At 41.8% G+C, this 60,948-nt stretch overlaps 3 protein-coding genes across 16 annotated transcripts; 2 read left to right on the forward strand and 1 right to left on the reverse strand.

Moving 5' to 3' along the window:
• Positions 1 to 27,340: 27,340 nt before the first annotated feature.
• RMI1 (RecQ mediated genome instability 1) lies at positions 27,341 to 32,534 on the reverse strand. Of its 2 annotated transcripts, XM_088156483.1 has the most exons (3): positions 32,372 to 32,469; positions 31,843 to 31,959; positions 27,341 to 30,066 (listed from the first exon to the last, which is right to left on the reverse strand). In XM_088156483.1, the coding sequence occupies exon 3, from the start codon at positions 30,036 to 30,038 to the stop codon at positions 28,155 to 28,157; it is 1,884 nt and encodes a 627-aa protein (XP_088012609.1). In that variant the 5' UTR covers positions 30,039 to 30,066; positions 31,843 to 31,959; positions 32,372 to 32,469; the 3' UTR covers positions 27,341 to 28,154. The 2 variants fall into 2 exon arrangements, with proteins under 2 accessions (XP_088012609.1, XP_014724593.2); XM_014869107.2 differs by lacking the exon at positions 31,843 to 31,959 and having other exon boundaries at positions 32,372 to 32,534.
• HNRNPK (heterogeneous nuclear ribonucleoprotein K) lies at positions 32,529 to 52,796 on the forward strand. 13 transcript variants are annotated; one of them, XM_088156485.1, is made up of 16 exons: positions 32,529 to 32,658; positions 35,088 to 35,166; positions 35,272 to 35,350; positions 35,844 to 35,954; positions 37,305 to 37,361; positions 38,880 to 38,923; positions 39,804 to 39,876; positions 40,355 to 40,483; positions 41,235 to 41,363; positions 41,824 to 42,131; positions 42,468 to 42,522; positions 46,255 to 46,305; positions 50,074 to 50,095; positions 50,175 to 50,257; positions 50,709 to 50,878; positions 51,624 to 52,796. In XM_088156485.1, the coding sequence occupies exons 3-16, from the start codon at positions 35,303 to 35,305 to the stop codon at positions 51,655 to 51,657; spliced, it is 1,314 nt and encodes a 437-aa protein (XP_088012611.1). In that variant the 5' UTR covers positions 32,529 to 32,658; positions 35,088 to 35,166; positions 35,272 to 35,302; the 3' UTR covers positions 51,658 to 52,796. The 13 variants fall into 13 exon arrangements, with proteins under 13 accessions (XP_088012611.1, XP_088012613.1, XP_088012620.1 ...); XM_088156487.1 differs by having other exon boundaries at positions 32,530 to 32,658; positions 35,272 to 35,351; positions 35,857 to 35,954; XM_088156494.1 differs by having other exon boundaries at positions 32,532 to 32,658; positions 35,272 to 35,351; positions 35,857 to 35,954; positions 40,370 to 40,483; positions 51,685 to 52,796.
• Positions 52,797 to 53,391: 595 nt separating this feature from the next.
• On the forward strand, positions 53,392 to 60,657 carry QNG1 (Q-nucleotide N-glycosylase 1). Its single transcript, XM_014869095.2, has 4 exons — positions 53,392 to 53,857; positions 54,859 to 55,118; positions 58,536 to 58,731; positions 59,976 to 60,657. The coding sequence occupies exons 1-4, from the start codon at positions 53,521 to 53,523 to the stop codon at positions 60,206 to 60,208; spliced, it is 1,026 nt and encodes a 341-aa protein (XP_014724581.1). The 5' UTR covers positions 53,392 to 53,520; the 3' UTR covers positions 60,209 to 60,657.
• Positions 60,658 to 60,948: the final 291 nt, after the last annotated feature.

Genomic DNA, 60,948 nt, shown 5'->3' on the forward strand with positions numbered 1-60,948 from the left:
ATTTTCAAAAAACACATTTTTGAGACAATATCCCGATTGTCCAATCTGAAGTGTATATAAGACATTGTTAGCTCTATGGAGCTTTTGTTGGAAAGGTTTTTAAACATCCTGAGCCAGGCAGTTATTTCTGCTGAGAGAAGATGAAACTGAAAATCTGCCTAATTTATTTAGAAAATACTACTATAATGCAATTTTCCTTGTGAAAAATCTTGAAAAGTTTTGGTTTTACTCCAGAAGAGAAACAAGATTGAGAAGTTTAACTGCTACAATGAAATTAAATTCTATCTTTTTACCAGCTGAAATAATATCATTGTTTTCCAGAGGATTGCAAAACTAGGCTCAAAATATTTATTCAGACAACAGTATTTTTTAGAACCTCTTCTGCCAGGGCATCTCAAGAGCAATTAATTAAGCCTTGCAGTATTCCAGCCATGAACATCACACCTGCATACAACAGAAAATACAGAGATTTAATAACTTCCTGACAAACTAATAGCCTACCATCATATCTCCTAACTGTTCTTTAACCTGAACATAATGAATATCATATTCTAGGAGCTAATCACTATCACTAAGTCAATACAAAATACTACTGTTCACAAAATAAGTCTCTGTTAGTCTCAGGGGAATGTAAGCCAAAAAGAACCCTTATTTAGTAGGTGACTTGCTATCTGTAAGTAGGAAAGTTCAAAATAATTTAGTTTCTTTTTTAAAAAATAAGACAGTTCAGTGAACCATCACCTTTGAAGTTTGGTTCAAGGATCAGGAGCACAGGTAGTGTTTTTCTTGGTCATTCCAGTAGCAAGAAAAAATAACAAAAGGAACTGGCAGACTGATCAGTCCAAAACATGGATACAAATCTGATGTAACTGGAAAAATTTGAGCTTTTTGACTATGGGATGGTGCATTTAACACCTGATCTACCAATGTCTGATGGGATGCACCTTTTTCAGAGAGGGAAATGGATTCTAGCATAGGAGCTAGCAGCGCTTATTGGTAGAACTTTAAGCAAGTTTTGAAGTGGGGAAGGGACGAAACCAGGTTTGCCCAAGGTGAGGAATGGGATGACATGCCAAAACTTGTGGAACAGAGTGCTAGAGGCATCCTTCAGTCTGCTCCAGGAGGTGTCATCTACAATGAACCACGCTTGAAATGTTTCTACACAAACATATGCAGCAAAGAGAGCAGAAGGAGCTTGAAGCCTTGGTCCAGTCCCAGAGACATGACATCACTGGCATAACTGAATCCTGGTGGGATGAGCCCTGTGAGAGTTGTGACATATTGGACAGTTAAAGGATCTTTAGGAGGGATGGACAGGTAATGTAGGTGAGTGACATTGTATGCAATGGAGCACTGGAATGTATGGAGCTTGCAGTTGTCAGTGGCACAACTGAGAGCCTTTGGAAAAGGATTAAGGCACAAACAAATAATGTGGATGTCAGTGTGAGAATCTACTACAGACCTCCTAGCCAGGATGATAAGGTCAATGAATTATTCTTCTAGGAGCTAACAGACACCTGAAAATCAATCACCCTTGACCTGACAGGGGACTTCAACTTGACAGATGTTTACTGGGAAAACCACACAGATGGCACAAACATGTCCAGAAGACTCCTAAACACCTGCATGACTGTGATGGATAGAATGAGAGCTTTAGACAAGCCCTGTCTTAGAATCAGATTTTCGGCAGCAACTCTAAATCCCTGCACCTAAATCACGCTGGTTTGCAAGTTCTTAAGGATAGCCAATCAGGTCTATTATAAAATGAGTTATTTACTGAATAGATGGAAGATTAACAGACAAAAGGCCTTAAACAGAGTTACTTACTGGACAGGATAAAACAAAAAGGACTACCAGTGGATCACATAAAACAGTGCATGGCATAAAGGTGCCTATATTACAGCTAGCAAAGAAATAGTATAGATTAGGAGTCAATGCAACTCACTACTGTATTGACAATAGTGACAATAGTCCTTTCTCTCAGCCCCCAGATGAATAACCACAAAACAAGCATCCTGACTTCGGGGAGAAAACTCCACACATTTCAGGAAATGTGCTGACTTCTGCTTTGTGAAAGTGTGATGTAGTTTTTATAGTTTTTGAAGTGAAGTGTCTGTCAATAAGGAATTCCAGCTTATTTTTCCACATCTGCTTCCACAGCGATATGTTTACTGTCAGCTGAAATCATCAATTATGTGGCACTGAAATAAATCACTACAAGGCAAACTGTCCTGATTGAGTTACTTCACCAAGGCTCATCTGAGTCTTATGTGAGAGAAAGATGCCCTGAGTTATTGTACCAGCTAACAAACAACAGATAAGCTCTCCTGTGGCGGGGCCAGAAGTTCTGCTACAATGATAACTTCATGGTATTAAAGAAGCTGATCAATGCTCCTTTGATATGCTGCTTGTTAACAGGGAAGGTCTCTTGAACGAAGCACTGATTGGTGCTGTCTTGGCCACAGTGACCACAAAGTCATCAAGTTTAAAATCTCTGTTGCCAATTGGAAGTGCCAGCAAAACTTCGACCCTGGACAGGGGTGGAACAGATGCCAGGCTGCTCAGAGTCCTAGTGAGAGAGGTCCTGTGGGGAAATATTACAACGAGGTCACTGGTCGGAGACAGAGACAGCATTACTCTCTGAAATCCTTGTGACAAAACCCTTGTTTATTGTTCCGGGTCTCCTTTTATAGGGGTTTCAAATTTCCTGTACTTATACATGTGATTGTTTGAGGTTGTAACACCACCCAGCTCCCTGGCCGTGATACATCTGCATTTAGGGTTTAGGGCTGAACGAGATTGGCTGAGGGTCCCTGTGTAGGTTTGAATTCAACCAACCCTTGTTCACCCAGGGACCTGTTCATTAAACGAGGCTAGCAGAACTGTGTTTCTTATTTATGGTCAAATTATTTGTCCAGCTACAGGCTAGCTGTGCTGTGACAGGGAGAATGTTTTTGAAGGTGCTGGGGTCCATCAGTGCTAGTCACCTTTTAAGCATACCCTCTGAAGGGTATAAGAGTTGCCCAAGGGAAGCCAGTTGTTGTGATGTTCCTGGATTTCAGTAAAGCCTTCAATACTGTCTCTCACAGGATCCTTCTGGACAAAATGTCCAGCCCAGAGCTGGATAACCCCATCATGGGATGGGAGCAACTGGGCCACGGGTCAGGCACAAGGGGTTACAGAGAATGGGGTGACATCAGACTGGGGACCTGTCACTGGTGGGGTTCCACAGGGCTCCATCCTCAGCCCTCTGCTCTTCAACAGCTTCATAAATGACCTGGACACAGGACTGGAAGGGATACAGAGCAAGCCTGCAGACGATACAAAACTGGGAGGAGCTGTTGACTCCCTCGAGGGGAGGGAGGCCCTGCAGAGAGACCCTGACAAATCCGGGGTCTGGGCAATCACCAACCATGGGAAATTCAACAGGACAAAGTGCTGGATTCTGCCTCTGGGATGGGGCAACCCTGGATGTATGGACAGACTGGGGAATGGGATGCTGGAAAGCTGTGCCAGGAAAGGCGCCTGGGGCTCCTGGTCTATGGCAAGTTGAACCTGAGCCAGCAGTGCCCTGGAGCCAGGAGGGCCAACCCTGTCCTGGGGGGCATCAGGCACAGCATCACAGCCAGGCAAGGGAGGGGATTGTCCTGCTGTGCTCTGAGCTGGGGCAGCCTCACCTCCAGTGCTGGGGGTTTTGCTGTACAAGGAGCAGCTGAGGGCACTTGGTCTGTGCAGCCTGGAGGAGACTGAGGACAGAGCTCACTGCAGTCACAAATTCATTGTGAGGGGAAGAGCAGGGCAGGCACTGATCTCTGCTCTGTGCTGACAGTGACAGGACCTGAGGGAATGGCCTGAAGCTGTGTCAGGGGAGGTTTAGCTGGGTGTTAGAAAGAGGTTCTTCCTCCAGAGGGTGTTTGGGCACTGGAACAGGATCCCCAGGGCAGTGGTGACAGCACCAGCCTGACAGAGTTCAAGAAGCTTTTGGGCAATGTTCTCAGTACATGGTGCTTGGGGGTGCTTGGGCCAGGACTTGAATTCAATGAACCTTCTGGGTCCCTTCCAACACAGGGTGTTTTATGATTCTATTCTATGAGTCTATTATTGTAATCAAGAGATGCATCTTTTATTTATTAAATAAGAGACCACTATTACATCTGAAATGCGGACTAATTATTCTAAAAGCATTGATCAATTTGTCAGGAACTTTTAGGTAAAAACGCAGTCTTTGCTGCTGCCACAGTAAGATCTACCTCACATAGCCATAATCTGCTCACTGATACAAATCCTTTTACTTAATTTCAGGAAAACGTCTCAGAAGTACTCTAGGCCAAATAGGGATGATAAATGATTTTGAGATGGAAAATAGAAGTGGATTGATTAGGAGCAATTTTTTTATGTTTTACACAATAAAAATATGAAGTACATGATTCATGGAGACAATTGGCAGAGCAACTTCTCTCTAATTGCTGTTAGACTAATGTAGAACCACACTCCTAGAAAGTAGAGAAATCCACTTACCCAATCACGTAATTTAAGCAGTGAAGAGAAATAGTGGATTTTTCCATTACCTTTTATATTAGCTTTGCTGCATTCCATCTGTGACCCTTATTTTGAGAGTGCTATGCTCCTTTAAACAATTCTGTAAACATAATAAGGTTCCACTTGAAAATTTTTCTAAGTAGACTAAGGACATTTTTAAAAACCCCATAATTAGGGACATAATCAATCTCACTAATTCCTGGTAATCTATTGTAAAACTAAATTATTTGCTAAGAGGTCTAATAAATTTTCAGGAGCAGAAAATAACATCCTTTATTTCCTTTAGAACAAAAACGAGATACTATTCTCTTCTGACTACTTACTCTGTGGTTGTCCCAAGATCTGCAAATTTGTTTTTAGTATTGTTTGAGGGTTTAGGGTTTTGTAATAGGAAATAGAGAGTCCTATTTAAATCAAGATAGGATTTCTTTTCTTTCAGTACTGTTTATGTGATAATAGACAGCTTTTTGTTGCTGGAGAGATAAAAAGCATGTCCTTAACTCCACTCATTGTATCAAGTCACAGTACACAGAATAATTATCTTTATGTTCCACATGTCTCCGCTCAGGACCATTTCTATTAATTGCTGGAACTGCATTAAGAAGAGTAACATCAGTAAAAACAGCCCTGAGAGCAGAAGTTGATTCTGTGCAATGCTTTTAAATTTTTTTATTGAAATAAGAACTTGTTTTAAAAGGCATTTTCAAAAATTACTCTGAAGGAAAATACAAACATATTCGAACTAAGTATTCTTCATTATTTCAGACTGAAAACAAACAACATCGCTAGCCGTGTCAGGTTCCCTAGGAAACAAATACTTTTATACATTGTTTTCTTCTGATGAATTACGCAACAAATGCAACATCTTGTGACACTTTAAAATACTTTCTATGCTATAGCAAGACCAAATTCAAGAATTTATTCAGGAATAACTGCTTGCATTCTGCATTACAAAGGCCCCAAAAAATGTGAAAAACTTATATAGGTTTTATGGTAGGATAATTAAGATCTGTGTAGAGAAAATAGAAGAACTGAAAATGCCAGTTTATTTCTTTGAATTACAGCAGCTCTACTTATAAAACATTAATACAGCTAACAACATTCTTATTGCACAATGGTCTGTTTTAAAACATCAGAGAAACCTGTAACTTCCTGAAACTGTATTAATCTTAATTGCAGTAATTCAAAACCAATGTTAAATATCAGTTAATTGTCTAAATACTGATTTGAGTGCATTATTTAGATATCATAAGTGCAAGGCTAGCATAGATACATCAGTGCTATAGTATTTATGGATATTTCAGCAGTAGCTAGGGTTTTAAAACAGGCTTCACAATTACTTGATTGGGATGTTAGGGAAAAAGAAAGGAATTAGTAAATATAAATTTTATAAAGGTACATTTTGATTAACATATTACATGAATTGCACAGGTTGCAGATGTAAAATTAGAACCATGCAAAGAAGCCCATTTTATATCAGAGATGCCTTAAGATATGATTGCTAAGGGACAGAAGATGGGCCAGAAGTTCCTAGCATAAAGGCTCCACTGGCAAAAAGTGCTGGGTGATTCTGTGTGATAGAAACAGAAATTACACAGCTGTGGCACATTTGTAGGTCATGGTCCACTTTTGTTAGGGTAAAAAAAGCCTTTCAAATAAATCGACTTTTTGTAGGTCTAACTGCATCCACCATGGTATAGCTTTAGGAATATCTCAAGTGTTGATATTCTTCAAAAGGAAAACATTCTGCATTTTGACCCTGAAAAAACTTTACAGCTGCTTATAATTTTATAGTCATGAAAAAATGCATTTGAAGGGATTGACCTTTTTTATCTTGTCTTATCTTTATGCACATAGGCACTGCATGTCCTGGCTGCCTGTCCTTTTCTGCTGTACCATCAAACTTCTATTTATTTCCATAAAAGGCCTTGCCTGCCTCTAACATCTCAGATTTTACTTCCTGGTGCTCTGTCCAGGTACTCAGAAATTCAGGACTGTCCTCTGCACCTAGACAACCTTTTACCAAAAAAAAAAAAAATTCGTTGTAGCATTCACGCTTTCTTTTCCTCTAGTGTCTGCCTTTTCCTTACTTTCTGTCTTCTGAAAACTCAGTCCTCTCTACTTCATCTGCCCATTTCTCTCTTTCAGAAGCTGAGGTCTGCAGTGCAGGAAGAACTCCTCTCCTCGTAGCTGTTGTGCTAAGTGCCAGAGTGCCATGGTGCCAGTGACAGCAATTACAAGGAAAGTCCTCAGCAGTCATTTCATTTTAGAGGCAGCACACATTGTACAGTCTCGTTAAAGCTGAGTGCCTTTAAAGGTCGGGGCTGTGTGTGTAAAGTGGTTACCAACACAGAGCCTACTTTCAGTAGAGTATCTATAATATAGTGTATACCAGAGTAAGATGATAGTGCTGCCTCTCTTCCAGCTGTTATGTGGTTACGAGAAATCAAATAAAACCCAGAATCCTTGATTCTGTAGGAAAGTTAGTGTGGAGAAAAAGTTTGAGAGTATGCATTCTCAGGCTTGAATATCAGTAAGTAAACAAAAAACTTAATATTTTTGAGATGTAATATAAAAAAGTAGCTACACAAGTCTCCTGCTTCTTGGGGCAGAAATATCTGCTCTATTCCTGCTGTTGTTTTCCCACTGACTTCTTATTCACCGCTTAAAATTCTAGAAAAAGAAGGAAACATGATGGGAAAGTGTTGCATTCTGATAATCTTCATCTTGTAAAACAATCTCCCAAAATTGTCTTCAGGATTGTAAACCAAAAGGTAGAAAACCAGATTTTTCTGGACAAAGAATTTATTCTGCTTGATTTCCTGTATCTCAAAGGGCAATAAGTTGGAGACAGCAGTAAGTTACTGGGGTACCCAGCCCCCTGAGGAGGAAGACAGGGATAGGGAGCAGAATGAACCTCCCACAGTGCAAGGAGCAATGATCAGTGACTTACTAGATCACTTGTACCCACACAAGTCTGTATGGCCAGATAGAATCCATCTAAGGATACTGAGGGAGCTGTTGGAAAAGCTGCTTGAGCCATATTCTGTCATTTATCATCAGCCCTCGTCAAATGGGGGAATCTCAGATGACTGAAAGTGATGCCTCTCTACAGAAGGGTCAGAAGGAGGATCCAGACTACTATGGGCCTGTCAGTCTGACCTTGGTACCAGGGAAAGTCATAGACCAGATAATTCTGAGTGTTATTGCGTGGCATTTGCAGGTCAGCCTAGCCAGGAGGGGTTTGCCAAAGGCAGATCCTGCTTGAACAACGTGATCTCTTCCTATGATCACCATATGAAGTGAGTGATCCACTTAATAAATGAGGGAAAGGCTCTGAACATTGTCTGGGACATAAATGAAGCCTTTGACAACATTTCTCACAGCATTCTCCTGGAGAATCTGGCTGTTCGTGTCTTGGATGGGTCCAATCTTCACTGGGTTAAAAACTGGCTGGATGACTAGGCTGAGTGTTGGTGAAGGGAGTTAAATCCAATTGGTGGCCAGTAACTACAGGTATTCCCCAGGGATCAGTATTGGGACTATGCTCTTTAATATCTTGATCAAGGATCTGGGTGAGGGAATTGAACACAGTCAGTAAGTCTGCAGTTGGCACCAAGCTGGGTCAGAGTGTTGATCTGCTGTAGTGCAGAAAGGCCCTGCAGAGGGATCTGGTCTGAGGCTGAGAACAGCACTAGGAGGTTCAACAAGGTGAGTGTGTCCTGCACTAGAGTCACAACAGCCCCAGGCAGCCCTACAGACTGGAGGCAGAGTGGCTGAGAAACTGCCCAGGTGAGAAGCTGAGAAAATGACTTGGAGGTGCTTGTTGATAGCAGTTGAACATGATCCAGCGTGTGCCCAGGTGGCCAAGAAGGTCAGTGGCATCCTGGCCTGTATCAGCAATGGTGTGGCCAGCAGGACTAGGAGAGGGATCGCCCCTCTGTATTCTGCCCTGATGAAGGTGCACCTTGTTTTGGGCCCCTCACAACAAGAAGGACGTTGAGGGGATGGAGCATGTCCAGAAAAGGGCAACAGAGCTGGTGAAGGGTCCTAGAGCAAGTCCAGAACTTGAGGAGTGGCTGAGGGAGCTGGGGTTGTTTAGCCTGGGGAAAAGAACACTCAGGGGAGACCTTATAGTGATAACAACTCCCTGACAGGAGGGTGCAGCCAGGTGGGGGTTGGCCTCTTCTCCCAGGCAACAAGTGACAGGACAAGAGGTAAGGGCCTCAAATTGCTCCAGGAGAAGTTTAGATTGGATGTCACTAAAAATTCCTTCACTGAATGGGTTGTCAAGCATTGGAACACGTTACCCAAAGAAGTGGTTGAGTTACCATGCTCGGATGCATTTAAAACATGTGTCAATGTGGAACTTAGGGACGTGGGTTAGTGGTGGACTTGGCAATGCTGGATGAATGGTTGGACCCAATGATCTTAAGGATCTTTTCCAACTGGAATGAGTCTATGATTCTAAGTAAAGGATTATTTCATATTTTAGGGTTACGATTAAGGGTTAGGGATTATGGAGTTTGGTTTAGGGTGTTACATTTTATATTTAGGGTTATTAGGGTTGGTTTATTTTTTTTGTATTATGTTATATGTTTTTACTATTACCTACTCAAAAGTTCCAAGTGAGTGTAGCGAAACAGTATAAGACACTTCAGTTAAAAAAATACAATTACAAAAATAATACAAATGATAATGAACTTAGAATTCAATAATAAAACCAGAAAGAATATGAGAAAAAGTTGTATAAGCAGTACACACAATTGTAAAGTCAGAAACGGGAAGATAGGATTACATTATTGGAAAGGCTTCTGTGTGATGGAGATACTCATTCTAAGCAATATCATTAGTTCTGTATACTTATTTCTCTAACCTAATGAATATTTTCCTCAGACTAGCTCTATCCTCACTGAATTTATCAGTTATCATCGAAATCTTTCAAACAATACAATAATTGCCACCTCATGAAGCTTTGCTACGAATTCCAAATGATTATTAATTAATATTTTGATGATTAATGCTACTTATAAATGTTCAGTTAATGTTTCAAATAAGTTTTCATACTTAGATAAACTTGTATGGGGATTTTTGTTTGCTGGGTTTTTTGGTATTGTTTTTACAGTTTAAGTAAATACTAATGATATATGGATTATGGCATTAACTTTACTTGTATTAGACTGTGCACATACCAGATTTTTTAAAAACAGATTAACCTGACTAATGTTTTTGTGGCAACAGAAAAAAGTAAGAACTTAAGAAAACTAGGAATAGATCTTACATCCAAAAAAGAGGGGTTTTTTGCACATAAGCGTTACAGTACCTGAATCAGAGATGGTAGACAAGAACTAAATTTTAACATTTTATAATCACTAAAACTTACAATTCTGATTATCTGGCATAGTCTGATTATCTCATTTGATTTCCAACAAGGAACTAATAAGTGCAAAGATACAACCTCTGGCTGAGGATGTCCACAAGCCTAAGATTGTGGAAAGAATCCAGGAGGTAACACTTTGCCCTTGCCATGCTACCTCTCCACACCTAGTACTAGACATTTTCAGACAAAATATTGGATTACATGGGTTATTCATATCAATCTTTACAGGTCTCCTTTATTGTGGATTATATATTTTTAAAAGTATTAAAAATTTCAGGTTGTTGCCCTACTATTCCACCATAAGTTAATATTTGAATTCTTGTGCATTTTTTGTTTAACAACGGTTTTCTATACACTGGAAGTGTGGAAAACAACATTTTGTGTTTACCATACCATTTATATACTTTAGTAATATATTCTGAGAACTCATTAGGATACATGGATTGAAAATTCTCATTCAAAGTCAAATAGTTGTTTAGCAACTTTAAAATTTAATTAGAACCCTTTCCTGCATTTCATTATGAGGTTATTTCATAATTACTCAGTAAATAGGTCCTACTTATTTACTAAAGCAGAAATGACAACACATGACAGTGCTGAATTACAACTGCACAATTACAACTGAAGAATATACTTTGAGAAATAAAGAAGAGATAAATGCATTGTTTAAAAAACATCAGAGGAAAAGTCAGCATTGAGAACCCTTCTTCAATCTTCATCCATGCTCCCCTTCACTGTTGTAAACAGTGCTACAATATTCAGCACGGTTTCTATATTCTAATTAGAACCAGTTTGTCCTTTACGTTTGCAGCCTAGAGGAATTGGGATATGGGTACCTAGAAGAAAGCTATGCTCCTAATCAGTGGAAGGATGGGTGAAGTGTTGCAACAGTCCCTGTACTCACTGCATGGCGTTTAGTCCAAGTGAGTGAGCAGGATGGTGTAGAATCAGGTTCAAAATATACTAAGACACACCACATTTTGTTTTTCTCTGGGAGTAAAGTCCTAAAGATACAATTCCTACTGCTTGTGTGATACCTGCTTTGCATGCCCCTCTGAATTCTGATAGGAAAAAATGAAAGTTAGCACCATGATTCAAGACTGTTTAAAAGTTTATTAAAGGTAATGTTTCATTACATTAACAGTTGGACTCATGATCTTAGAGATATTTTCCAACCCAAACAATTGAATTATTCTGTGTTACCACCTCTCAGAAAGCCAAACATATTATTATTGTTATATTATTTTTGTACTTATTCACAGAAGTACAGTTTATACTTTAACACTTCCAGATGTAAGAAATTAGAGTTCAGTGGAATACTTATGAGAAAATAATGATTCACTGTGCCTTCCTTTCTCTTTTGATAGGAAAATTTCAACAAGAAACATACTGAAGGTACTAAGCCCTCTCAAATTAAGCAATTTATTCAAATTATTTTATATATCTTCACTGGTAGCTTTAATCAGCATTAATATGTATGATTTCAATTTTTAGCTGTTTCTGCAGTTGAACTGGGCTTTCTACATTCACATATAGTTTTCAACATCACAGAAAGCTTTCATTTTCCCCTTTTCCATCCTTCCTTGTTTATTATTCTTTACTGCTCCTTATAAAGACATTATCTGGTTCCTGAAAGAAAACAAAGAATAGAAAAGAGTAAGCTTTTTCTCATTTTGATATTCATATCTCTACCTCTTAGCTTACTTCCCTTCTGTTCTTGACTTCCCTCTTTGTATATTCTCATCTTATTTTCCTTCTGCTGACTCCAAAGGATGCCTGTTGCTATCCTTCAGAAGAAGACTGGCTATGGCTCCACACACAATAAACTGGCATATACATTCTCCATGTCCCACTTAATAGCTGATGCTTGCTTTTGTATCTGACCGCCTCTAAAATAAAAAAGTAAAATCTATTTCAGTGCTCTTCCATATGCTAACATTTATTTTAAAGTAATATAATATTTATAAGGCCCTTACTCCACGTATGCTTGGCAGAATATTCTTTCTTGGCAGCTCAGACAAATTTTCAATATTTGCATTTGAGTTACCCATTTGTAAATAAACGGTTTAAGACAAAAGATGTGTTTTCATAAAAAGGTATTTAATGAGAGATAATTTGAATGTTTTAAGGTATAAGTAGATCCTTATTTACACTTTCTACTTAATGCACTTTCTAGTTTGGAGAAACTGTATGAGGAAATTACACTAACGGTTGGTACAAGGGAGTAAATTACCTAAGCGTGTGTTTAGGCAGCCAGCAGCATAAGGAGCTGTTGTTTTTCTTTCTGATAAATGATGGATTTTTTGTTTAATAGCAATAATATTAGCCCAAATTTTATGTATAGTACGCATTTGTTCAATGATGATTGGGCTGTAACTGTTAATATAAAAAGAGATTGTCCTAGGAGCAGGAAAGTCAGTTGTGAATATTTAGGTTGACATTATATTTATTTCCTAAATGCTGTTAGTGGAACACAACATTTCCTCTTAATTACCACAAATCACAATCTTCTACCACAGATTCTTTGAACATAGGTCTATTTTCACATGAGCATTTTAATGTTTTGGGGTTTTTTAATTTGAAAAAAATGCTTTGTGAAGGTTGTTATTCTGTCATTACGTTAAAAGTGAGATCAGACTTTCATCTTCTGCAGTTAGTGGCACCATTGCCTCATTCTTGGACTGTGATTATCATCAATAAAAGAAATCCTTGACCACTTAAGCAGAAATAATGATCTGTGTTTCATAGAATAAGCATAGAATGGTCAAGGTTGCAAGAAATGTTTAAGATCATCCAGTCCCACGACACAGCATTCCCCTGTAACCCCTAAATCACTAAACCACACCACAACCAGCAACAGATCCAGACTCCTCTTGAGCATCTCCAGGGATGGCGAGTCTACTACCTCCCTGAGCAACCTATTTCCTGACCACTCTAACAGTGAAAAAGATTTTTTTCTAAAATCCGACCTGAATCTCCCCTGTCTCATCTTAAGGCCATTGCCTCTGGTCATCTCACTGCAGGCACAGCAGAGGAGACCGGCCCCCACCTCACTGCACCCTCCTTTCAGGGAGCTGTGGAGAGTGATGAGATCCCCCCTGAGCCTCCTCTTCTCCAGACTAAACAAACCCAAATTCCTCAGCAATAAGACATTTCTAGTCCTTTCATGAGCCTTGTTGCCCTTCTCTGGACACTCTCCAGCATCTCAAAGTCCTTTTAAAAGTGAGGGGCCCAGAACTGAACACAGGATTCAAGGTGTGGCCTCAACAGTGCCAAGTGCACAATCACCATCTTGGTCCTGCTGGCCACATTATTCTTGATACAGGCCAGGATGCCATTGGCATTCTTGGCCATCTGGGCCCACTGTTGGCTTATATTGAGCTGGCTTCAACCAGCAGCACCCCCAAGTCCCCTTCTGCAGAACAGCTCTCCAGCCACTCCTCCCCCTAGCCTGTAGCACTGCATGGAGTGATTGTGACCCAAGTGCAGATATAACACCTTGTGTTTTAAGCCTCATGAATCTATCCTTACCCATTGATTGAGTCTCTCCAAATCTCACTGTAGAACTTTTTTCCCCCTTTAGAAAAGACTATTCTCATCCTAGAAGAAAATTCCAAACCTACCAAGTATGCAAACGAAAAGTTGTTTAACATGCCACGGTGGTCTATACCAACTAAATTAATTGTCGTGGGTATCTCTGAGTTTGATACAAGGAATGAAGCATGACTGTCCAGTGTTGTGGTGTGCTGTTTTGTCTTAGTGTTCTCCTTTAAGTTAGACGGTTTGTTCTCATGTTTGCACCCCTAGGTTGCTGCAATATGGTTCAGTCCTTTCCCTCCTCCCCCATTATCCCTCAACCCTATACCACACCTACCTTCCAGAATGTTCCCTGTTCGTCTCCCGAGTCTCCTCCCAAAGCCCTGTCAGTCCTCACTAGCGCCTCCCATCATTCGAGAATGTTCCATGTCTGTTACTCCCTCCTTGTTAAGTGATTTGATGTTGTACCCGGGTTACCACCCATGTATCTCCTCATTGGTTTACCGTTCTCTTTTCCCCGCCTTAGATACCTCCCCTCGTCGATCGCAATTGGCCAGAGGTTTGTACCCTCGCCTTGTGCCGCCCCTCTATTTAAGTCCATGCACAGCCTGTTTCACTGCCTTTTGCGGTTCCCTCTCCCAGACCTCATACCTCTGTTTGGTCCCTTCAATAAACCTCCCTTCCTGGAACCGTGAAAGGTCTCTCCTGGACTCTTTATCTCTCCCGGACGGATTGCCCAGCTATAGCGAAAGCTATACCTCTTCTGCAGCTCCCAGAGCGGTGCCAGGGAGAAGCCACTGCTTGGCGCGGGCTTCTTGGAGCTAGCAGGGAGCCCAGGCAGAGTGGGCGTTTTGGGGAAGGAGCGTCAGATTGGCGCCCAACGTGGGGCCATTTTGCCGGTGACCCCACAAAGAGCCTCTAGGATCTGAGGATCAGAGGTGTTGGGCATCAACTACCCCGGCTGGAGCAGGCCAGATCGGCAGCACTCCCGGGGAGAAGGCGGCAAACCTCTGTCTGGAGGACCACTTTTGAGGGAGAGACCTTCCATTGCAGCACCAGTCCCAGGAGCTGACAGAGCCAGTAAGTATCCCCCAAAGGGTGACGGGGGCTTGACAGAAGGCAGGGCGGGGTGCACAGCCCTAGGTGTGAGGACCCCTGAGCCAAAAAGCCGCTTGCCGGCTGCAGGAAAGCACCCCTGCCTTTAGTCCCCAAAGGGTGGGGACTCACTGGCCCTGGGACCCTTATTTTTAGTTTTTTTTAAGTTTTCCTTTGCAGCAGTGGGAGAGTGTGTTTGCTGTGCAGGCGCTAGGCACACCTCCATGGGCGCAAGGCTGTCAGCACAGCAACGGGGGATGTTTGTCCAAGTTGTGGGTGCCCTGGAGGGTGGGAAAAAGAAGTTTTCAAAGGGTTTGTTGAAAAAGTTCATTCAGTGGCTTGCTTCCCAATTTCCTGGGGTGTTGCCCCAGCAGCTGGACTCGGTCCGGTTCTGGGAGTCCGTTGGGCAGAGGTTGACCAGTTTGAGTGCTCAGGGCGACACCTCCGTAGACAGATTCTTTGGCCTTTTCATACAGATAAGATTGGCTGTAAGGGAAAAGGCGGGGAAGGGAGGCAAGCCAAACCGAGATTCCCCAGTTGCTCCCTCCTTACCTAACCCTCGACCCTACCCCTCTTCCCCTAAATCGGGAGATCCGAGACGAGCAGCCCGGCAATGTTCGCAGGCGAGCCTGGCCGGGGAAACCAGCCACTGTTCGCCTGGCCCCTCTCGGTCTCCACAATACCCTAGCCCTGGCGGCCAGGCACCTGCCATCAGGGAGCCTTCTCCTAGTCCTTCTTCCCACTGTTCCATTTCCCCAAGTTACACCCCAGTTTCGACCCCAAAATCGGTTTTGAAGGGTTGTAAATCCTGTAAATGTATCCCCAAACCCTCTCCTGCCCCTACCCCGAATTCCACCCTCAAGACCCTGAAATCAGTTAGGTTTCAATCGTTTCCCCTGGAGCCACAAAATGGCGTCCTAGACTCCAGTGCTCAAGATGGCGCCGGCCACGTGGCATGGCTGGTCCCTTGTGCTCTGGTTCCTTCTTCCCATAATCCCTTTCTCTCCGACTCTTACCCTCCTCCTCCACCGGTGGCTCCGCCCTTTGCCCTATGTCCCAACCCTTTCCTGTTCCCTCCTCCTTCCCCTAGTCCTACCCCTTTCCCCTCCCACTGGAGGGACGTTCCTCCTCCCCAGGCTCCTCCCACTTCTCCACACGAAAGTCCACCTCCTCCTCCACCCCCAGAGAGGCAGCCCTCAAGCTCTATAGGTTCCGCCCATCATGAATGTTGCCAGTGTTCTGGCTCCTCCTTGGCAAGCAGTCCCGCCCCTCCGTTTCTGACTTCCGATTCCCACGCCCCTCCTTGTGGTTCCCATGCTCCAGAAACCGGAAGTGACAGGCCAGCAGATCCGAACCCGAACCTGGAACTGGAGACCACTCTATTCGCCGCACCAGTTTTTTACTCACAACAACGGGGTATTCCAAATTGGTGTCCCTTTGAATACTCCCACAAGGAGATTTGTAAAGCTCAGAAAGAGTTCGGGAGAAGGAATGAGTATTTCAAAGGTTTATTACAGGCGACCTTCTCCTCCAACATTTTGGTCCCTAGCGACCTAAAGGGTTTGTTCAAATGTCTCTTCCTGTCAACCGAGTACGGGTTGTGGGAGGACACATGGAAGAGGCTGCTAGGGGAACTCCTACCTGAGCTATTGCAAATCCCCGGGTGCGCCATTGGCACCGATCAGAAACCAATAACTATGGAGCATCTGTGCAGTGAAGGAGAGTGGTCGCAGGTGGAGGCACAGGCTGACAAAATTCCTAAGCCTGTGATTTTAAAGATCCATGCTGCTGCCGAGAATGCATTCATGATGATGCCTACCACCAAACCCCAAATCAATTACGTGACCATCAAGCAGGGACCGATGGACCTGTCATAGAATTCGTAGAGAGGTTGAAAATTGAAATCGAGAAACAGGTTAAGAATACAGATACACTTGAAGAACTAATAATTGAAATGGTTAAGCTAAATGTCAACGAATCTTGTAAACGTGTAATAACCTCTCTTCCCTTGTATCTGGAGCCGTCTCTCCGTCTCATAGTGGAGGCCTGTGCCAAGAGAGTAGTGGTGCAAGTACCATCAATACCAAGCAGAGGAACAACAAGACCAGCAGCGATGGCAGCCACCACCAGAACATTCCCTGTGTGCTGCTTTATTTGTAACAAGCCGGGGCATGTAGCGTCCATCTGCCTGGAAAAGAATAACACCAATACCGGGCAGATGCAGGGAGAGGCAGGAGGAAACTCCATGCTAAAAAAAACACTAAGTGGGGACTGTGAGCCCACCTCGCTTGTGAATAAAAATGAGGTGGGCCACTGGGGGGACTTGGTGGGGGGGCGTTTTAACTACTGATTGTGACAACAATACTGATTGTGACACTAACACCAATCTTGACGTTTACCGGACAAGATGCATAGCGCCTGAGTGGACCCCTCGTCCACCTTTGAGCTTGGCCTTGACAGACAACACCCTTTTTGAGATGCACGACTGGCAGCTTGTATCGGTAAGACCCACGTCACCGGGTTTGTTCACTGGACTCGACTGCACGTATGTCGTGCTTGGGGATACAAAGTGTACTCCTCCGGAGATTGAAATCATGCTGCAGATGCAGCTTTTGTGTCCGGATGGTTTCTTTCTCCTGGCACAGTGCATCCATCCACCGTACTTCCTGCCAAAGGAACAGCTAATAATGCAGGCGACCCTGGTGCCCAACACCATTGTGGCGAAGCCAGCTGATCCCTGCGTCTATTGGGCCGAAGTTATTGGTGAGGATAAACCAATCATTGGGTGTGGACTCCGTTGGGGTGAGGATTACTTCTACCTCGGCGGACTCTTTGACACAGGAGTGGATGTGACAATTATACCAACTGAAAATTGGCCGTCACATTGGGAATTGCAACCCGTGGCTGGCAAAATACAAGGAGTCGGGGGGGCCCAATTGGCCCGGTAGGCCAAGAGTGTGATTAAAATTGAGGGACCGGAGGGACAGGTGGCTAATGTCCGGCCTTTTGTCATGGAGTATAAAGCTCCCCTGTGGGGTAGAGATGACATGTCACAGTGGGGAGTGCGCATTGAAATCCCGAAATCCCCGCGGGATTTTTGCTAGCGGCCACTGTGGAGCGCCCTGTCCAAAAACTGAATTGGCTATCTGATGATCCAGTTTGGATAGATCAGTGGCCACTCAACAAACAAAAATTAAAGGCGCTCAGCAAACTCGTGGAGGAGCAGTTGGCCAAAAGTAACATTGAGCCAATCTGGAGCCCTTGGAATTCTCCTGTGTTCGTCATCAAAAAGCCGGGGAAGCACAGTGGTGGCTCCTTCACGACCTTCGTGAAATCAACAAGATCGAAGACATGGGGTCTTTACAAACAGGTATGCCCTCGCCCTCAATGCTGCCGCAAAATTGGAATCTGGCAGTTATCGATATAAAAGATTGTTTCTTCCAAATTCCCCTTGACCCCGAAGATGCACCGCGGTTTGCCTTCTCAGTTCCCTCCATCAACCAGGAAGCCCCAGTGAGGCGCTTCCATTGGCAGGTACTGCCTCAGGGCATGAAGAACAGCCCCAGTATCTGTCAATGGTACGTGGCCTCATTGCTGTCTCTGCTTCGTGCCCAAGGTGGGGAGGCCATCATCCTTCATTACATGGATGACGTGCTGATTTGTGCCCCTACGGACAACAGCTGCAGCAAGTCCTTGACTTAGTCATCGAAGTTTTGATGTCTGCAGGGTTTGAACTCCAGAAGGAGAAAGTTCAGAGGTTGCCCCCGTGGAAGTATCTTGGGCTCCAAATTACCAACCGGACCATTGTTCCACAAAAATTGTCCATTAACACCAAACCAAAAACCCTTGCGTATTTCCACCAAATGTGTGGGTCCTTGAACTGGGTCAGACCCTGGCTAGGCTTAACCACCGAGGACCTAGCCCCCCTTTTCAATTTATTGAAAGGGGGAGATGAGTTAGTTTCTCCTACGGTACTGACCCCAGAGGCCAAGGCCGCACTGGAAAAGGTAGAGAAGGTGATAGAGTTGAGACAGGCCCATCAATACCTGCCGAACTTGCAGTTCGAGTTCATCATCCTGGGAAAGCTGCTGCATCTCCATGGCCTCATTTATCAGGGGGACCAGGACCAGAGGGACCCCCTCTTGATTACAGAGTGGGTGTTCCTCAGTCACCAACAGTCCAAAAGTATCACCAGGCCACAGGAACTGATGGCTCAGCTGATCAGGAAGGTCAGGACTTGTTTGTGAGAGCTGGCGGGTTTTGATTTTGCGTGCATTCGAGTACCACTTGCCCTGTCATCGGGCAAGTAGACCAAGGAGATTTTGGAGCATTTGCTCAAGGAGAATGAGACTCTCCTGTTTGCTCTTGATAGCTACACCAGACAAATATCTGTCCATCACCAGAGCCACAAATTATTCAATTCAAATTTCAATTTGGTCCCTAGGGATAAATTGAGCGGAGTGCCGCTCAAAACTCTGACTGTGTTCAGAGATGCATCCGGGGCTTCTCACAAGTCGGTCATGACTTGGAAGAACCCCCAAACTCAGCAGTGGGAGGCAGAGGTTAAGATCGTTGAGGGTTCCCCTCAAATTGCTGAGTTGGATGCTGTAGTTAGAACTTTTGAGAGGTTCTCTGAGCCACTCAATCTGGTAACAGATTCTGCGGATGTGACGGGTGTAGTATCTAGAGCAGAGAACTCAGTTTTAAAGGAAGTCTCAAATCCAAACCTCCACTGATTGTTCTCGAAGTTAATCTATGCTGTCTCCCACCAAGAGCACCTGTACTTCGTTATGCACGTAAGATCACATACAGACCTGCCAGGCTTCATCACAGAGGGAAATCAAAGAGCGGACGCCCTGGTCATGCCAGCCGAGATGGCTGGGCTCCCTAGTGTTTACCAACAGGCAAAGCTGAGTCACCAGAAGTTCCACCAGAATGCACCCGGCTTGGTATAGCAGTTCCAACTAAGCCGTGGCCAGGCCAGGGGCATTGTGCCCACATGTCCCCAATGCCAGAAGTTTGGGGTACCAACCCTGAGCTCTGGTGTGAACCCTAGAGGCCTGGAGAGTTGCGAACTGTGGCAGATCGATGTCACCCATGTCCCACAGTTCGGCAGGTTAAAGTATGTACATGTGAGTGTGGACACCTTTTCCGGGGCAGTCTTCGCTTCTGCCCGCACAGGGGAGAAGGCCAAAGATGCACAGAAACACCTTGCACAGGCCTTCTCCGTGCTGGGGATCCCCGAGGAAATTAAGTTGGACAATGGCCCAGCCTATGCTTCCACAGCCTTCCAGAAGTTCCTGCAGAAGTGGGGAATCAAACATAAGACTGGCATCCTGTATTCGCTGCAGGTCAGGGCATGGTTGAGTGTGCCCACCAAATGCTCACACGGGTCCTGGAGCAGCAGCAGGGCGACACCCAATTTGACACACCTCACACCAAATTACACAAAGCCCTCTTTACCATCAATTTTCTGAACTGCTCCTTCGAAGTGATGAGTCCTCCCACTGTGAGGCACTTCGCGAACTCTTCAAAATTACGCCTCAGAAAACACCCTCCCGTAATGGTGAAGAACACGGAGACTGGAAGAATGGAGGGCCCACACAAGTTAGTCACCTGGGGATGTGGATACGCTTGTGTGTCCATGCCCCTAGGTTTGAGATGGGTCCCTCAAATGTGGGTCTGGCCCTACACTGCCAGCCGAGGGCCTCTGTCAGGGCCAACCTCTGACAAAGTGAAGTATGCAGCGCTACGCCGTCACTGGCATCCCTCCCAAGAACATCGGGAGTCCCCCCAGTGGCCGGGACAGCCCTACCCCAGATCCATTTCCTCCCCTGGAAGTTTGTGGAGTTGTTTGGTTAATCCCCATCTGCTTGTTTTATTTCAGACGACCACGCGGAGCCCTAGCATGTGGCACCTCACAGTCATCATCCTCGTGTGCCTCAGCCATCCTTCCTTGGAGTGGATCGTTCCACAGCCTCAGAAGAACGTGTGCGTGACCCTCGCCCAGGCTGTGAGCCAGGACCATCTATGTTTGTCAATGGCCTCAGCGCAAGACCCGCTGTCGACCTGCCTGGTGGGGTTCCCATTCAAGCCCCAAGAGTTTCCAGCGTTGATCATCACCCTGAAAGATCAGGATAATGCCTGGAAGCTCCTACGTGGCTGGCCTCCCTCTCCCACTTTCCCCGTGGTGAACCCCCTCTTCTTGTGGCAGGAATGGGCTAAGGACCTTCCCAAAGCAAAGGAGGATCCCCAGGAGTTTGAATTGTTAGGTTCGTCCCCTGCCTCATTTTGTGTACATTTTGCTTACAAACCCCCATCCTACCCTGAACGTTACCCCAGAGTCATCCAACATTTCCTCAATTATCAGGCAGCCGCATGGTGCAACGAAACAGCCCAGGTTGAAGGGGCCCCCATTGAAGAACCACATCAGCTAGACAAGGGGGTCTTCCTCATCTGCAGTGATCAGGCGCCTTCTTGGAGGGCCGTGTACTTTGGGGCAGTTGACCTTGTTTTCCCCCAACAAGACCCAAATTGCCAATTGGAAACGTAAAGGCATCTCATTGGCTGTCCAAAGGAGAGAATATAAAAATTTGGACCCAAATTGCAACTCCAAAATTTTTCATTGGACAAAACCTAAAAGAGTTGTGGTGTCAGTTTTTCTACCTTGTGTAGCTGCAGCAAAAGCTCTAGGAGAATTGGGCCGCCTAGTGTTGGGTGGCTAAACAAGCCAATCTTACGTCTTCCGCCCTCAGTGACCTCCTAGCAGACGAGGAAATAACCAGGAGGTCGACCCTAAAGAATACGGTGGCCATTGACTTCCTGCTATTAGCTCATGGCCAGGGCTGTGAGGAATTTGAGGGGCTCTGTTGCTTCAACTTAACATCAAGAAGCCAGAGCATCCACTCCAAGACCAGAGAGCTTCAAGGATTCGTCACTTCCATGAAGCAGGAAGCTGAAGGATGGCTGGACAAGCTGTTTAAAGGCTGGGGACTCTCGTCGTGGTTGGCATCTATTGTTAAGACTGTTTTGTTAATTATCCTCGTGTTGATATTGATCTCGGTTGCCTTATCAATTTTCAAATGTATTATCACCTGCAATGTCTCCCCGGGAGTGTCAGTCAACAGTGCCAAAATGACATCGAATCAAGATTGGCTGGCCAACGAAGACCCCCCAGCTGACAGCGAGTCAAACAACGAAGCAGCATCCGAATCTTAAAAAGAAAAGGGGGAGATGTTGTGGTGTGCTGTTTTGTCTTAGTGTTCTCCTTTAAGTTAGACGGTTTGTTCTCATGTTTGCACCCCTAGGTTGCTGCAATATGGTTCAGTCCCTTCCCTCCTCCCCCGTTATCCCTCAACCCTATACCACACCTACCTTCCAGAATGTTCCCTGTTCGTCTCCCGAGTCTCCTCCCAAAGCCGTCAGTCCTCACTAGCTCCTCCCATCTTTCGAGAATGTTCCATGTCTGTTATTCCCTCCTTGTTAAGTGATTTGATGTTGTACCCGGGTTACCACCCATGTATCTCCTCATTGGTTTACCGTTCTCTTTTCCCCGCCTTAGGTACCTCCCCTCGTCGATCGCAATTGGTCAGAGGTTTGTACCCTCGCCTTGTGCCGCCCCTCTATTTAAGTCCATGCACAGCCTGTTTCACTGCCTTTTGCGGTTCCCTCTCCCAGACCTCATACCTCTGTTTGGTCCCTTCAATAAACCTCCCTTCCTGGAACTGTGAAAGGTCTCTCCTGGACTCTTTATCTCTCCCGGACAGATTGCCCAGCTATAGCGAAAGCTGTACCTCTTCTGTGGCTCCCAGAGCGGTGCCGGGGAGAGGCCACTCCTTGACGCGGGCTTCTTGGAGCTAGCCGGGAGCCCAGGCGGAGTGAGCGTTTTGGGGAAGGCGCGTCAGTCCAGGGAGATGCTCATTTAGCTACTACTCCCAGCTCCAAATCTCCACCTCCTCACAAAGGTGCTCAACAGGGCTGAAGATTAAACACTCTCTCTCAGTCAATTTGATTGGAATTCCTACTGCTTTTTGAACAGCCACAGAATTGAAGCAAATTTTCGTTGCCACAATGACTCTGTGAGAGCTACTCTGGTAAACAGGGAAATATAGGCCTCAAAGGATAAGGGTAATCTGCAACTCCTCCTATGAATATCTCTCCCAGTTCACCCAACTCAGCTCACTTCTCTGGTTTATGCTGTATCACCAGTTCAGACAGTATTTGTGAAGCCTGCATTTTGCCCTTTTTTTATATTAACAGAACTTTGCTGAAATCAGTATTAGTTTTGTCCATGAAAACAATGTAAAAGATGTTTTGGTATTCACCTGGCACAAAGCAGTAAATTATGTATTACCATGGCTTTTTAAGCAGTATCATCTAGCCAAAAATGTTCTTCTGCCATCTGCACTCTCACTACATTAAAACTATTTTAAAGCCAGCATTAACTGACTTGTATTACAGTATGAAACCTGTGATACAGCCTAAATAACTTACAGCTTACACAGGCAACACAGATACCTGAAGAAGCAGGTGATCCGTAAGCAGATGACAAGGAGCCTACTAACTTTATCAAGCCTACTAACAGCATCTGCAGAAAGGTAATACAGCCTACTGCACGTAATGGCACAGGGAATGCAGTGATGCTAACCACAAGATGCTGAGGGCTCAGTGGCCCACATTGTGTCATGGCTAACCTGAGCAGGCACAAGTCTGTGCTGAGCACAGCCAGTGTGGCCTTCAGGCTGCGTTGGGCCATGCAAGACTCTTGGTGATGGGACAAGCTCAGGCAGCACAGTGTTGGAAGAGCCAGCAGGCAGCTGCCAGTTGTACCAGAGTTTATGCCATCTGCATATCCTTGCCTTTATCTGAAAGTGGTAGTTTCAATAACTAGTGTTTTAAATGGCTTTTTAGAGTCAGTGTCTTTCTTACTGAGATCATATGTACCAGCTATGTCCTATGTATGCAAGCACATACAACTTCTCGTGGAACCAGAGAGGGTGCTGGCTCATGTCCCACAAGGACATTTTTGGTAACACTGGAAAGGTTACAGCAGTACCTGATGAGAGGTAAAAGGCAAGTGCCACAACCATGTTCTGGGAGGAGGATCCAGGGAATTACCAATTTGACAGTCTCAGTCTGAGAGGTAAGAGTACATCCTCTGTGAATCCATACCTAGGCACATAAAGGTGATGGTAGTTTGAAACAGTTGGCACAGGCCTACACTGTCAAGTCATGTCTGCCCAACCTAATTCCCTCTACAAAGAGGTGTCTGATCCTGTAGATAAAGGGCAAGTGGCAGAGAAGCTTCCACACCTGGCAGGGAAAGGCAAGAAAAGAAAGGAAAGCTATTAGAGAACCAGTACGGCACAGGTTGGACATGTGGACTTCTAGAAATATAAGTTTGACAAAGACAAATGCAAATTCCTTCACCCTTGCAGAAATAACTCTATGCAACAGTATGGGCTGGGAACCAGCTGGTTAGGAAGCTTTAAAGAGCTGCGTGCACCTGTGTGCAGCTTAACAGCAGTCAGCCATGTGATCTTGAGGTGGCAATGACCGTCAGAGCCAGCAAGCAGGTCCCAGAGAGCAAGCTGCCTTCTGGTTTCAGCACTTGTGAGACTTCATGTGGAGAATTGTGTCCTGTTTAGCATTCCCTAGCACGAGAAAGCCACTGACAGTGAAGCAGGTGACCAGCAGACACTGCCAAGGTGGTCAGAGAGATGGAGTACATGCCATTTCCTGGAAAGGATGAGAGAACCAGGTTTTTTTAGCCTTAAGGAAAGAACCATAAGCTGGACAAATTCTAACAGCCACACACTGCAATTTCACCCTGTTAGAAAACCCAGTACAATAAGGAAAGAAGACCTAAGGAAGAAAGTGACAGACTTGTCAGAGAGATACAAAAGTCTGTCAAACACATACATTTAGATGAGCAGCTAATTTGTAAGAAACCTGCTTCTTTGGTTGAATTCAGAGTTGCAATGTCAGTTTACCTTTATCCCCTCATTTGCTGTTATTACTACTGGTATTCTGTTCCTTCTAGGACCATAACATTGGAGAATTGGATCTGAAATGAGAGGTGTTGCTTACATTTTAAAAGTCCTTTTTGCCTTTTCCTCTTAGATAAGTACATTTAATTTTCCTTGCACCAGATAATCCAGAAAGACTGTCCTATAAATCATTCTTTCCTCCTTATAGCAAAAACTTCAAGTTACTACCTTTTTATTCTAAACAGAAATGTTTGATATTATTACAGTAAGACATCAAGAAATAGGTCCTAATATTTAGAACCAAATGTTATATTTACTGTTCCATCTAATCAGGTTCCATTACCATGAAAATTTCTGCTTTTGATGTGACATTAACATTCTTCACTTTGAAACGACATTATCTCAACTAGCTGCGCTTCCTGAGAGCACTGCCTGCATTCAACAAGAAGGATGTTGCTGGGTTATAATGACGTGCAAATTTGTGGCCAAACTAATACCCAGTAGGATTAGACTAGTCCTCAAGCTGTTCTTGCCAGCCTAGTCTATTTGGAAACCTGCCGTATTTCTTGGACTAGCCATGGCCTTGTTCTACAGTTTGAGGGAATACCTTAAAAAGAACTAGGGCACAGTAAAGTTTCTGAGAGCCTTCTGTTTTTTAATAGCTTGCCTTAGTGACAGAACTTCTTAAGGATACTCTGATGCAGGTACCTGGCACTGCCATAGCACATTCATTGATTTCATTTTCTTTAATAACTGTAAGGCAAGAACCAACCCTCATTGTTAAGAGTAACATCCATGTCCCTGTGTGAGAATATTGTAGGTTTCATAAATTGACACCGAATTAACTGGAAGTTTCACTGTGACCATCAACAAAAAAAGCAGCTTATTTTCCCCATTAAAAGGAAAACATTCTAGAAGAATATGGATTCTGAAACTGCAGTCAGATACACTGCAAGTGTGGAAGTCTACATAGCACCTGAAACAAGAAATTAGTTTGTGATATACTGTAGACAAGAGATGACAGAAAGTGCAAAAGCTGCTTTCTGCCAGAAGCCTACATATAACTTGTGAGAGCAGCTGCTACAGGAGTGCTGTTGCACTCTCCAGTAATGTGGCCATACCTCTGCTGGGGTTGCAACCCGTGTTGTGAATTCAGCTTGTAAGAACAGCAGTTATCTGAAGGGCTCTGACACACACCACTGCCAGGTACAGTGAGGCAATATATGCACACCATGCATACACACAGCACCAAAACATTAAGACTGTTAAGAGAGAAGTTGATTCTGAGAGCAAACAAAGAGGATAAGGCAAGAACCAATGACTGGTACACACAGCCACATAAACCATTTTCTATTTGACATCAGCTCTTAACTAAGCATACTTTTTCAGTATCATTAATTTCATTCCCCTTCTTGTTGGAGAAACTATGCAATATTTCTTGTTGATTCTAAAAGTTTAAACACAGATCTGGAAACCTTATACACAAGAAAATTGCACTGAAATATCTGCAGAGCAGTCATGCTGCAAACACCTTTATTGAGATCTTCTTGCTTGCACTGGACCACAGGCATGAGAGTGGCTTTCTAGACAGCACATATTGAAAATGAAGACAAGGACAATGGGGTGGGGAAGAAGAAAAAGTCACACACATAACATTGCCTTTAAGGTGGAAAAGTGGAGAAGGGAGGAAGAGAACAGGAGACACATGCAATTATTGTAGCAGAGATAGCTAAACATTAACACAAATGCAAAAAAAGGAGGGGCAGGTGTGACTTCATCATCTAAACCAAACAGTATGAATAACATGACTCTAGCCTTGCACAAGCAAAATAAAATCTGTGGATTATTCATACCGTTTGAAGTTTAAAGACTCCTATTCTTTTACATGCTAAACTTCAAAGGAAGCTTCCTAACTCATTTTAGGAGAAATATTTCCATAAAACGGCACTGTAATTAGCTCTATTAACTTCTACAAGGATTACATCAAATGACACTTGGTCAGTTTCCTACTAACAAGCAATTTTTCCTAAAACTGTAACTCAAGATCCAGTAATGTAGGTTCCAAACAGGCAAAAGCTTTTGCTGTTACAGTCCTAAACAATGTGCTGTTCCCAAAAGCCTCAGAAAATAAACTCAGAGGTGGTTCACTGGGTTATAATTTCCTCAGGTCCTCTTCACAGTGGTAGGGGCAAGGAAAGAAAGGGACACAGGGAAGTTTGTGTTTATAAACTGTACAAAATAAATCCTAAAACCTCTCACATGACAAGCATAAAAACTCTCAAGATATCCCACGCTCCACCTTCCTCTGTTTTTACCTTATCTGGCAAATTACCTCTAATTTTCCTTGGAGTCTTCAAGCATGGTCCTCAGTTTGGGCAGTAAGGCTATACTATCTGTCACGGCAAATCTCAATGGCCTAACGGACATTGTTCAGAGAAAGAAAAGGCTTTGAAAAAAGATACTGGCAGGTCAATTTAAAAAAATCCCTCTTCTAGCCACCAGTGTTACATTCTATGCAAACACTATCAACATTGGGCAGACTTGCTCCCATCACTGGTTCCCCTACTCCTGCTAGAATATTAATTCATCTAAATCCACAGGGAAACAACCCAACTCAAATCAATCAACCAAAGGAAAAAACAAATAAACAAAAACCCATAACAAACAAACCAAAAACCAAAGAGGACAAGGATGGGAAGAAAAAAGAAAAACAAAAAACTTAATCAAATAATTTCTCATACTCTATACACTAAACAAAACATATTTTTCTTTCAAAGTAACTAAGCAGCATCCACCAAAATTTAAATGAAAACTTTAATATATTATTTTAGAAACAGCAATTTTAAAAAAATCAATCAAAATTAAAACCAACATTAAATATACTATACATGTGTGCAGCACAAGTATTTAACTACTCTGAAACAAGGTTAGTCAAGTAACCTTAAGAGTTAACAAATAAGTTTGCCTCCAGTTTCAAAGCTACTATCAATGATTAACATTAACATGAATAAAAGAATTCCCATATATTATAATAATCTTCTGCTAATAAACACTTTAAAATACCTGGTTTTCTTTTAATACTTGTAAAAATATTTTCTCTCCTTTTTGTCTAGGATTGGATTTTTTCCTCACACCTGAATATTTAGAAGACAATCTTTCACAGTGAATTAAGATTTGAGTCTTCAGATTGGCACAGTCAGAAGGGACTGTATTTGAACAATAATTTATTCAACTGATTTTCTCCAAGAAAAAAATGAGTCTCCTGTACCTTTCTTTTAAAAATCAAGTAAGTACTTGAAAAAGTAAAATAACAAAATAGTTTGTTCATTGTTATACACTTCCTGATAAATTCTGCTACTCGGGATTACCAGTCTAAAACACACAGGATTTTGCAGAATGAAAAAAATCAAGACACAAATATTTGAAATCTTATTCCAATACTGTCACCATAAGAAACAAACTGCCCAGTTTTGCTCCAAAAAGTAATCTCCTTGACTCGCTTTTACATTCTAACTCCTGATAAAAGACACACCATTTAACTTTAACTTCAAGAACTCTTCAAGGGAAATCTGACTTAAACATCTCCTAATATACAGTCCACAAGTTTGCACATGTTATTTATTCAAACGTTTCTTCAATTGGTCTAGATGCCTAGTATCAGCATCCTGGAGAATTAATACAGTAGCTTTAGACTGAAATGGATTGAACTCAATAGTCATCAAACAACAGAGATCTATCAGCTGTTTTTGACATTTCTCTAAACCATCCTTAAGTTTTAGACGTGAAGCTGGATCCTTTTTCAGCTTATTCATTTCAGGCACTGAAAAGCCAATTAAACTTGTTAGAATATCATCAGCAAAATCTACTTCAAGATAAGCAGAGCCATCAGAAATTTTTGCTTTTATACCCCAGGACCCACTGCTTTTTGTGAGGTTTCCAGTGAGAGTGACAATAAAACATTTAACTTTCAGAATTGTCAGAGTTTCTGGTTTTTTTGCAAGGAGAAGGGAAATATATGTGAAAGGTGGAGAATCTAAATCTAAATGTGTCTCTACTGCCTTGCAAGGAAAGATCTGTGAATCACGTTTCTGCTGATCTCCTTCTGGATCCATTTTTAAGGCAAAGACAGGATCATCATTTAACACCCTGCTATCAGAAGTGTGCTGGTGTTTACATCTGCTCTCGTCTAGGTCTGTACAATTCTGCCCTTCCTCAGGAGGATTTTCTGAAGAAAAATCTGATGAACTGCAGGTGTGATGTAAGCCCCTGTGCTGCAAGAAGTCACTCATGCTACTTCCATCTTCATCAAATATCGTTCTTCCCACGTTCTTTTCCTTGCTGATTGCTTCCCTGGGCTCATCTCTTTCATTCACATTGTCTTCTTCACCAGTGCCATTCAAAGATGAATTGCAAGAGCTTCTAGATATATGTGGAAGTCTGCCAGCAATTAAACCTATGCTTCTGTTTATGTCCACTGGTGGCACTTCTTCCATTTCTCTTTGCATCTCTTCTTCCAGAAGTAAGTCATCTTCTAAAGGAAAGTCATTTAAAAAGCCATCAGCATATTCTATGGGAGGTGAAACTTGTTCATCTGCATGAAGCAAAGGACTTCCAGATTTTTGTAGCAAAACATTCCCATTGTGTGCTGTCAGTGAACCTGAGGCTGTATTAAAATTGTTGCTTCTACTGCCATATCCACTTTCTAAAGACATTCTATTGTTTAAAGTAAATTCATTGTTTTCATCAAGGCTGGCTAAAAGCTCTTCATCTGAAGGGTCAAGAGTTTGTTCTAATTCATCCACAGGCCTTGAAAAAAACTGTTCATGTCCAGCTTGTCCAACAGAATTAGGGTTTTCAGTTTCTCCAATTAATCTAGCAAGGACTCTTTCCTGACAATAATCCTCAAGAAGAGCATCAACTTCACCCCCCAACAGTTTTACATTTTCTGGTTTAAGCAGAAGAACTCCAAGACGATATGCAATATTGCCCTGTACAGTGATCTTTGTTCCAGGAAGAAGATTACTGCAGAGAACAGGCACCGGTTGATACTCCATACCCTGAATTTGATGTATGCCATCCGTTAGTTGTAGCATCAGCATTCGAGTAGGTTTCGCTTCCCAGGGCTTCTGAAATGTCTGAGTACTGGCTGTTACTTCTTCATTTACAGTGCTTTTCCCTCTTAGCTTCTGCAACTGTGAATATGCTGATTGGCTGACATCCACCAGTGAATCAATCTGTATGGAGTAACAGCCCGATAGCTCTCCCTTGGGAGTATCTAAGATACAGTTAGGCAAAATGGGATATTCCAAGTCTCTTAGATCAGTAAGAAGCCATTGCTCAAATACCTGCTTGTTAATCTGAGCTTGACTTAAATTACTACCACTATTTTCTTCCTGGATCCAATTAATACATGCTTCCAGCCATGTTAAAGGAACTTTAACGTGCCATGTGGATGAAAGCCAGGTTTCCACTCTTGCTGCAATGCTAGATGTAGACATTTTCTTTTATGGTAAGAGACTGAATTCCCTAAAATGGAATTCAAAAAGACATATTTAATCTTCTGACAAAAACTGAAATTATTACAAGTTTCACGCTCATATTATATAAAAAAAAAATAAGTTAAAAACACTTCTGCAGACAATAAAATTCACGGGCATTTCCAACATTTAATGTTTCAATCAGCATAAAAAGTATGTGAAAAATACAGGAAAAGTATGAAGACTTATACAAACAACCAAACTTTTTTTTTTCTGTTGATTAAGAAACATATAACTGAAGCCCTTTTCTTATAGATTTAAAGTGAATGGAGAAAAAAGAGCAGTAAAACCAAAAGAGCAGTATGCTTTAAAATATATTTCCCATAATACACAGTTTATTTTAAAAATTGACCTGAGATTTTACTCTCTCACTTCACCAGCACTGCTATGAACAGAAGTAAGAGGATCTATAGAACCAAGCTGGGGTCTATCAAGAGGTATCAGAGGGATGACTTTCAGTCTGTGTCTGAAAGCTTTGTACCCAACAACAGAAAGCTGGCTTCAAACATTGTTATCTAGAGATGCAGGGCAGGACTTGGCTACAATAGCACCAACTCTTGGCAGCTACCATTTCAAGGACATCAGGGGCAAATAAACTCTTATTAGTTTAGGAAGTAGCTCTGCACAAATAAAGTAGACCAGAAGTATTTCAGTTGGAAGGGACTTTGAATGACCATTTAGTCCAACCACCTGACCAATTCAGGGCTGACCAAAAGTAGAAGCATGTTGCTAAGGATATTGTCCAGATACATCTTAAACACTAACAGGTTTAGAGCATCAGCCATCCCTACAGGAAGCCTGTTTCACTGTTTGATCACGCTCTTAAGAATTAGAATCTTTCAGGTTGGACAAGACTTCCAAGATCATTGAGCTCAACCTTTGACTGAGCACCACCAAGTCAACTAGATCATGGCACAAAGTGCCATGTCCAATCACTTCTTGAACAATTCTAGGGATAGTGACTCCATTCTCTCCCTGGAAAGCTTTCTGGAAAAATTCCTGATGTCCAACCTAAACCTCCCTTGGTACACTTTAACCGCCTTGCAATAATTTCCTTTCAAATAGATGTGGAGAGCAATAACATCTCCCTGAGCTTCCTTTTCTCCAGCCCTGCTCCCTCAACTACTCCTAACAACACTTACTCTCTAGGCCTTTCATAAGCTTTGTTTCCTTGGTAAAGAAATTATTCCTATTGTGAAGTCTGAACTTTCCCTGATACAGCTTTGAACCTCTCCCACATCTTCTGTTGCTGGATGCCAGGAACAGACCAGCACTCCCTCTCCAGGTGCCCTCCTCAGGCAGCTCTAAGAGCAATGAGGTCACCCCTGAGCCTCCTTCTGTCCAAACCAGACAAACCCAGAGCCCTCAGCTGCTCCTCACAGGATGTGCCTTCCAGCCCTTCCACCAGCTCTGCTGTCCTCCCCTGGACCATCCAAGGACCTTCCCACCCTTGTCAGACTGTGGGGCCCAGCACTGCCCACAGGACTCCGGGTGAGGCCGCACCACGGCTGAATCCAGCAGGATGATCCCAATCACAGCTGGTGATGCTGTGTCTGATGCACCCCGGGATGGGTTTGCCCTCCTGGCTGCCCGGGCACACACTGCTGACTCACCCTGAGCTGCTGCCAACCAGCACCCCCAGATCCCTTTGGCAGGGCTGCTCTACACACACTCCTCTCCCTGCTTATACTGTGCACAGCTTTGCTGCATCCCAGGGGCAGAATCTGCATTTGTTCTTGTTAAATTTCATGCCACTGATAGTTACCCAGTGCTCCAATGTATCCAGATCCCTCCGCAAGGCTCTTGTCCGTCGAGAGCCCTTCCCGATCTGGTATCGCTAGCACACCTGCTAACGGTGCATTCAAATCTTGCATCCATGTCACTATTCCAAACATTGAAAAGATATTATTAGGTTGCCTAACTGTGCATGAATCACGTTCAATCACTTAGAAAGAGCAATTGAGGAGCTCAATCTCTACAGAACACAACGAAAACAAAACCTACAATAAGATTATTTAAGAAACACCAGGCGTGAGTTTTGCTGGGTTTCCTGGGGTCTTTTTGCCATTACAGTCTTCAGAGCGAAGAACACATTGCCTCTAAGCTCTTCCCAAATGATCCACCACTCGGAAGATACCGCGTAGTTACTTAACCTAAGTAAGGAGCCACCTTTCAACAGGGGAGGTGAAAGGGGTGCGGGAGGGAGGGAAGCAGAGGCGGGGGGAGAAGGAAGATCTGACTGAGGATGGGCCGCACCTCGCAGCCCCTCGGAGGGGCCGAGAGCTCCAACTCACCGGGGCGAACAAGCGGTGGCGGCGGGGAGGCCTCGGATCCCGCCGGCCTGAGGGACAGCGCAGCGCCGGAGCCCGCGCTCCCCAAAACCGCCGCGCGCACCCACCAGCCAATGGGAGGCGCGCGTCGAATAATCGCGAGAGTCTCGCCACAGCCGGCGCCGGGCTGCACGCACAAGGCGGAGTTTTAGCGGCCGCCATTTTCTCGCCTTCTGGACTGAGCTGCTCACGCTTTCCTGGGCCGCCCCCGCTCTGCCCGCGCCGCTCTCAGCGCGGCTCCCGCAGCCCAGGTAGGAAAGGCCAGCCACCCGCAGCACGGTCTAACGGCGTTATCCTTTCCCTGGGCTCGTCTCGTCCCTTCCCTCACGGAGGGCGGTGCGAGTCGCGGCGCCACCTCCTATGCTGACGGGCAGCGGCCTCACCCAACGAGGCGGCGGCGGCGCCGTGCGGGGGGCGGTGGCGGGGCCAATCGCGGGTGGCGCTCGTGGATGTGCGCGTCGGAGGCCGGGGCTGATCCCCTTTCTCTCCCGTAGGAAGCGGGGCCGGCGGCAGGCGCAGGTACGCGCAGCCCGCGGCGCCGTGCGGCCGGGGCCGGCGAGGAGGGGAGGGGGGCGGGAGCAGGGCACAGGCCGGTCCAGACCTCGCCTAGGCCGGTAGAGCCGCCACTGTACTCCGCTCGGCGACGTTGCGTGACGCAGCGGCGCGAGAAGGCCTGTGTCTCCTGTCGTGGGGCCTCAGCCGCCGAGGGCTGGCGTGGCCCCACGGCTTCCGTGGGATCCCGAGGGGTTGGCGGTAGAATGGGGAAAACGCTGAGTGGAGGACACCCCGCCTCGGCTGTTGCTGAGGGCCCGTAGATGGCCACTATCCCAGTTGCCCCGTGGGGACGGCGCGGCTTTTGCAGCGCCAGCGGATGCGTTCTAAGGGCGGAGGCGCGGCGGCCGCCTCCGCCGGCCCACGGTAACTATGCCCAGGGCGAGCTCCTGTTGAGGATTATGGCGGGCGGAGAGAGGGCGCTCCGGGCCGCAGCCTGCGCAGAAGCAGCCGCAGAGGCCGATTGGGGGGCGGAGGCACCGCATCCCGGCCGCTCCGCTTTCGGGGGCGGGCGAAGTGCCCGTGGCGCTAGGGCTGACCTGCTCCGCCCGCTGCGCCGGGCTTCGAGCCGCCGGGCACCTCCTTTGTGTCCAGCGGGGCAGAGCCGGGTAACGCTCCCCGCGGCCGCGTGGTGGTGGCGGCGGCCCTTCCGCTCCCGGCTCCGCCTCGTAGCGGGCAGGCGGGCGGGCGCCATTTCGGAGGGCGCCATTTCTTCTGCTCCGCGGGGGTTCCGCAGCGCCGCCGCTCTCGCTCCTGTCCCCGCCGCGCTGAGCGGGCGGCTGGAGACGCAGAAAGGAGGGAGGGAGGCAGGAAGGCCGGCGAGAAGTGCCCCTGCGCCTTGGAGGCGCTCTGGCATTCCTCAGGTCTTGGGTCTGTGGTCGCTAGTCTCACCTCTCGTGCCCGCTTTAGCCATTTCTTGTTCATAAAGAACCTGACTTTATAAGTAGTGTGAATGTCCTCGATTTACCTAACTGAGCGAGGTTACTGAGAATACATGAGGTATGGAGAGATTTGACTAGGGGAGACTAAGCCTTGAATTGTAACTGATAACAGTTTGCTCCCCGCTGCCTTGAAATTCTTGGGATAGTTGTAAATAGATTAACCGGTGTCTGAAAGGGCTATTAGACTTTGTCCATGTCTTCCTTACTGCTCGTCCCCGTAATAGCACAATTTTGGCAATGTCTGCCGGACATCCCGCTATTACTAAACTTGTGCATGCCCGTTAGCCCGCTTCAAGTGCTTGGAAATACCGGCGTACGTTGGGAAGGCAGAGCCTGCTTTTAGCCCGTATGTGGCTGTTTGAGAGTACGTTTAATAAATAGGAATCAGCCTCTTCCCCACCCCCATTCCCTTTCCCCCGATTATGAATATAAGCATGAGTCCCTGCTGTTTGTTGAGGCAATGGAAGTTAATGCAGTGCAAGGGGAAATACGTGATTGTGATGTGTTTGTAAATCGCATTTTAAATGATAGTAAATTGCAAAATTGTTTCTTTTATTTACACTTCTCGCTAATGTGACTCAGTAGCTAAAAGCAGGTCAAAATCTATTTCAGAAAATTGTACTGAAGTACAGCTGCTTTTGGGGGTTTTGGGAGTGTGTGCATGCAGTAGGTTGTATGTAACTACAGAGGATGGTATTTTTAAAAACAGATTATTTTAGTGTAGTTGGAAGTTGTAATTTTTATTCATCAATTATAGTTGAGAGGACTGCACACCTAAATGCGAGTTAGTGCATTGGTAGAGAATTTGTAGAACAAATGCTGACAAGTAACCCAGTAGGACTTTTTATTAAGTGTAAATAGTGTTGACCTAAATAGCAGGACCAGATTCTGGTGTAGTGCCCTTTAGAAAGTGAAACCAAGGCATATATGATATAATGTTGAGATTACGTGGTTACTTAAAACTATTGTGTGCCCAAAAACTGTAATTCAGACATTAAGAGTTTATGTAAGTCTACAGATTTGGCCTTTATCATCTCCTAGGGGTGTGTTTGGCTTGGATATGCTTTTTCTTTTATAAAGAAAAAATTCACAGCAATAGCTTAGGTCAAACCTTTGTTTCCTGGCTGTAGTGAGAACCAGACTCATAATGTGGGGAGACTCACAACTGATATGTGCTGTTTTCATAGGCTCTTGAAGCAATAGGCTGTTGGATTTTGATCCCGCCCAGAATACTTGAGTTTTTTTCAGCGAGAATATATAATACCGGTAAGTTCTAGCAGCAGGCATTTATTTCTGTTATTTTTTTCACTTTAGCATGAGGCACAGTTTGTCTTTTGACAAAAAAAATGTACCATCTTTATTTTTCAACAGGTTTTGCTTGTCCACGTAAGAAAAAAAGGCAATGGAGACTGAACAACAGGAGGAGACCTTTACCAACACAGAGACAAATGGTAAATTTTTTAAAGGACTATTCTTTTTTAGAAAGAACCTCTTAAAAATTTTAGTATTTCAAATAATTTTGTAATGATTGAACTTGACCATATGTTAGGATCAGCAGTAATTTTGTATTCTCCATTAAATATCTTTAGTTTTAATTAATGTGTCATTGCACATACTTTTGAAGCATAAACACTTAATCTTTCTGATGGCATGTTTTAGACATGAGAACTGAAAGTTATGAATAAATACTGAAAAATACTTAGTAGTTTTGTGGAGAAGCCATAGTTCATAGATTTTTAAATGCATTTTCAGTTATTAATCAGTAAGAAACCTGTTGAAGTGAAGACTTGTTTCTGTGCTGTGCATGCTCAGAATAGAAGTCTGTAATAAGTTTCTGTGCTAATAGGAAAGAAGGTGTAAATAGTACAGAGCATAAATTTGGCGCATGTTCCACTTTATTACGACTTAGAAAGTTAAATAAATGTTTATGCTTCCCCCCTATGGACCTCTCTACAGGCAAACGTCCTGCAGAAGATATGGAGGAAGAGCAGGCCTTCAAAAGATCTCGGAACACTGATGAGATGGTTGAATTGCGCATCTTGCTTCAGAGCAAAGTACGCTTTATTCTTTTTATTGGTTTTGTGTAGCATGTTCAAGATGGTGACAAAGTGTTACGTTGGAATATAAGTGTAGAGAAATTATGTGGGGTTTTTTGAAACAAGGTAACTTATAGAGTAATTTCCAGTGTGTAGGAATGGTAGTTGTAGGTGTATTGCAATGACATTGTCCTCGGGGTTCTCTTAAAAGGGTAAGTCCCCAAGGATCAATACAGGGTTTATTAAAAAGATATATTTGCTAAGAAGTGAGCAGTAAAGATCCTAAGATACTTTTACATTTGAGTGGAAGGTAGCTGTTTTGAAGGGAATGACTGTGTATGAGTCTTTGGAAAATAAGGTATTTAGAGGATTATAAATCAGTGATTTTAAATTGAGACAAGAACTTAGGATTTTAGTAACTCTCCCAAAAAGATCTACTAAACTTGTTCAACTACATCAACAGGAAGAAGTGTGGGAGTAGTGCTTCAAGGATTGCAGTGATTTTGTTGACAAGTGTGAATAGTTATTGTTTATGAATTTCCTCTCGTGTTTCCAGTTGCTACAGATGATTTATACTTTCTGAAGTATCTCAGTCTTTTGTGTTGGTGTGAAAGAATGTTGCCTTAACTCTGTGTGGCATTTCCGACTGATAGCCAAGTTACTTGGAGTACCGTGAAAGTTTCACATGCTGTTAGCATAATGTATATGCATAATAAAAGTAGTACTTTTCATAGAATCCTCGAAAACTTGGTAAAAATGTAGTTTTGCAATTACTGTTTTTTACTATTTGTCAGTTTATTCTTGTTAATGTTGGTGGCTTGAATGAAGTTGGTGGCTGTTAACATTAATTTCAGCCTTTTTCAGTTTATATTGCTCTGAGAAATGAGTTACTTTGCAGATGTGCAAAACAATACTAGCTCTTGAAATTATCAAATTTGTGTTTGGAGCACAAAAGTGGAATTTTTAAACATACTCCATAAGGTAAAAAAAAAAAGCTGATCAGACACTTGAGGAAATAGTTGACCTAAATTGCATTCATTTAGTTTGTTTTTTTTTTTTTAATAGATTTAGTCTATGAGAAGTTCAACATGGGCAGAATTGCCTAGAAACTTCTCTTTGGAATTGAAGTATTAGTGGCAAAGCTGAGTTATCTTGCTTTCTCTGCTCTGTTCTGTGGTTGTAAGAGCTTTTGGTAATTTTTTTTAATGTGGACAGACTTTCTGTTGGCTTCAGTTTGGTTTGAACCTTTCCAAAGTTATGCCTGCTGCCACCTCTTGGGCCAGCAAAAATAGACCTACTGTTTTTAGTCTTGAGTTCAAAAACTTAATCTGTGTTGTCATAATGTAACCTCTGAAAACTATTTTCCAGAATGCTGGAGCAGTGATTGGAAAAGGTGGCAAAAATATTAAAGCACTTCGTACAGACGTGAGTATATATGAGTTTGAACTAATTTAACACCACTTCTTTCAGAGCACTACATCGAAAACTTGATTGCGTGCCTTTCTAGAATGGGAGCAATTCAACTCTGTAGGCATCCAAGTTACAAGCCATTTGTATTGATTGTCAGAGTAGATAACAGTTCTTCAATTTCTATTTCAATTAAAACCCAGCTTGATGCATTGGAGGAGAGGTTTATATTAAATCTCTTCACTTTTTAATAGGATTCTGCTAAATTAGACACTTGAAGTGAGTTACCATCCTAATTAAAAATATTGACAAAACTTAAACCCCTTAATAGTACTATTCCCCATATGTGTGCATCAATTACAGTACTGCTGAAACCCTTGCAGGTGGCTGGCTTAACCCAGTGATAGGGGAATTCTTCCACTTCCTTTAAGAAAGCAAAATAAGCTCATCCTTCTTTCCTTAACAGCTTGCACATGAAGCACAAAAGCATTAATATTAAGGTTTCTTCCTTTAAATATGACTATAAAACACTAAAGGAACATTCTATTCTGTTACTTGGAAGCATTTTTAAATGGTCGTGACTTAATGCCTGTTCACATTTTACAGGGGGTTGACTCTGGTGATTAGACACATGCTCAGCATTAATGTTGTGTATTTATAAAACTTGGCAACGCTTCTTAAATTCCATTTGTTTACACTCCTGTACTTAACATCAGCTACTGTTTCAATGGTTTTTCCAATCAAGACTCTGTTCAGCGCAAGATTTGGCAATATACCAGTACAAATCAGTTCCAACTAAGTTCATAAACTACCGCAACTAGAGATGAGATTTCAGTTGAAATGGTCAGGAATCATACATATGCTCACTAACTTTGGCAGCTAGTTGTTCCTCTTTTTTTAGGGTTTTTTTAATCGGATTTTTTTTGTTTGGCTTTTTTTTGGTTTTTTGGTTGTTTTTTTTTTTTTTTTTGAGTAAATCGGTTATGTCACCTAAGTCCAGATAATTGAGATTTGTCTGGAACACGAACTTTCCCGATTTGCCCAAGGTTCTCGTAACAACCAGTCTCAAGAGGTTTTGCGTCTACCCTCATGAATCAGCCTGCTACTGAAACATCATTTGTTAAAAGTAAAAAGTAGTTTAGTCAGGTCAAGTGACTCATTTTTAAAGTCCATACTGTTAGGCCACAGTCGGTGTAGCAATCCGTTATTGTGTTAGTCTTCAGAGCAACTTAAGCTTGTTTCATTAATTGAGAGTAATTGAGTATAGTTTGTATTAAATTAAAATTTATTGCTTTTCCCCCTTTTCCCTCTCCTTGTTTTTTTGGCCATATATCTCCGTTGCCCATGTACTGGATCGACTTGCCCCTGCGTTGCCCACCATGACGTTGGCCCATCCGCCCCTGAACGCCCATGTGAAAACCCTGGTTGGCTATGCCCAAAAATGTGCTCGTTGCCAAACGGGTACCATACTTGACAACTTCCGATTGAATACCCATGCCCAATGCCAACATCCACGAACGCCAATGACCAATGCAGTACAATGCCAGTGTTTCAGTCCCAGACAGCAGTGGCCCCGAGCGGTATGTCCCAACAGTTTATGCCTCACTGCCTGAATAGAAAGAGAGAAATGTATTTTATTACCTGCCTTTGATATAATTAAATAGTATCCCCTTATAGACGGTGTATTGTTTTTTTTCGAGTTTTCTGTCTTATTTTCCCCATTAAGTCTTTTTGTCACTGAACTTTTACGTGAGTTGCCCACCCAAACAATCCACTAATTTTATTTCAATGGAAGGAGCACAGCTTCAAGTGTTGCATATTTGCTGCATTGTAAATCAAATTGGTTCAAAATAGTCTCTCGCTCTGTCTTTGTGGCCCACCTTGCTCCCCTCAACATTGCCTGTTCATAATTATTTCTGATGAAATGCTAATTCCGGTTCGCTTTCCTTCACTTCTCATTTGTTTCGTCTTTTTTTGTCTTGCATTTGTATTTGTTTTCTTGGAGGGCCCATTAGTAAACTGAGTTCCATAACCTTATTCCAGATACAACGCTCACCACTTGCATATCCTCACTTTTAATATGAGAAGGTGTGCCAGTTCTACAAATGTAATAGCGAGGGTATCCTAATTAGTGGTGGCGGGGAACATGAATATTCACTTCTACTTTTCAGTTCTGCATCAGTTTCTTGCCCATTTAATTTGAGCCCTTCCAAAAGCTCATTCTGTCTTTCTCTCTCTGCAAGACCTACCTAATCTTAAATGTCTCATGCATATATACTGGGCATAAACAAAGATGCATGTGTTGTAAATTGATCAAACAAAAGGTTTACTTTAAATGGGGAATATTTGTAAACTCTTCTTTGTAGTAAATCTTGATAAAATTTTGTGTGTGATGATAAATTTACTTCTGCTTTTTTTTTCTACCTTCTCCATATTGTCTGTCATCGTGGCTTCCAACAGCATCTTGAGTATAAGTGCAGATATAGAGACAATTGGAGAAATCCTGAAGAAGATTATCCCTACTTTAGAAGAGGTATTTATCTTTAAATTTTTTTCTGTGTAGAATGAAAAGATTAGCTTTGGAATGAGATGGCTCTAGAGTATTCGCTACTTTTTAAATATAGGAAATCAGAAAAGTGAAAAATGCTAAAAGCCTTTTAAAGAGGGCTGTGACACTACATGTTGGCATTCTTTGGGTAGATGGCAGAGTCTGTCATTGTTTATTAAATTAACATTTTGGAACTTCCTGTTTTCCAAATAATAAGTGTTGCACTGTTTGATGCCTTCTTAAATCTTTATAGCAAGTGGTGCATTAATAAGTAATGTAAAAGAATAGGGAAAACTGATAGTTCACGTTGAGGTGAGGTGTTTAAATTCTTGTGATTGATCAAAAGAAATGCAGGACTATAATTCAGCAGTAAATAAAATTGCCCCATTGTATTTGAAGAAAAATCTTAAAACCCCAAGTATTTTGAATTCTTGTAATTAATCTTTATTGCTTCTCCCTATATGCATCTTATTTACAGTATCAACACTACAAAGGCAGCGACTTCGACTGCGAGCTTCGACTTCTTATTCACCAGAGTTTGGCAGGAGGCATTATTGGTGTCAAGGGTGCTAAAATTAAAGAACTCAGAGAGGTACTTGCTTTCTGTTCTGAGGTTTGATTTTGTTCAATAAGCAATGTTTTCTGTTCATAAGGGATGTATGTAAGTGTCTGCTGTGCAGTAATTCCTTCCAAACACGTTGCATGCATGCTTTTGATGTTGTGAGATGGAGTTGGGAGTTGCAACTTCCTTGCAGACTCTAGAAGCAGAGCCAGAAGTTGGTTAAACATTATTTTTGGTAGAGTACTGTTTTTAAAGGAAGGATTTTTACTCATTTTATTAAAATTGTATTAATTTCTCCTTTTAGAACAAACTGCTGCACAGTGTAGAATTATTTTTGTGGTTGGACACACAAACAGTCAAGAATAAAAGCATTGCACAGTAGATGTGCTGTGAAAGGACTTCGTGTTTGGTTTTAACTCAAACTCCTGGAAGACCATTTTTTTTATTTTTAAGTGAAAGAGTAAGACTTAAACTTAATGGTCTCTATGAACTGAAAACATATGGTTGAGTTTCTTGGTGTTGTCGAAGGCAGTTTCAGGTCAGGTATAAGCCAATACTTGTTTGTATGGATTAAGAAAGGCAAGATAACTAGATAATCCTAGCAACATTGCTGTTTTAGCATCCACAGCATAAGTAATCTTCAAATTTTGTGTGATAACTCAGAAGCAAGCATTCAGATTTAAGTGGATGGGAACTTACTTGTCTTTTGAATCTGTTTTTAAAATATTTTAAGAAGTTGTTTAGAATATTTGACAATCTTGGATATTTTTTTATTCTACAGAACACTCAGACCACCATTAAGCTCTTTCAAGAATGTTGTCCTCATTCAACTGACAGAGTGGTGCTTATTGGTGGAAAACCTGATAGAGTTGTTGAGTGCATCAAAATTATCTTGGATCTTATCTCTGAGGTAATATTTATTAAATTTTTTTTTTCATTGGCATTCATGAATGTTTTAGGCATTAGTTGGATGAAAAATGGTGTCTTTCAGTTTCAAGTTTAAATTCAGTACCTCCTACTTTCCCGACAGCGAAGTGATGGACAGTTATGAACATTGGGAACTGTTTCTATTGTTTAGAATTGGGGGGAAATTTAGACTTATGAGGGGGAAAAGCAACTTTCGGTACTCGTGGGTCATTTATGCTTTGCATGTCATCAGAATGGAAAATTCGAAGAGGAAGGAAAACAAAATGTATCTGGCACTTCTGAGTAGTTTTACTGTCACAGTTAAGAAAGCACATCAACATCTTCTTTCTTGGCAGCATTGTGAAATCAAGAACATGTTCCAAATGCATAAATGTGTTAGTTTAATTAAATATGCCAGTTATAATAGAACTATCTGATTTGGTGAATTGTTTTGTTTGTATTAGTCTCCAATTAAAGGACGGGCCCAGCCTTATGATCCCAACTTCTATGATGAAACATACGACTATGGTGGCTTCACAATGATGTTTGATGATAGAAGGGGACGGCCAGTGGGCTTTCCAATGCGTGGAAGAGGAGGTTTTGATCGAATGCCCCCTGGTCGTGGTGGACGACCTATGCCTCCCTCGAGAAGAGATTATGATGATATGAGCCCTCGCAGAGGACCTCCACCACCTCCACCAGGTCGTGGTGTTAGAGGTGGCAGCAGAGCTCGTAATCTTCCTCTTCCTCCTCCACCACCTCCTCGTGGCGGGTGAGTTGTTGCATAAATGCATTGTACAAAAACGCAGATTGTAGACCTGAGTCATGTTCATATTTTAATGATTTTTCATGCTTCCATGTTGGTAGTGATTATGCAGGATTGAGCCTGACAAGAGTATTCTGAAATCCACTGAAATTTAATTACCTGCTGTGTTGTAGTAAGTTGCCAGGATTATAGTCAGTAGTTCTGGAACTTCTGTTATTCAGTACGTGGGTAGAGTAGTTTGATGCTAAGTTGCGTATGAACCACGAATGGGAAAATTCAGATAGCAAGCTAGCTCATAACACACATAAAACAACTAACATGCTGCTGCCTTTTTTTTTTCAGAGATCTGATGTCCTATGACCGAAGGGGCAGACCGGGAGACCGTTACGATGGCATGGTATGAGTTTAAAATTTGCATTGTTGTGTCCGTAAGCACAGTTAGCATGCTGACCTCCTGTTGCTGAGCCACATGCACGTTCATGTGGGACATACGTGGTTCTGATAGTAAAACCAACATATTTTCTCCGTACAAGTGGTCCTCCTATGGATGAATATTTGAGATGTAGATGGTACTGTTCTGTGTTCTTTCTTTCTTCTTCTTGTCAAAAAGATTCAGAGTTTTTGACTGTGCTCAGCCCTGTAGGTTTTCTTGCACTGACCATTTTTCAGATTTTTTTGATCAGCATGACAGAAACAACAATTGGTAAATTTTTAAGATAGAGAAGGCATGTCAGAGCAATGTTCTCTGAGTTACACAAACGTTCTTAACACTAAAGGTTGGAAAACATGAGCATCGATACAGCAATACAGAGTATGGAACAGTATCTGAGAAGAGCTATAGCTGAGGGGAGGTGATAGCTCTTTAGAATCAATTCTTCTAAATTTTCTAGTTTCTCTGAAGAAAATCCACGCTTAATTCCAAATATTTTGGAAGTAGAACCACTGCTTAGTTGAATCCTATATCAATTCTTCGTGAGGGGAGAAAGAAATCTCATAGTGCGTGGAAGTTTAAAGGATACAGATAGTCATCTACATTGCATTCTGAACTGCCGCGCCCCAGCAGCCATCTGCTGTTGTGAGATGAGATTCCTCTTTCCTCAGTAGAAAATCCAGGAAGTTGTCCTGGTTTCAGCTGGGATAGTTACTTTCTTCTCAGTAGCTGTTTTGAATTCAGTGTGAGAACAATATTGATAATATGCTGATGTTTTTGGTTTTTCTATGTAGTGTTTATATTAAGGCAAGCACTTACTCAGTGTCTCATGCCCTGACAGTGAGTAGGTACACTCACTGGGAGGGATTATAATCAGTTCAAGTGACCCGAACTGACCAGAGAGATATTCCACACCGTAGAACATCATACCCAGTGTATAAACTGGGGTAGTTACCCAGAAAGGGGGTCCATAGGTGTTTGAGGATGGAGCCTGGCAGTGGCTGGCAAAGTGGTGAGCAGTTGTTATCATGTACCCTTGATTTTATTATTATTATTTTATTATTTTGGGGCATGGTGATAGTGGATTGTTTCATTTTTTGTTTATTTTTGCTTTTTAACAACTTCTCAGTTATTAAGCTGTTCTTCCCTCAGTATGTAAGTTTTACTTTTGATTCTCATCCGATGTCCACTGGGGGTTGGGTGGGGGGGTGTGAGCAAGCAGCTGTGCTTAGTTGCCAGCTGGTCTTAAACCACAACAGAGTATTATCTCTATAGTAACAATCTTCTTCTCTGGCTTTGTTTGGCACTTTCTTTAAGATGACAGGTGACACACTATTTTTTTTCTTCTAAATGAATGTAAAAGATAGAAATGAAGAGCTATTAAATCAGCTACCTAAATGGGCTTTGTGTGTCTTCCTTGGGAATAAGAGTTACTGGAACTACAAATTGCACGAATGTCATGTGCTTATTAGAAATAATAGAAGGAAAGATTTGCCGTTTTTAAAAAAGCTGTTTCCCGTGCTGCTCTACACGCTGAGAAACTGGAAGAATGGAGAAGTACACCTCCAAGATTCCTTATCTGTATTTACGTGTTTTCAGAGCTTAGGTTTTATGTTCTTCCATTTGTAGCTTAAAAAGCCTGTGCTAGAGTGTGTAAACTGATCAGCCTGCCCTTCTTTGGGTATTTGGTTGAGCACAGTCTTACTTAGCTTGATTCTTGGGCAGTAGTGTGTTCTGTTTTTGTTCTATTTTTATTCTAGTCCAGTTGGAATAGAAAATCCATTTTGACTTAGGTTTAGTCTGTCAGGTTGACCTTCACTTTATTGACATGAGTTTCTACATGCAAGTGGAGTAATTTTTGCTAGTTTGGTTTCTTTCATGGATAAACAAAGCAATTTCATTTGCTTTTCATAGTGAAGCTGCTAACTACTTCGGCTCCTTTGTGACCAAGTATTATAGCCTGGTTAAAGTGAGGACTATGTCCCAACAAAGACTATTTAATTTCTAGTTTTAGTCTGTCATGATCCTAGTATCCTAAATGGTGTAAGTAGGAAGGAAATCTTCACACTGAGTGTGACATCGCAGCTTCAAGTATTAGGCCAAAAAGTTAAGTCTTCTGTGCAGAAACTGTTGTGTAGCTAAAAGTTCAAACCAATATTACTGTGCTTTGTGATCCAATGGTGGAAAAAGTTGCTCTTAGAGAGTAGAAGTGTTCTTTTTACATGGATTCTATCCTACACAGGTGTAATAAAAGGCAACAATTGATAAACTTCTCAAAAATACTGGAAAAATTGAATGTACAGAAACAATTTTTTTGATGGTTCCCTTTTTCATTAAAGGCAGAAAGATTGAACAGTGGGCAGCCTTTAAGACTGGATACTGAACTGTGGTTTTTCCTGAATTTCGGAGATACTCCTTGTAAATGCTGAGATGAGAAAAACCCATTTTGATTTTACAAAATGGGTACATTCCTCTTGGCCGTACAGAATGAATGACTTAAGATGATACTTGTCTGCTAGCCTGGCTTAAAAGTTCTCATATAAATATGTATTGCTGTTTGAATGCTCATTTGAATTACAATATGTTCTGAACCTTTTTCTCCAAAGTACAGGCTTGTTTATCTGCATATAGAAGTATATATTTCAGTGTATTAACTACTCCAGATCAAATCTTGTGGACCATTAGGACAATTGTGATCTGAAAAATCCTGAGTTTTCTGTATTTTTTAGCACTCTCATTCTCAGGGGCATGTACAAATTAGTGAAGGAGGAATGTATGACAACTACGCTATTTATCCGTCCAGATGCTGGAAGGAAGTAACGAAATTTCACTTAGGTCACTCTTAAGAACCAGAAAAACTTACTACAAACGAATTGTACATCAGTTAGGACTGTATATGGGGTTATTAGATGTAAAAGTTAAGCTCTTTGCCTTATCCAGCCTGTCTGTCATCTGGTTCCTGTTCCAGTTCTGAGTACTATTAGCACAAATTAGTGTGCAGCATAAAATCTTACATATGCTAAGACACGCTGTTTCAGAAACTCATTTTGCACAAATAAACATAATTGCTGAAATTGTAAAATACTAAAAGGAAGAAATTCCATATATCATATGTTTTAGAAACATAATAAAATTTCTAATATAGTTAGGCAGTGGTTAGCCATACTGACTGGATGAGGTATGTGCATAGTAGAACATGAGAAGCAGTGACCTTCCAGTTTAGTCCTTCAAAGTAATTATGCAGTTGGCATAGTCACTTGGAGTTACTTGTTTGAATCCCACTAAACCTTTTTCTAGCAGCTGGCAGAAATAAAAGATTTGATAGTATTTGAAAGTATTTTTACATGTGAAAATGTAAACAGGTTTTCTACAAGGGAAAAAAAAGGCTTGTTTAAGTTTTGCCTTGCTATTAGTTTCTGAGCTTCTTAGAGAAGAAATCTGCTAATACCACAGTATGAGAAGGAAAACACAAGTTGCCCTAAAGTAAAAGCCAGTGAGTCTTGAAAATGGTCTAAATCACAATTTTAAGTCTTTGTTAATAGTATGAAGGTTTCTTTGTACCACTATGCATTTTATTTGTTTGCGACATTCTCTAAAATATATATATATTAAATATATATAAATATAAAAATATATTTATATCTCTAAAAGTATATATAACCTGGATTTCATTTCTTCCTCTTATGTTGCGTCTGGAAGATGATGCAGTGTCATGTGGATGCCTGTGACGACATGCAGCCACCAGAGTTGGTGAGTGTTTTCAGCCTATTTTTTGAAAACTGCTTTATTGAATGAGTTAAGTGATAAAGCAAAATTTTCAAGAGATACTGAGTGTAGTCCTTGGCAACTTGCACCTATTAAAATTTACAAAGCCATTCTTCTAACTCCAGATTTAGTGGCAGACTTAATGGTGTGTCCTTTGAAGACAGGAAATGTTAATAGAAACGTGGAATTATGCAGCCTGATAAAAATAGAGGAGCTTTTCTATACCTCTTTTGCGTCTTTTACACACTTTTTTCATTTTCATAAATGGTAACTTTCTCCATAACTGATGCACTCTAGATGCATGCATTTATTATTTGTATTTTGTGGTACTTCAATAATGTTGTGGGATTTTATTTCAAACAGCAAATATTTAAAGTAGCTTCTCACTTTTATTTGTGAATAAACTATATTTACCTATTAGTCTATTTAAATGTACCATTTGATCAGATAGGTTTTGGGATTTTATCACAGAATCATAAATAGTTTTGGTTGGAAGTAGCCTTAAAGACAGCTAGTTCCAGCCTGCCTTGGGTAGAGAACGTTGAATTAGACCGGGATGCTTAGGGTTCCATTGAACCGGGCTTTGAACACTTCCAGTGGGCGTCCACAGCTTTTCTGGGCAACCTGTTGCAGTGCCTCACCACCCTCACAATAAAGAATTTTTTTCTAAAACCTAAACTAAACCAACCCTCTTTCAATTTAAAGCTGTTACGCCTTGTCCTTCCTCTACATGCCTGTGTGAAAACTTCTCTCCAGCCTTCTTGTAGGCTGCCTTCTGGAGCTGGAAGGCCACAGTAAGGTCACCCTGGGGTCTCCTCTTCTCCAAGCTGAACAGTCCCAGCTCTCAGGCTTTCTTACAGGAGAGGTGCTACATCCCTCTAATAATCTTTGTGGTCCTCCTCCGGACTTAATCCGGTAGGTTCATGCCCTTAATGTTGGTCGCCCCAGAACTGGATGCAGTACTCCTGTTGGTGTCTCAAAAGAGTAGACTAGCTGGGCAGAATTATGTGCCTTGATATTTTGATGCAGCATGGGACACAGTTGCCACTCTGGGCTGCAAGTGATCACTGCTTGGTCATATCCCGCCTCTCATCCACCAGCACCCCCAAGTCATTCTGGGCAGGGCTGTTCTTCATCTGTTCATCCCCCAGCCTGTGCATTGCATTGCACCAGCTCAGATGCAGCACCTTGCTCTTGCTCTTGTTAAATTGGATGATATTTCCATGGGCTCACTTACTGAGCTTGTGCGGGTTCCTCTGGATGGCATCCTGTCCAACAGCACCACTCAGTTTGCAAACATGCTGCAGATTCACCTAATCTGTTTTTGTCATTGATGGAGACACGGAATAGCACTGGTCTCAGTGAAGGCCAGTTCCTGAGGACACCACTTAATGTCCATTGAAACTCTGAGCCATTGGCACTGCCCTCTAGCTGCAACTATCCCTATTCAATAAACAGTGTACTCATGGAATCCATTCCTCTCCAGTTTGGAGGGAAGGATGTGGGGACTATGTCAAAGCCGGTACAGAAGTCCAAGTACATGGTACCTGTAGTTCTTCTCATGTTCACCAGTATAGTCACTGTAGAAATTACGGAGCACATTAGATATTGGCAGTGTCTCAAAAATGCTGCCAAATTAATACTTCGGAATAATTCATGTGAAAAATTAGTTCTTAGCTTATATACACAGCAAATGCTATCAAATTCTATTGTTTGTAGTCTGGAGAGGCAGATGTGATTAAGGAAAGGTATTTTCTTTAAAAGAAATTAGTCCAAAAAGGAGTCCTATGGCAAATACTAACAGCAGTATGTCTCTGTATGCAGTATGCGATGTGATCAGTTTCTCCATTAAACCTTACGCTGAGTCCTTTATTGTCTTATATTTTGGACTCCCCTGTGAGCTCTGTTACGTTGTTTTATAGTATGTATTGCTTAGTAACATGATTATACAATACAGGTTGCTTAGAGACAGAGGATAAGCTCAACACTTTGATCTGACTAGCTTCCAATTCGATGTAAAAAGAAAGATGGTAAGAAATATTTTTTGGCAAAGTTGTACGTTGTAACCAGTAATTGTGAGTGGTTGAACTTGACTGGCTGCTGGGGGCCTACCCAGCTGCCCTTTTGCTCCTTCCTTAGTAGAGTGAGGGGAAAAAGTAAGACAGAGAAGTCTGTGGCTCACTGTGAAGACGGGCAGACCACTTACTAATTAACATCATAGGCAAAACAGAGTTGGCTTGGGGTAGGTTGACTGCCGCTTTGAGTATCATGGTGAGAAACATAAAAACACCTTTGCCCGTCTTCCACATCTTCACAGACTCAACTTTCACTCCTTCATTCCTTACTCTTCTACTTCCTCTGCTATGAATGGTGCAGAGGTGGTACGGAATGGGAGGTTCAAAGTCAATTCATCACAATTGTCACTGCTCCTTTCTCCTTGCGCTGTTCCCCTGCTCCAGTATAAGGTCCCTTCCATGGGATGATACATCTTCTTTGTGACCTGCTCAAATGACCTGTTTCCAGAGGACTGCAGTTCTTAAGAGCTTTTCCAGTGTGGGTCTCCTACATGGAGTCCCCTTCAGGAACAGATTAATTTGATGTTGGTTCCCTCACAGGCCACAGGTATTTATCTGTGCAGCTTCCTTCAGGGCATACTACCTGCTCTCAGCATAGTGTCCCTCAATGGGCTACGATGTAGTTAATCTGCTCCAGTGTGATTTTCTCCATGGGTAGTCTTTATTCCAGTGCCTGGAGCACTTTTTTCATCCTTGCTCACTCACAATCAGTGGACATTGGGAAGTTTTTTTACTCTTTTCTTAAATATTGTCACTGAGATGTCATCAGCTTGACTGATAATCTCAGCCTTAGGCAGCCTCCAGCTTCCTCTCACAGACCCCAAGAGTCTCTTCAGAAGTTGAATTTGAGAGAACCGTGTATATTTATTCTCTGCTTCTGTAGAAAAGTATAAGTGTGTGGTCTTGCGCACTTAAAACACATTAAATGAAATGAGAACTTTGTATCAAATGCAAGTTTACAAATCCTAAAAGTAAAAGAGCCAGGGCTGCTCATTGCAGTGATTCGCATTTTGGTATATGGTGGTTTAAAGGTAACAGAAGGAGCCCATGTCGTGATTGTTTATTCAGAGGTGTAAAAGGTTGTAGCATAGTCAGAATCAAAGATGTAGATGTAGTAAGATAATGTACTGGGCAGACTTCTTGCCCTGGAACTGTAGACTGGAGTCTCTTGAGCTGTATTAGTAGTATTAATAAGGCTGTATTCTGATTTTGTAATTCTAATGCTTAGTACAGAGGTCACAAGTAGATCAGCATCAACAGCTGTCTACAAGAAGCTGAGAAAATGAGACTGTTTTGGTCAACTGGCATGGCAGAATTCTTTGTCATTTTATGCGTTATTCTTAGAGGTTTTGATAGGGCAAGATAAGAATCACAGAAAATCTGGAGTTGGATGAGACCCACAAGAATTAACGGATCCAGCTTGTGGTCCTGCACAAGATGGCCTCTGGTCCAACCTGGACAGAGGTTAATAAGATCTCTCCTACTCACCCCTTTTATTTCTGGTCTTTCACCTTTGCCTCAGGATGCCCTTGATGGCACAGCACTTGTTTTTGTATCAGGTTGAAGATTATGATGTTTGATTAAATGGGCTCAAAGTTAACAATATAATGCTTAAGCTAAAAATGTGTTAATAAAGCATGGCTGGTCATGTTAATGTTTTTTTCTCTTTCTCTTACAGTTCGAGGGTGGCTCTGGTTATGGTAAGTGTTCATGTAGAACCTTTGCCTATAGTTCATTATATAGTTACTATGAAGGGCTTGATGCATACACTTAAATCAGATTATTCTTATGCAGGGGGGCGTGGTTCATATGGAGACCTTGGTGGACCCATCATCACAACACAAGTAACGATTCCCAAAGATGTAAGTAAAGTTGATTTGCTTTCAACTCATGCTTTCTCTTAAAAAAAAAGTCACAGCCGTTTCTCAGACTGTTTTAAGTAAACCAGAAGTTAAAGTGCTTGATAAGTACTTCTAATACAAAACAAGTGTTTCTAAATCACCAGCAGTGTATTGTTTGACTGTTTAGTTTCTGTCTTCAGAGACACATTAAACAATTTTACTTGTGGCTCAATAATAGAGATGGTCCTTGGAACTCGTGTTTTGCAAATGAGACCTGGTTCTCCCAGTTTTATGTCACCTGTGTTTATACAATTAATACTGCGGGGGATATTTTTAGGCTATGAAGAAATAAACTCCCATTGCAACACTGAAAACTTAAATTTGTGGAAACTACTCAAATGCTGTTGTAATTTTCTAACTTTTTGGAAATACAGTTGTATCAGGAAATGAATGTTTCTCCTTTCTTCCGTAGTTGGCAGGATCTATTATTGGAAAGGGAGGCCAGAGAATCAAACAAATACGTCATGAGTCAGGAGCTTCGATCAAAATTGATGAACCACTAGAAGGCTCAGAAGATCGGATAATAACTATTACAGGAACACAGGACCAGATACAAAATGCACAGTATTTGCTGCAGAACAGGCAAGTTAAAATTTAATATTGTCCCTATGTATATTATAAAACTGCTCTCCTCTGTGAATCAGTTTTTTAAGAAGGCAGGTTTTAAGTTACTATTTGAACCTAACTTCTCTAGTGGTAGTTCTGCCTTGATTCTCTTCTGTTCTCCATTCTAATTAAAATGAAGACACTCTCAAAACTAATCTTGCTGGAAGACATCTTAACCAAGCAGTCCTCTCCTTTCTCTGGTGAAAACTGCTGCAAAAAAAACTACTTGTAATAAATTACATAGAGCCTGTAGAAAATATAGAAGATTTCAGTGAATGTTGGCCTAGTTCTGTGTGGAAGACTAGTGATTTTGTTGTTTTTAGATAACTAAATTGACAACAAATCACAGTCTGCCATATGGCACAGACCATGCCTCTACAGGACAAGTTGAAATCGATTTGGGACTGTTATGCAGCATTTCACACCTTGCTGACAGTACTTTGCCTTTTCTGCCAAATATTAACAGCTACAGATAGCATTTGCTGTATTAACATTCTGGCTGCTATAGCAGATTTTAATGTCTTAACTGGAATGTTTGGCTTTAGATTACTAATATTTAACTATGCCTGAAATACACTAATATAATTGTTAGACATTGACATTTTAAAATTATGTACTTTTAAATGTATTAGTAATTTATAATTTAATATGCTTTATGAATGTTGATGCAAGATGTATGGTCCATCATTCTAATACATGCTTTTTTCTTTTTCTTTTATAGTGTGAAGCAGTATGCAGATGTTGAAGGATTCTAATGCAAGATTATTTTTTCTTTTTTATAGTGTGAAGCAGTATTCTGGAAAGTTTTTCTAAGACTAGTGAAGAACTGAAGGAGTCCTGCACCTTTTTTTTTTTTTTTTTTTTATCTGCTTCTGTTTAAAAAGCCAACATTCCTCTGCTTCATAGGTGTTCTGCATTTGAGGTGTAGTGGAATCTTTGCTGTACACCAGGTGTAATGTTTTAGTTCCTTACAAATACATGGGGGGGGAAGGGCACACGAGACTAACATTGAAATTTTGAAGCAGCAGAGAGAGTGAATTCTATTTTTGTTCATTGTTGGTGGTAAATTGTACTGTTTTTCTGTAATTGTTGTGAACACCCTGCTTTATGTACACTGTATCTTACCTTGAAGAGGGAGAATATGGTAGGCCACATGTCCCTGGCATTTGTTGAGAGCAGTGTGCAGAATGTATTGCATTTTTGTAAGAAACATTTTAGGATTTTTAAATAAATTTAGTGAACCTATTCTTGGTGGTCATTTTTCTTCAGGTCTACATAAGGTCATAATGGACACACCTAGTTTGTTTCTTTTTTTCCCCATATAAATTAAAGTTGCTGTTAAGCTTGCTCTTCAGTTTCCTTGATATATAGATGGAGTTATGTGGGGTTTTTTGACAAATTAAAGAGATCGTGTGAAAACAATGAATGCTTTGCTGTTTGGGGGGGAAAGGTGAAAATATGAAAATGTTGTGTAAAACTTGACATTTTTGCAAGTGTTTGGCCCTCTTTGCAATACATATATATATTGGTGACAGTATATAAATAAAATATTTTAAAACTTTGTGATGTCACTGCGTAAACAGTGGTAAAGTACACCTGACTTTAGACAGCTTGCTTTAATGCAATGAATTTTACCTGTTTTCTGAGCTTTTGTTTGTATGAGGTAGGAATTGAAAATTGGCAAGTTGAAAATATAACTATGTAACTTGTTTCTCCTTGTATGCAAAATTTCAACTTCTTTCCCAGATGTATGTTGAGTTCCATAAGAATTATTTGTGAGAAATTTTAAAAAATATAAAGCCTCTGAATATCTCATGTAATACCTTGGCATTTGTATTTATAGTTAAAAGTTCTAATTTCACTTCCTGAATAAAAACAGATTAAAAAGTGTAAAGATGTGTGGCACATATAGATATGATGGGTCCAGACTGAGGGTTCTTCTCTTGTGGTTGTTTTTGGTTGGTTGGTTGGTTGTGTCCCCTTTCCCCCATGATTTGTGGCACATAATAGTGAATTCCGTAGAAAGGAATGCCACCACGCTCCAGGCAGGGGGAAGTCGGCTGTCTTGGTGCAATGGGTACCTAAATTAGAGAAGGCTGCAGTCGAGGCTAAGGTTTTGGGGAAAACGCAAGTGAACTAAGTGAAGGTGTTGAATTTCTCTGTCCTGCTAACTTGAGTATGAATGCAAAAAGGATTGCGGATGGTCTTTGGTTCTTTTCTATTTTGATTGGAGAAAAGAGCTCAACAACGCTCATATTTTTGTTCGTTCTTCTGTCAGGTTGGTTTTTTTCCTTATATCCCTCTCTTTCTCAATGATGAGAATGTTGTGGGAAACTTCGCTGCTCTAGCCTGGCAGGGTTTGAGGGGGCGACTCTCCGTTTGAATGTGCCGGCCCCGCGCTCGCCGGACCTGAGCTCTGCGCTCGCCCCCGAGCGCCGCCCGGGCCCCGCCTCTCCCGCGCGTGCGCGCAGCGGCAGCAGCGCGGGGCGGGGAGCGGAGCGGGGCCGGGCGGCGAGAACCGCGCCGGGGGCGGGGAGCCTCGGCTGCTGCCCGTGCACGCCCCGCGGGAAGCGCGGCGCTGAGGCTAGCCTCGGCAGCGTGCGTGTTTCCTGCCAGGCATGGAGGTGTTCCCGTCCCCTCTGGAGTCCGCCAAGTTCATAGCCGAGCACAGCAAGGATGTCTCCGTGGACGAGGAAGGGGCGCGGCGGGTGGCGGAGAGCCTGTTCGACAAAGCCTCGGCGGCGGAGTTCGGGCTCGCAGGGTGGAAAAGCCTCCACGAGCTGAACCCCCGGACCGCCGACAAGGAGGCTGTAGACTGGGTGTTCCTGGTGGACACCCTCAACTTCTCCTTCTGGTCCGAGCAGGAGGACCGCAAGTACCTTGTGAAGTACAAGGATAAAACCTACAGTGGCTACTGGTCGCTGTGCGCCGCTGTCAACAGGGCCCTGGACGACGGTCAGTGAGCGCCGGGGAAGCGGGGCAGGGCCGGGGCGAGGGGCGAGGGGCGTCGGGAGCCGAGCGTCGCGTATTGAATGCAGGCGGGCCTCAAGCGGGAAACGCTCTTAGGAACTGGTGCGCGCTGTGTCAGTAGCTCTGTATGGGCAGGCGTCCCGTAGAGCTTGGGGAAGGCAACTGGAAGTGCTTTCTAAATACCCTTGTACTGAAACTACGTAACCCGTGGCTCTAACTGGGTTATCTCTTCCATTCAAAATACTTTAAGGATTGCCAGTAGTCAGCTGTGCGTGACTTGGGTTATTTCACATGTATTCTTAAGATAAGTTCCCTATTTCCAAGGCAAATGAAAAAGTGATTCATAAAGCTTGAATACTCTGGACTATTCAAATACCGTAGTGTCTAAAGTAAGTCTGAAAACCCAGATGCCGCTCAAACCAGTACTTTAAAACAGTATTTTAAAGTTTTGTATTTAAATCCAGTACTTTAGCCCTCACTTTTTTTGCTGTTCTCGGAAAAAAAACCCAAAACACTAGTAGGTATAGATGACAGTTTTAATTAATTTTCTGCATAGTTATTTGTAAATTGAAGGGGTTTAGCATTAACACACTTTTTGTAAATGCACGGCGTGATTAGGATCCATGAGAAAACAGGCCTATTCCGACTAAACTAGATATACTGACTATATTTGCCAATGTGCCATGTAAACATCACACTTAAAAATACAAAGACTAAACAGCTGGGGGAAATTACATACAAAATTAACAGCGGTTACGTCTTTGTATGTTGGAAATTTGCCGTAGAAGAAAATACTCTATGCACCCACAAAATGAGTTGTGAGCAGCTCTGTGGGTATGGTTATCGCTGAAAACAAAGCTGAGTTTAAGAGTTATGGACTTCTTATATCTTCCTATAGAAGTGCTTTCCTTTAGCAGACCGCTGCAGTTAGGTCTATATGTTATGTTATGTGATAGCCTAAATATCTTATGTTCACTTTTCTGAAGGAATACCTATCACCAGTGCCTCCTATTTTGCCACCATGACGCTTGACCAAGTTAGGCATGTATTTCGATCTGACACAGAAGTGCCTTTGCCTTTGATTGAAGAAAGACATCGGGTGCTGAACGAAAGTGGAATAGTTCTGTTAGAGAAGTTTGGAGGGTCCTTCCTCACTTGTGTTAAAATGAGTGAGAAGAGTGCTCAGAAACTGCTACGTCTCGTACTGGAAAATTTTCCTTCTTACAGAGATGAAGCTGTATTTGAGGTAAGCTAATTCTAAAGTTCTGAAAAAAAATCCTACTATTTAGTAACAGTAAAAGACTCTTGATAGTCTACAACTAGTCAGGACAAGAGTCACTTTCTTTTTCCCACCAGAGGAGTACTTTATTTTTCATATGCTGTCTCTTCATCATTTTACTGTAATTTATTTTGGTATACTCTTGAGTTCCCCATTAGATCACACCTCCTTTGTACTTCTTAAAAATGCATAGTATTGGAGATAATTCTTGCCTGAAAAATGGGGATCCTTTTTCCTTTTTTTTTTTTCCCACTTCCCTTGAATTGCTGACAACCCTTTTCCCCTACTTCTTTTTCTTTTGCTGCAAGGCTCTCTGCAGCTCATGAAAGAAGTGAAACTCTGGTAGCATTAATGCACAGCTACTGGGACTCCACCCTCTAACAGTTGTTGATTCAAAAGGCATTACTCCAATGACTACAGATTAGTAGTAACCCACACTTTTACAAATGTTGACAGTGTACTGAAGCTTTTACTGAAAGAAGCTGATGGGAATTAAACAGTGATCATCTGGTATTTTTTGTCTCCCAGCTTTTACCTTTACAGACATCATTTTCATTTATCACCTATGACTTACGTAGCAGCTCGGATGCTCAGTTGCATGTGCAGTAGTACTCAGCTGTTACATCATTAAATCCAGAAGACTTTATTTTAGTGACAGTACAGCCTATACTACTAGTCTGTGCAGTCTTTTCAACTTCTTGGAATACCAGTCACTGAAGCTTTGAATCTATTGCATTTATTGCCTTTCAGTAGGAGGTGTTATTTTATTTTCCTTTGTCTGCTGCTTGTGAAGCAAAATATATTTACATAAAAAATCAGAGATTCTTTTGAATTAATCTTTGAAGCTACTGGTTTCATTTATTTGGGGTTTTTTTACATATAAAGTAATACTTTGGCAATTTTAATGATCGGAAGGGGAATATTTTCTAAGTAAAATGACATTTTCTTATCTTTATAGTGACTGTACTCATTGACATTATATCTTTCATGACATGATGATGAGTGCTTTATAAAGCAAGCCTCCCTAAAAGCAGCAGCAGACTACAGAATGAAAAGGTGTTCCAAAAAAGATCCCAGACCGTAAGCACTGACTTTGTAATAAAGCCTGTTGCATGAATATGAAAGCTTTTTTTCTGCTTTCACTAAGCAAGATGTGTATTTTGAAGGTGGTGACATGGATCACATTATTTTTATGGCAGCAGGTTGAGCTCTCACAAGTAAGACTTCTAAAGGGTTAGGAGGGAACTGGAAAGATGGTGAAATATCCAGCAGTAAACCAGTGCTTTTCAGTAACTCTCTGAAGGAGAAATATATATGATTATAAGATAAGTCCTACATTAGAATCATACTATCACAGACTGCTACAGCTAACCTTCTAGGGAAGCTTCTAAAATTAGCACAATTATTTGACTGTATGTTTTTCCAAATACATATATAAAATACTTGTAATAATTACATATGTAATCACAGAAATTGCCAGTGTTAGTTTTTCTGAAGAAGATAATGCAAAACAAAACCAAAATCTCCAAAACTTTTTTTTTCTCCTTGGTGGATAATTCGTATGTAGATGCTGTGCTGCATTTGATTCACAACGGCAGTTTAAGTTTTAGACTATATTGTACTGACTTATCAGGATTTTTGTGTTCTGACAAAGACTTAGTGGAGTCCTTTTTGATCTTCCCATATCTTGCAGTTATCTTGTATTTATCTTTCATTTACCATCCATCACCTGGGACTGAGGTTGTGAAAGTCTCATGATCCTATTCTTCGCTTTTTTTTTTTTAATGGCTGTGATACCACATTTTGCTCTTTGCACAGTACTCCTCCTTTCTTTTAATCTAAGTAGGTCATAATTAGATATATCTGTTAATATTAGCACATTGTACTGCAGAGAAGACTCAAATGTTCGGTACTATTTCCTAGAAAGGCAGGGTGTTGCAGAAAAGAAGATAAAAGAAGTATAGTTGTATGGCCATGTTGAAAAAAGTTCCATTTTTTTGATAAATTGTACTATCATTACTATCCTTCACACACAGAATCAGAGATTGGGTGAGGGCTTAAGGGACCATACCTACCATAAGTGGGTCCAACCTCCCTGCTCGAGCAGGGTCATCCTAGAGCACACTACACAAAATCGTGTCCAGACAGTTCTTGAGTATCTCCAGTGAGGGAGACTCCACAACCTCCCTAGATGATCTGTACCAGTAAAGCCAATCACACAGTAAAAAAGTTCTTAAGTTCTTCCTCTTTGATGTACAGTATCATCCACCTGGTGCTTTCCTTGCTTTCTGATATATAGTGGGAAAATTTACTTGAAATGCTTCGTAGTTTTTTTTTAATATTGAGATTTTTGTATAAACTTAGTAAGTTCTGTGCAACATAAAGTTAACAATTGAAACAATGAAATTATAAATTTATCTGCTCAGTGATGAGTCCCAGACAATGTTTTTCTTCTTAATTAAACTGCAGCATGAAATGAAAAGTTCCATTCTAATTCTGCCTTCCTCTGCTCTTTTGAAATGGTGTGGTGCTAGAGAAAATCAGTTCTTTACTACTGGAAAATTCTTAATGCTATGAAAGAATTACATCCTTGCTTTGGGGCAGTAGGAGCTATGATAAAATTTGGTCTGCTAATTATTTACTTCTTGTTACGTCTTCTTGTGTGATATTTTAAGTGGTGTTTTGTTATGTAACATACAAAATCACATACCTTGTATAGAAGTAAGTTTGTGCATCTTTGTCAAGTATAGAATGAGGCACGAGGAAAGCAGGAGTTTTGAGGATATTTGCAGAAGTTGTTTTTTGAAATGTAGTTGAAATTCTCAGTGTTTTTGGAGAATATCATTCAAAGACAAAAAATGTAATTTGCTTTCAGGAACAGTTATAGCACCTTGGTAGTAAACAAAGAGAAGCATTCATTGAAGTTTTCACTAGAATTCTATTTCCTTACAGATAAATGGATTAACAAAATGTTTTAATTGTCTAGTACAATACATGCCTATTATGCTTCTCTTGTCAAATTAAAAGGTTGGATGTACTGCAGAGTTTCTGAAAATTAATGTTGCTGGATATTCAACTATACTGTTTGCCAAGTGGCAGTAAACAACTATGAATGTGTTATGAGATCCAGGCATATTCTAAACAATTTTTATTTGCTGCAGTAACTTTTATTATGTTATTCTTTTATTTCACTTTATTTATGAGCATTCCACATAATTCATGTTTGTAGTCTGATATTGTTTAGATTTTAAGATGTTTAAAAGTGTTGCAATTTTATTCTGTTCTAGTTAAGTAATGTTCACTTAACAATATGATATACTTGATGTGTTATTTGCTATATTTATTGATTGGGCATTTAAATAATCCATAAATTTCTTTCTTCAGAAAAAGAAGGTGTCTTTCTACAAACGGGCACAGATACTTGTGGCTGACACATGGAGTGTTTTAGAAGGCAAAGGAGATGGCTCTTTTGATGATATTTCCAGTCTGACAATATTTGCTGACTACAGAATTCCACAAGTCCTTGTTCACTTAAAAGCAATGAAGTATTCGGAAGAGTTAATGAAGAAACTACGTGAAGGTTTGTTCTGTCCTTGCTAATATCAAGTAATCTTACTGCCTGATATTGTAGACTAAGGCTAGTTCTAAAATGTATTATGTTGTCCATGTAAGGGTTATGTGTCAGTTTTTTTCTTCCAGGGAACAAGGATTTCTTACGTAGTCATGAGGTAACAGGAACATTTTTCTCTAATCATGATCTTGAGTGAGGTTTTAACGTTACTTTTTTGTAAAGACCTAACTGTTTTGTGGATTAAACATTGATAAGGGAGGAATTAAAGAGACTCAAAGACAATTTGAGTTTCTGAAAAGCTGCTGTTGCAAAACCACTTTTCTGCATGAGAATAGTTACGATTTTTGAGGTTTACATAAAAGAAAAAATGATTTTGTCATTAATTCAAATATGATGTAAAAGCATGGGAATTCCTCTTTATTTGTACTGAACTGCTAGTTAATAAGCAAAATAGTATTATAAGCATCCATTAAAAAATATTGCTTTAAATTAAGTTAATTGCGTATGACTAGGATTTAATTTTTGAAGCATGGTTTCATCTTCCCAGTACTTAGTAACCATGAATTTTAGAGAATAAAAATAAGCCAATCTCTTTTGCGCTGTGAAATGACTGTATTTAGATGTGCAACTGCTATTACACAATTTCAGAAATACCCAGGAAGATAAACAGATTAATGCAGTTGCCCTTGTATTTTAAAAGAATGTCTGTAAGTGTATTTATATCTTTATGCATATCTATATATTGAATAGAACTCATAGACATTTTATCCTTCCAGGAATCCTAATGAGAACACTCCCATTTAAATAATTCCACTGTTTCTCTGTTTCTCTTTACATTCAGTTCTTTTGAGGGGCTGCTCGATTTTTATTCTAAAATCTTAGACTTCAGTCATCCTGGAAGAAAATATACTATTAAGTATAATAATTATATATTAAAAAATATACTATAATAAAATACTATCTTTTTTTGTCCCCATAAGCAAAGAAATGCAGTACACCCTGTCCCTAAAGCAGTTCCTTAGAATATAGGATGTTCTTTGAATTGAATAGGAGGGAAGCTTCTATGTGCAATATGGTAAAATAAAAGTAACCATTAGAAAATGTGTAGCAACATTGTTAACAGTTGGAGGGTAAGTCGTGGGAACCAGAATCCTAGAACAGAATAAATGTAAAGGGGAAAAAATTAGCAAATTTTGGCAGTCCTTGACCTTGTCTGTTGCACGTAAATGGATTGCTGTCTCTTGTGTCTGCAGGAACACTTTTCCAATCTGGAGACAAAGAAGAGGTAGAGATCCGTGGCTGTTCTATTTGGTGCTGTGCATTGATTTGCAAGCACCTACAGGAGCTCTATCAGAAGAAGGGTCAGGACATGCAGGAAAAGATCAATGCAGTTTTACTCGATTATTATCTTTGGGACTATGCCAGGGATCACAGGGAAGAGATGAAAGATATCCCGTTCCACCGAGTACGGTGTATATATTACTGAGTCCAGTCCAAGTCCTGTCCGATAGCTCTTGTATTGGTGCCTTATCTTTTGAACTGCGGTTTTGCTTTTAATATGGTGATTTGTCATGCACTAATTTGGAACTGTAAAATCAAATGCTTGTTTTCTGCTGATGTAGTAATAATGTGCCTTTTTTCCGCCATTGATTTGTTACCTTTTCTTTTAATCTTTTGCTTGCCCTGACTGCAATTAACAATGTAAACTTTGCTCCGTGTTCAGGTAGGATTTATTACTCCTGCTTTGATCTCTATATTGGTGTACGCAGCTGCCTGTGCGCACAGCCGGGTGTGTGCAGATACTGTGGTGTACCTTGGCCACTCCCTGTTCCCTCCCACACCTGCACGGAGGTAGCAGGTGCTTGGCAGATGCTTTACTGCTCAGATATGGAATTGTAACCCGTCCACTCGTCCAATAAACAATGCAGTGACAGACGTGCCGTGTGGGTGTATCTGTGTTTTTTTTCCGCTAGGGGTGAGATTGGGGGGCTCAGCCCGTGCAGGGAAGGAGGTAGCAAGGGAGGGGAGGAATCACAGAGTCACTTAGGTTGGAAAAGATATCTGAGATCATCTAGTCCAACCTAGGACCGAACACAGTCTAGTGTGTAGTAGACTTTGTCTACTAGACTATGGCACTGAGTGCCAAATCCAGTCTTTCCTTAAACACCTCCAGGGAGTGTGACTCCACCACCTGACTGGGAAGCCTGTTCCAATATTTAATCACCC

Source organism: Sturnus vulgaris, chromosome Z (genome assembly GCF_052056855.1).
Source record: "Sturnus vulgaris isolate bStuVul1 chromosome Z, bStuVul1.hap1, whole genome shotgun sequence".
Lineage (NCBI taxonomy): Eukaryota > Metazoa > Chordata > Aves > Passeriformes > Sturnidae > Sturnus > Sturnus vulgaris.

Bases quoted from the DNA above. Each gene is read 5' to 3' on its own strand.
- RMI1 (XM_014869107.2), bottom strand. From the start codon at position 30,038: ATGTCTACATCTAGCATTGCAGCAAGAGTGGAAACCTGGCTTTCATCC.
- HNRNPK (XM_088156485.1), top strand. From the start codon at position 35,303: ATGGAGACTGAACAACAGGAGGAGACCTTTACCAACACAGAGACAAAT. The intron at 42,132-42,467 runs GTGAGTTGTTGC...TTTTTTTTTCAG, and splicing joins CCACCACCTCCTCGTGGCGG to AGATCTGATGTCCTATGACC. The intron at 46,306-50,073 runs GTGAGTGTTTTC...TTTCTCTTACAG, and splicing joins ACATGCAGCCACCAGAGTTG to TTCGAGGGTGGCTCTGGTTA.
- QNG1 (XM_014869095.2), top strand. From the start codon at position 53,521: ATGGAGGTGTTCCCGTCCCCTCTGGAGTCCGCCAAGTTCATAGCCGAG. The intron at 55,119-58,535 runs GTAAGCTAATTC...TTCTTTCTTCAG, and splicing joins GAGATGAAGCTGTATTTGAG to AAAAAGAAGGTGTCTTTCTA. The intron at 58,732-59,975 runs GTTTGTTCTGTC...TTGTGTCTGCAG, and splicing joins AATGAAGAAACTACGTGAAG to GAACACTTTTCCAATCTGGA.